The sequence below is a fragment of the Bufo bufo genome, chromosome 3 (assembly GCF_905171765.1).
Source record: "Bufo bufo chromosome 3, aBufBuf1.1, whole genome shotgun sequence".
In the NCBI taxonomy this organism is placed as follows: Eukaryota; Metazoa; Chordata; class Amphibia; order Anura; family Bufonidae; genus Bufo; species Bufo bufo.
In genome coordinates this window covers 416,217,262-416,289,350 of record NC_053391.1, presented here as the reverse complement: position 1 = coordinate 416,289,350, position 72,089 = coordinate 416,217,262, and positions in this window count along the sequence as shown.

Below are 72,089 nucleotides of genomic sequence, written 5' to 3'. Positions count from 1 at the left end.
TCCGGATTTTTGGCCGGAGCAAAAAGCGCAGCATGCTGCGGTATTTTCTCCGGCCAACAAACGTTCCGTACCGGAACTGAAGACATCCTGATGCATCCTGAACGGATTACTCTCCATTCAGAATGCATTAGGATAATCCTGATCAGGATTCTTCCGGCATAGAGCCCCGACGACGGAACTCTATGCCGGAAGACAATAACGCAGGTGTGAAAGAGCCCTAAGATGTTCCATATAAGCTGGTGGTGCTGGTTGTTGTGGCGTGCTGACAAAGCTTTTCCACATTTCGGCCATGCTAACCCTGCCTTCTGAGGTGCTGGCGGTGCCCCAGCTGCGTTGGCGACCTCTTCCTCGTCCTCTGCCTTCGCCTTGTGCTTCCACTGTGCCCCCGCTGTCAGGTGGGAATGCCACTAGCAGCGCGTCTACCAGCATGCCCTTGTACTCGAGCATTTTACGATCGCTCCAGTGAGGAAATTAAGGACGGTACGTTGTCCTTGTAACGGGGATCCAGCAGCGTGGCCACCCAGTAATCAGTACAAGTTAGAATGTGGGCAACTCTGCGGTCGTTGCGGAGACACTGCAGCATGTAATCGCTCATGTGTGCCAGGCTGCCCAGAGGCAACGATAAGCTGTCCTCTGTGGGAGGTGTATCGTCTGTGTCCTCTGTATCCCCCCATCCACGCACCAGTGATGGCCATGAGCTGGTCTGGGTGCCACCCTGCTTTGAACATGGTTCCTCCTCATCCTCCACCTCCCCATCCTCCAGAACTGTGCCCTGGCTGGACAATTGTGTACCTTGGGTTTGTGAGTGCAGGAACCCACCCTCGGAGCCACTTGGGAATGACTGGCCGGAAACCCTATGAAATGATCCCTCTTCCTCCTTCTCCTGTGCCACATCCTCTTCCATCATCGCCAGGAGCGTTTTTTCAAGGAGGCATAGAAGTGGGATAGTAATGCTGAGAACTGCGTTATCGGCACTTACCACGTTGGTGGAGTACTCGAAACAGAGCAACAAGGAACACAGGTCTCGCATGGAGGCCCAGTCATTGGTGGTGAAGTGGTGCTGTTCCGCCGAGCGACTCACCTGTGCGTGCTGCAGCTGAAACTCCACTATCGCCTGCTGCTGCTCGCACAGTCTGGCCAGCATGTGCAAGGTGGAGTTCCACCTTGTGGGCACGTCGCATATGAGGCAGTGAGCGGAAAGGCCGAAGTTACGCTGCAGCACTGACAGGCGATCAGCAGCAGGGTGCGCACAGACGGCCCGCACTTTATGCAGCAGCTCTGACATATCGGGGTAATTTTCAAGGAATCTCTGCACCACCAAATTCAGCACATGCGCCAGGCAAGGGATGTGCATCAAACCGGCTAGTCCCAGAGCTGCTACGTGATTTGGCCCATTATCGCACACCACCAGGCCGGGCTTGAGGCTGACTGGCACAAACCACTCATCGGTCTGTTGTTCAACGCCCGTCCACAGCTCCTGCGCGGTGTGGGGTTTGTCCCCCAAACAGATAAGTTTTAAAACTGCCTGCTGTCGTTTACCCCTGGCTGTGCTGAAGTTGGTGGTGAAGGTGTTACGCTGACCGGATGAGGAGCTGGTAGAGGATGAGGAAGAGTAGGAGGAGGAAGCAACAGGAGGCAAACTGAAGCGCCCTGCAATCCTCGGTGGTGGAAGGACATGCGCCAAACTGCTATCCACCTCCGGCCCAGCCGCCACTGCATTTACCCAGTGTGCTGTTATGGAGATATAACGGCCCTGACCGTGCTTACTGGTCCACGTATCCGTAGTCAGGTGCACCTTGCCACAGATGGCGTTGCGCAGTGCACTGTTCGGCAAACATATGGCGATGTCCGCCGGCGCCATATTTTTTGCATTGTGCAGAACTTTGACCCATGACACATCCATCAGGTGGGACAGCACAGCCAATTGAGATGTTTCAGCACATGGACACCCCCCCACCCAATAAATTAACCCGATCTGGCCGCCATTTTACATTCAGTCTTTTGCCACTGTAGGGAGAGGTTGCTGTGTGGAGCAGGGACAGCCTGTTAGCGACACCAAATGCTAGCTAATAGGGCCACAAAACTCCTTTTAACCCCTTAAGGACTCAGCCCTATTTCACCTTAAGGACTTGGCCATTTTTTGCAAATCTGACCAGTGTCACTTTAAGTGCTGATAACTTTAAAACGCTTTTACTTACCCAGGCCGTTCTGAGATTGCTTTTTCGTCACATATTGTACTTCATGACACTGCTAAAATTGGGTCAAAAAAGTAAAATTTTTTTACATAAAAAAATACCAAATTTACCAAAAATTTGGAAAAATTTGCAAATTTCAAAGTTTCAGTTTCTCTACTTCTGTAATACATAGTAATACCCCCAAAAGTTGTGATGAATTTACATTCCCCATATGTCTAATTTATGGTTGTATCATTTTGGGAATGATATTTTATTTTCTGGGGATGTTACATAGCTTAGAAGTTTAGAGGCAAATTTAGAAATTTTTCAGAAATTTTCCAAATCCCACTTTTTATGGACCAGTTCAGGTTTGAAGTCACTTTGTGAGGCTTACATAATAGAAACCATCCAAAAATGACCCCATTTGAAACTACACCCCTCAAGGTATTCAAAAGTCATTTTACAAACTTTGTTAACCTTTTAGGTCTTCCACAAGAGTTCATGGCAAATGGACATAAAATGTAAGAATTTCGATTTTTTGGAAAATTTTCTAATATAATACATTTTTTCCAGGAACAAAGCAAGGGTTAACTGCCAAACAAAACTCAATATGGGCTGCCCTGATTCTGTAGTTTGCAGAAACACCCCATATGTGGTCCTAAACTACTGTTTGACCAAACGGGAGGACATAGAAGGAGGGGAACGCCATATGGTTTTTGCAAGGCAGATTTTGCAGGACTGGTTTTGTTTATACCATGTCCCATTTCAAGCCCCCCGTTGCACCCCTAGAATAGAAATTTCTAAAAAGTGACTCCATCTAAGAAAGTACACCCCTCAAGGTATTCAAAACTGGGTTTACAAACTTTGTTAACCCTTTAGGTGTTCCACAAGAGTTAATGGCAGATGGAGAAACTATTTTGGAATTTCAATTTTTGGGAAAATTTTCCATTTTAACCCTTACTTTATTACTGGAAAAAATGGGTTAACAGCCAAACAAAACTCAATATGGGTTGCCCTGATTCTTAGTTTGCAGAAACACCCCATATGTGGTCGTAAACTGCTATTTGGCTAAACGACAGGACGTAGAAGAAGGGGAACGCCATATGGTTTTTGGAAGGCAGATTTTGCTGGACTGGTTTATTTACACCATGTACCCTTTCAAGCCCCCTGATGCACCCCTAGAGTAGAAACTCCATAAAAGTGACCCCAGCTAGGAAACTACGGGATAAGGTGGTTGTTCTTTTGGGACTATTTTAGGGTAAATATGATTTTTGGTTGCTCTATATTGCACTTTTTTGAGGCAAGGTAACAAATAATGTAAATTCTAAAATTGTTTCTACATTCGCAATTTAGTTTTGTGGAACACCTAAAGGGTTAACAAAGTTTGTAAAGTAACTTTTGAATACCTTGAGGGGTGTAGTTTCTTAGATGGGGTCACTTTTTTGGAGTTTATAGTCTAGGCTACATCAGGGGGGGCTTCTAATGGGACATGGTGTAAATAAACCAGTCCATCAAAATCTGCCGTCCAGAAACCATATGGCGTTCCCTTCGTTCTATGCCCTGCCGTGTGGCTATATAGCCATTTACGACCACATTTGGGGTGTTTCTGCAAACTACAGAATCGGGGCAATAAATATTTAGTTTTGTTTGGCTGTTAACTCTTGCTTTATTACCGGAAAAAAAGGATTCAAATGGAAATTTTGCCAAAAAATGTGTGTTTTTGGCACCGTTTTTATTTTATATTTTTAACGCTGTTCATCCGAGGGGTTTGGTCAAATTTTATTTTTATAGGGCAGATTCTTACGGATGCGACGATACCTAATATGTCTACATTTTAAAATTTATTTAGATTTTACACTATATTATCATTTTAGGAGCCCAAAAAAATTATTTTAGTATCTCCATAGCCTGGGAGCTACAGTTTTTAGTTTTTTTTTGGGCGACTATCTTATGTAGGGGCTCATTTTTTGCGGGATGAGATGGCGGTTTTATTGGCACTAATTGGGGGTGCATATGACATTTTGATCGCTCGCTATTACACTTTTTGTGATGTTAGGTGACAAAAAATGGCTTTTTTTTTACACGTTTTTTTTTTTTAACGCTGTTCATCCGGGGGGGCGGGGGGTTTACATGTTTTTTTTATAGAGAAGATTTTTACGGACGCGGTGATGCCCAATATGTATGGCTCTCAGACTTTGGAGACACTAACCAGGCATCCTCAAACACTGGCCCTCCAGATGTTGTAAAACTACAATTCCCACCATGCCCTGCTGATGGCTGTAGGTTGTCTGGGCATGCTGGGAGTTATAGTTTTACAACATCTGGAGGGCCGCAGTTTGAGGATGCCTGCACTAAAACTAATATTTTTTTTTAAAAATAAATGGTTCCGTGTCTCCTAAGTCTGAGAGCCATACTTTTTTATGTTCTCTAGGGGAGTGTTGGGGATTATAAAAATTTAGTACTCCATGGAAGTGTGATACTCCCTGAAGCAATCGATAACGCAGAGGCCCGGATGATCGGGGCAAGTGTCACATTGAGTGGTAGTGTCCTTCCGTATCCCCCTCTTGTGACACACTCTGCATCTTTTTTGGATTCGGCCCTTCTTTCCAGTATGGGGGACCACACCTGGAAAATGTTGGCCAGGGACAATCCGGGCGCCTCCAATTCCCGAGGTACTCCGGCCTGCTCTTTCCCGGTCTGAAAAAATCAGGTCCTTGAGGACTGCCTCATAGAATTGGAGGAATGTCCCTGTGCTGCCAGAGCTTCGGGATTGTACAAAAGCGTTGTACAAGGCAACCTGTACCAAGTAGACCGCAACTTTTTTGTACCATGCCCGGGTTTTGCGCATGGCATTATATGGCTTGAGGACTTGATCAGAGAGATCAACTCCTCCCATATACCGATTGTAGTCGACGATACAATCGGGCTTGAGGATCGTTGCCGCGGTACCTCGCACAGAGACGGGGGTGGTGCTGTTACCGTGGATTGTGGACAGTACAAGGACATCCCTCTTGTCCTTATACCTGACCAGCAACAGGTTTCCACTGGTAAGGGCACGGGTCTTACCCCTGGGGATAGGTACCTGGAGGGGGTAGGCAGGGAGGCCGCGCTGATTTTTCTGCACGGTCCCACAAGTGAACGTGGATCTGGCGGCAAGGGACCTAAACAAGGGAATGCTAGTATAAAAGTTATCCACGTACAAGTGGTAACCCTTATCTAGCAGTGGGTACATAAGGTCCCACACGAGTTTCCCGCTAACACCCAGAGTGGGGGGACATTCTGGGGGTTGAATACGGGAATCTCGCCTCTCGTACACACGAAATTTGTAAGTGTACCCTGAGTTACTCTCACAAATTTTGTACAGCTTCACGCCATACCTCGCCCGCTTAGTGGGAATGTATTGGTGGAAACTGAGTCTCTCCTTGAACGCAACGAGAGACTCATCAACCGCGACCTCCCTTCCAGGTACGGAGGCCTGCACAAATTTGGCCCCGAAGTGATCAATGACCGGCCGTCTCTTACACAGACGGTCATAGGCAGGATCACCTCGGGGGGGACATGCTGCATTATCTGAATAATGCAGACATTTCCGGATGGCCTCAAACCAGGGACGTGTCATGACCATACTGTAGAGTGGGGTCTGGTAGAGGATGTCCCCACTCCAGTATTGCCTGACACTGGGTTTTTGCACTAGACCCATGTGCAGCATGAGGCCCCAAAATGTCCTCCTCTCGGCTGCACTGACTGGCGTCCAGCCACCGGGTCTAGCCAAAAAGGACCCCGGGTGCTGAGCAAAGAACTGTTGGGCGTACAGGTTTGTCTGCTCCACCATCAGATTCACAAATGGGTCACTGAAAAAAAAACTAAAAAAGTCCATTTCAGTAAACCCTACTGTGGGAATCTGGATTCCTGGATTGCTAACAAAATCCAGAATCTCGGGACACCAGCTAAGTTCACCGTCAGGGGGCTCCGGTGGGCTTATTTGGTGGGCCGGGAAACCAGTACGAGCCCCAGGGCGGCTCAAACTAGGGTGGGCCACAGGGTCCCTAGCATAGTGGTGGGGGGGGGGTCTAGGGTCTCAAAGCTAGAAAATAATAAGTTTAGATAAAGTTTTTTTTTTTTTCCTAACTCACTTTTCCCTTCTATCCCTGCCTAACGGTGCCTCTCCCTCATTGACCCTAACCTACCTGGAGGGTGATGGGAGCAGGAGGGTGATGGGTGCCAATGGGGGGGATCGCAGGAGCCTGGTGAGGACGGTGCAGGTGCTGAACAGGAAGAGAAGGGCAGAGAGGAGCGCTGGAAGTTTGACCTCTCTCCCTGCACCAATCAGCACCCTGGACAGCGGCATTCAGCACCACGGCCAGCACCGCCTCTCCCAAATGCTCGGACTGTGATTGGTGGTGTGTAATCACACCACCGATCAGTCTTTTTCCGGTTCATCGGGTCACCGGAGACCCGAAAGGACCGGAAATGCAGCAAACAGCAGGTCTGAATTGACCTGCGGTTTTTTTCTGCAATCGCCGATACGGGGGGGGGGGGGGTGTCACCCCTGGCGTTGTTACAGGATGCCCGCTGAATGATTTAAACGGGCATCCTGTTCCGATTAACCCCCGCTGCACCGCAATCGCGTTTTAAACCCATGACGTACCGGTACGTCATGGGTCCTTAAGGACTGATGTGATATACCAGTTGCCCCCCAAAAAATCTGATTGAGGCAGGGGTGTGATATACCTATAATATAATTTCTATACAGTGCATTTGTATTATGCTGCATTTGTGTACGGTTCTGCTGAGATACCGCAGCCATACAGAGGGACAAACGCTATTGGAACAACTAATTGCAACTGGTGTGCTATAACAGTTGCTGTCCAAAAAATCTGATTGAGGCAGGGGTGTGATATACAGTACAGACCAAAAGTTTGGATACACCTTCTCATTCAAAGAGTTTTCTTTATTTTCATGACTATGAAGGCATCAAAACTATGAATTAACACATGTGGAATTATATACATAACAAACAAGTGTGAAACAGCTGAAAATATGTCATTTATGGGGACTACCTCTTGAAGCTCATCAAGAGAATGCCAAGAGTGTGCAAAGCAGTAATCAAAGCAAAAGGTGGCTACTTTGAAGAACCTAGAATATGACATATTTTCAGTTGTTTCACACTTGTTTGTTATGTATATAATTCCACGTGTTAATTCATAGTTTTGATGCCTTCAGTGTGAATCTACAATTTTCATAGTCATGAAAATAAAGAAAACTCTTTGAATGAGAAGGTGTGTCCAAACTTTTTGGTCTGTACTGTACCTAGAATATAATTTCTATATAGTGCATTTGTATTGTGCAGCATTTGTGTGTGGTTCTGCTGAGATACCGCAGTTATACAGAGGGACAAATGCCATTGGAACAACTAATTGCAACTGGTATGATATACCAGTTGGCCCCCAAAAAAACTGATTAAGGGGTTCTATATACCTGCTTCCACAAATATTGCTCTTCTATAGGGACATTGTCACAGGGTCATTTTGAAAATGACAGGCAGAGGAAGAGGCAACCCATTCCACAGGGGTTGTAGGAGTCTGGCAGGTGCACCAGGCCGGAGCTTAAGTGGGAAGTTGGAGAAGGTGTGTGCGATTACGTCAAAGGACGCACCAGAGTTGGTTGAGTGGCTCACTCAGCCTTCCGCTTTTGCACCCTCCTCATCCTCTGTATCTGCACCCTCCTCACTCTCTGCTGTGTGCACCCCCAAAGACATCACCATAGCCCCTCCACCCGACTCAGAGGAATTATTTTTTCATCAATTCCCAGACCTTACCGATGCGCAGTCATTCTTGGCATCGGATAAGGAAGAGGAGGTAGCAACGGCCGCCACTCAGCGGTCTGATGACAGTACCCAGATCAGCCCAAGGAGGGTGGTCCCCGCTGTTGCTGCCTACTCTAATGTCAGTGGAGGTGAAGGTGAAGATGATGACGTGTCGATGGACGTCACGTGGGTGCCCACAAGAGAGGAAGAGGAGGGCAGTTCATAGGGAGAGACAGAGCAGCAAATAGGGAGGAGAAAGAGGAGAAGCAGGCAGAACTCGCAGTGCACAGGAGGCAAAAAGCAGACTGCAAATGCCATCAGTGACATTGTACCTTACGCCTTCTTTCTGCAGCGTGCATTGCGTCGTGTCATTGATCAAGCTGTCGAGGAGCAGGAACAGGAAGATGAGGAAGTCGCAATGCTGAATGAATTCCCAGGGGGGCTACTCCATCTGAGACAAGTCAGAAGGAGTCTGAAGAGGAGTCAGAGGAGGATGGTGGCTGGAGGAAGGAGGAGGAGGAGGAGCAAGAAGAGCAGGCTTTAAACTTTTCTGGGATCCCTGGTGTTGTCCATGGATGGAGGGAGGAGACTGAGGACGACATTCTCCTTGGCGATGAGCAGGAGCCAGGCCGCTCCACCGCTTCCAATTTAGTGCAAATGGGGCCTTCATGCTCCAGTGTTTTGAAGAGGGTCCCCCGTATAAAAAGCATAAAGGGAAAGGACCAGTACTGGGTGGCAACGTACTTAGACCCCAGTACAAACACAAAATGGCGGACATGTTACCAGCATCACAGAGGGCTGTCAGAATGCAGCATTTCCATGCCTTGCTGCGAGAGATGCTGCATTCTGCTGTTGCGGGCACTGGCAGAGGAATTTCCACCCACAGAGAAACAGTTGCGAGTACCAATCCTACAGCGCATGCAAGAAGAGGGTGGTTTGAAGATGTGTTGGTCACTTTGGATATGAGATCATTCTTGCAGCCATCCATCGACAGCCACCCTCTGGATCCAGCCTCAGAGAACGCCTAGACCGACAGGTGTCCGACTACATCGGGTTAACGGCCGATGTGGACGCTCTGAGAAGCGAGGAACCCCTGGACTACTGGGTGTGCAGGCTTGAACTGTGGCCAGAGCTGGCACAATTTGCCATGGAACTCTTGGCTTGCCCCTCGTCAAGTGTCCTGTCCGAAAGGACATTCAGCACAGCAGGGGGGATCGTGACCGATAAGTGCACTCGCCTAGCTCATTTCTAAAAATGAATGAGGCATGGATCTCGGAGGAATTCAACACCTGTGACGACAACTTTTAATTGAATTTCCTCATGACAGCCCACAAATATCCGCCACCACCCAGAACAAATATTGGTCCCTGTCTTAGGTAAATACAGCGGCATAAAAGGCCTTTTCTGTCCGGTCCGGTGAATGCCTAATGTTTGGGACTTCAGAGGAATTCAACACCTGTGACGACCACGTGTTATCGAATTTCAACTATTATCATTTGGGTTTTTTCAAGAGGGGGATTTCATTAGCCATGTTTTAAATCCAATTTTATATTTTTTGTTCTTTTAAACATATGTATTTGACATCTATTTGTACTGGCCTGCAGTAAAATTGATATCCAATGACCGTCTAATATACCTCCAGCCACATAATCACTTGATGTTTGTGAGGTGAATGCCTAATTTTTGGGGCCTGTACTCCCGTGGCCTAAAAGAAAAATTTTCTAGGCTCCAGCAGGCCACATTTTTGACAGTTTCCCTTTAAGATGCATAAAAATGGCCCCTGATTAAAATACATATTTTTCTGTGGGAATTTTTGCCATTGATCCCCCTCTGGTATGTCACTGTCCATGTTGTAGGACGATTTGTACACTTCTTGTAAGTATTTGGTGGCTGCAATAATGACCTGAAGGTTTTTCAGGTTCGCCTGCCATTAAAGTAAATGGGGCCCGCCACAATCTTGCGGTTCGCCATCATTTGATCGCGTTCGTGCGAACGCGTTTGCGAATCGTCCCGGCCGATGTTCGTCCATCACTATCCCTTTCAACATTTCTCATCTTTTTCTAGCACAAGGACATTTTGCGCCAGGTAACTGTTTATCTGTAGAGACCTTAGTTCTTGGCATTTCAAATACCATATATGTCATTATCTGGAATATCAAACATTATTATTTGGAACAAACTGAAAGCAATGTTTAAAAAAAGAAGACAAAGGAGCAAACAAGAAAAATGAAATAGTAGTCTGCAAATGTCAGTGTTCAGCGAGTGCTCATGTTTCAAATTCCAGGAAAAATTGACTGTGATATATGTAAACTTACGAGGGGCCACCGGACCCAAGACTTCAGGCGATGGCTTTTCAGGGTGTTCTAAATGAAATTTACGAACAAGTCTAGGAGCATGAACCTCCCTGGCAGGTACCCAAGATCTCTCTTCAGGTCCATACCCCTTCCAGTGAATCAGGTACTGCAAGGAATTACGCACCTTCCTGACATCCACTATTTTAGACACCACATACTCGACAGCGTCATTAACAAGAACCGGAGGAGGCGAGGCTTTTGATGGTACTACCGGTTCAAAATATTTTTTAAGCAGAGATTTATGGAACACATTATGAAAGTGGAATGACTCAGGCAGCTCCAACCTAAAAGATACTGGGTTAATCACTTCCGTGATCTTATATGGTCCAATAAAACGAGGAGCAAATTTTTTAGAAGTTACCTTGAGAGATAGATTCTTGGAGGACAACCATACTTTATCCCCAACCTGAAAGTTTACCCCCCTTGAACGTCTCCTATCGGCCTTGAGTTTTTGAGAACATTGAGCCTTTTCTAGGTTCGATTGAACCCGGGCCCAAACTGTGCACAGTTCGGAGGAGAGTTTATCCGCTTCAGGGTTAGAGGAGGAGACGGACGACCCAGAATGAAAACGGGGATGAAGACCATGGTTACAGAAGAAAGGGGAGACCCCAGCAGAAGAATTGACACGGTTATTCAAAGCAAATTCAGCCAACGGAAGAAATTTGAACCATAATTGCTGGTCATCAGCAACATACAACCTCAAGAATTGTTCCACAGACTGATTAAGGCGTTCAGTCTGCCCATTACTCTCAGGATGGTAGGCAGAAGAAAAAGACAATGAAATTTTACATCTTTGACAGAAGGCCCTCCAGAATTTGGACACAAACTGCACACCCCTGTCAGAAACAATATTTTCCGGGATGCCATGTAAACGAACAATCTCTCTCACAAAAATAGATGCCAGGGTTTTAGCATTCGGAAGTTTAGACAGGGGAATGAAATGAACCATCTTGCTAAACCTATCGACCACTACCCAAACCACAGTCTTACCCTCCGCCAGCGGTAGGTCAGTTATAAAGTCCATCGAGATATGGGACCAGGGTCTACTGGGAATGGGTAGGGGTCGTAGGTTACCAGCAGGGCGAGTCCTTGGTGTCTTGGACCTGGCACAAACCTCACAGGCTGACACATAGGACTTGACATCCCTAGTTAGAGTGGGCCACCAATAAGATCTAGAAACCAGATCCTTAGTGCCCTCAACACCCGGATGTCCACAAAAGGCAGAATCGTGACACTCACCCAACAGCTGGAGACGAAATTGTACGGGAACAAACAACTTATCTGTTGGGGTGGATACCGGTGCCAGATGTTGTTCAGACCTAATGCGAGCCGAGATAACCTGGGTAAGAGCTGCTAAGAAGATTTTTGCTGGTAGGATGGATTCAGGTGGTACCTCAGTAGGTTGAAAAGCCTGGAAGCTCCGAGATAATGCGTCCGCCTTCACATTTTTACTTCCCGGCCTGAACGTGATGGAAAAATCAAAACGAGTAAAAAACAGAGCCCATCTGGCTTGACGGGGATTCAACCTCTTAGCAGACTCGAGAAACATAAGGTTTTTATGGTCAGTGACAACAGTTACACAATGTCTTGCCACCTCCAGGAAATGCCTCCACTCCTCAAATGCCCATTTAATGGCCAGCAGCTCCCTATTCCCTATGTCGTAGTTTCTCTCCGTGGGAGAGAATTTCCTGGAGAAGAAGGCACATGGTCTCAGATTAGTGAGGCTAGCAGGACCTTGTGAAAGGACTGCTCCTACGCCGTCCTTGGACGCATCCACCTCCACAATAAAAGGTCTCTCCTGATCAGGCTGGATCAGAATGGGAGCGCTACTAAATGCCTCTTTTAATTTTTCAAATGAAGAAATGGCCTCAGTAGACCAATTCTCCAAATCCGCCCCTTTCTTAGTAAGGTCGGTCAACGGTTTAGCAATTACGGAAAAATTCATAATAAATTTACGATAGTAATTGGCGAAACCTAAGAACCATTGTAAGGCCTTTAAGGATGAAGGTCTCACCCATTCCTTAATTGCTAGTACCTTACCAGGATCCATCTTGAAGGCGTGAGGAGTCAGAACATGCCCTAGAAACAGAATCTCCTGTACACCAAAGACACATTTCTCTTGTTTAGCGGATAGCTGATTCTCCCTCAACACCTCTAATACTTGTTTAACATGAGACACATGGGATTCGAAGTCAGGAGAGAATATCAAAATGTCGTCAAGATAGACAATAACAAATTTACCTAAGTACTCCCTAAGAATGTCATTCATGAAGTTTTGGAACACAGCTGGGGCATTGCTGAGTCCAAAAGGCATCACTTGATATTCAAAGTGTCCTACCGGAGTATTGAACGCCGTCTTCCATTCGTCTCCCTCCTTGATTCGGATTAGATTGTATGCCCCTTTCAGGTCAATTTTGGAAAACCAGGTTGCCCCCAGAACCTGGTTAAATAAATCCGGAATCAATGGGAGGGAGTATCTATTCTGGACAGTGATTTTATTTAATCTCCGGTAATCGATACATGGCCTAAGACCACCATCTTTTTTCTTAACGAAGAAAAACCCGCCCCCATAGGAGAGACAGAAGGTCTAATATGCCCTTTACCAAGGCTCTCCTTAATATAATCTTCCATGGCCTTGCGTTCGGGCATAGAAAGATTATAAATTCGTCCTTTAGGAAACTTGGCCCCCTCTACTAACTCTATGGTACAATCATAAGGTCTATGGGGGGGTAGAACCTCCGGGGTTGGTGATGAGAATACATCAGAATATTCTTTAACAACAGAGGGTAAAGTATCAGACTTTACTGAGACCCCAGCCTGTACCACGGACAAGCACGAGTTACACTTAGGCCCCCATGTCACCAACTCCCCATCTGACCAATCTATAGTGGGGTTATGTAGTCGAAGCCAAGGCAACCCTAGTACCACCTCAGCAGGTAGGTTCTCCAGGACTAGAAGCGAACATCTCTCTGAGTGGCACACACCCACGGTTGGAGAAATCTCTGAGGTACATAAGCTCACCGTACCACCAATAAGAGGAGTAGCATCAATAGCCATGACATGGATAGGAGTTGGTAAGGCAAACATAGGAATACCCAATCTTACAGCATACTCAGAGTCAATAAAGCTAGCCGCTGAGCCAGAATCAATAAAGGCCTTACCCGGCCATTTATCTACTCCCAGAGAAATTGTAATGGGTACCGAAAGCTTACATTTAGAAAATTCAGGGTGTACCTGGTCTTTAGGTTGCCTTGTCTTAGGAGACTTGACAGAGAGGACCTTCTTAGGACACTGGTTGATCCAATGGTCAGGATCTCCACAGTAAAAGCATTCTCCACGTCTGCGGCAAAGTTTCCCTCGGGTCATGCCAACCTGCATGGGTTCCTCGGTGGAGACCTCAGCATTGTCTCTGGGATAGGCCTCTGGCTGGACCACCATCTGGGAAGAGAACTGTTGTTCCTGTCGTCTCTCTCTAACCCGTCGGTCAAGTCGGACAACAAGGGTCATCATCTCCTCTAAGGTCTCTGGAAGTTGATAACTGACCAGAAGATCCTTTAATTTATCAGACAGACCTGACCTGAACTGACTCTTCAGGGCTGGTTCGTTCCATCCTGAGGGGACACACCACCTTCTGAATTGGGTGCAATAATCCTCCGCTGGTAAATTGCCCTGAACCAGTGCCTTTAGAGCCGTCTCGGCTACTAGAGCCCTGTCTGGTTCATCATAGAGGGTACCCAAGGCCTGAAAGAACCCCTCCACAGAATATAAACAACTGGTGCCAGCAGGTAAAGAGAACGCCCAGTCCTGGGGATCACCCTGTAATCGGGAAATGATAATGCCCACGCGTTGACTCTCGGGGCCAGAGGACACGGGGCGCAAACGGAAGTAAAGTTTGCAACTCTCCTTAAAAGAGAGAAACTTCCTCCGGTCTCCAGAAAAGGGTTCTGGGAGCTTAATCTGGGGCTCAAAATGCGGACTGGAGGCCTGAGGAGTGGAAGAACCTTGCCCTAACTCAAAAGAACTGAGTTTTTCCCCTAACTCCTGCACCCTCTGCGTCAGATTAGAGACATGGTCAGTCAGGGTCACCAGAGGATTCATAATACAGTGGTTATTGGGCCTGTTAATCTGTAACGGTCGCGTACACACACACAGGGGGGAGGGAAGTGACCACTGCGCTCCACCCTTACCCCTGGCCCTGCCTACTTGCCTCGCGAGTCCTAATGACAGGGGACAACTGGACAGCAATCCCTAACTTGGAGTAAGTGCAGGGATGACAGACAGACAAACAACAGGACGTGAACGGACCGAGTCAATACCAGGAAAGCTGCAAAGTACAAATGGAGCAAGCAGAGAATTGTCAGGAGAAGCCGGGGTCATAAATACCAGGAGAGCAGAGAAGTACAAGAGGAGTCCTAAGAGAGTAGTCAGGTGGGAGCCGAGGTCACAATACCAGGACGGAAGCGCAGTACAAGAGGAGCAGGCAAGAGGATGGTCAGGAACAGGATCAGGTAAGTATTCAGCAGTCCAACAAATAGCCAGGAACCTAGAAATTAACAGGCAACCTGTAGCCAGCAGGCTGCCTGTATTTATAGTGGGGAGTGAGGGTCATGTGACGTGGCCAGCGTCACATGACCGTCAGACCAACCAGTCGAGCACCGAGTGATCAGCTCGGCGCTCAAGGCAGACTAGGAGCAGGGAGCCACCCAGCTAGTAAAGCCGCCCTGGGAATGAGGTCAAACACAGAACCTCATTCCAAAAGCTAAGCAACAGTTCTGCGGGCAATGGGGGACCGAGTGCACCTTCGGAACCCCGTGACACTGGGTACGGACTCATGTGTTCCTTTGAGCCTCCAAGGACTTACGTTTATTATGTTTTTATGGACTATCCTGGCTTATTGATACGCTGCACCAGGTCAGCGCCCCTGTTCCCTCACATTATCCTGAGAGAAGAGAACTACGCCCCTTTTCACCATTCCTTGCAGTTACATTGTTTGTTAATTTTTATGCTGTTGCTGTGATAATTGCCATGTATGCCGGTTCTCATTTTGTCTTTCAGGCTGCAGTATCCAGCCGGGCAGGGCCCCTCCATGTTGCGCCGAGGACGGGCAACGTTATAGCGAGGTGGTATGTAGTGTCCCACTAGGTAAAGGTGGGCACTGCACAAAAGGGGTTAATGTGTCTTTATTACATTTAATGTTATGTGTATGCATTTCCCTGTGTTAGCTGGTGTCAGGCCTGTCAGGGTGTAGTTTAGCCTCCCAGACGTTAGAGGGAGCTAGAGAGCCCTAGATATATATGGGAAGGCCCAGGCAGGGGAGTGGTAGTTCATTCCAGGGGACTAGAGGAGTTACTTCGTCCACCTGAAGCTCCTGAGGCTAGGCTTAGCTCAGTAGAGACACCCCGGTTGCAGGACGTCACCTCCTGGGAGAAACCACAGCCCTGCAGCAATAAAGCCAACATACTACAGGCAAAGATAAGTAACCCTGATAGGCAGATGCTTTAGGAAGAAAAAGCAAGGATTTAATACGAGAGGAAGATATATATATACCAAGGATTTAAGCCACCATTTAGGCATCCGGGCCTTGGGATTGAAACCAGACAGGAGTTCTAGAAAGGAACAGTGTACGCTATTTCTGAGGAAAGGTACAACCTGATTCTGAGTACATTGTGGATTTACCCTCTGAGTATCTTGCATAACTTATACCTGCCATCTTGTGGAATAAGCCTGCTTGCAAGCTGTAATACAAAGGACTGTATAACTACCTTACTGTATAAAGTTGAACTGTTCAGTAAAGAAACGTTTGGTTCACTATACCATCTGTGTACCTCAATTATTCCCACTACAAATCGGTGTGCCACCGTCACAGGCACTGGCGTCACGAATCCAAAAGGGACCTTGCCCCAGGCACTCAAAATACCTGTAACATCCAGGGCACCTCATCCACCATCAGGCCTGGTCCCTACATACAGAGTGTGCCCCAGAGGAACTGTGCCTACCTATCCTTCACTGCCGCATGCCTGCCCAGGGTTCTCCTATACAGTGAGCAACACTCGATTGCCCATAACCGTGACCTCGCTTCGCTATACCCTGCAGGTCTGGCGTGCTGCACTTGTCACAAGCGTGCCTCAATTGGAGGAACCGGTAAAAACTCGTCCGAGGTAACAGGAATTCCGACTGCAGACTCAAAGGAGCGAAAGATCCCATCTTGGAACAACTGTGTCAAATACTTAAGCCCTTTCCTAGGCCAAAATTCAAAATCTCACAGGTGTAAAAGCTCAGGGAGGTGCTTATTACGCCATAGTGGGATATACGGAGACCAGGTTTCTCCTGCTTGGGTATCCATATATGTATTCACAAATCTCGCCCATGCCTCTATAACCGTCACCATGGCCTCCGTATATCTCCCATGAACCAGAGTTCCGCCTCCCCTATAAACCAAGTTCGTTAGAGCTTCATACGACCCAACTAGCGCCGCCTCCAACACCACCGCTGGATTATTGGCATCCGCTCTAATCCACCAGGAAGCATACATCAAGCGTGTCGCTATGTAGTAAATATACATGTCTGGAAGCTGCAAACCCCCTTGTAAGTAGGGTGCTTTCAATGTCTTTCTTGCTATTCTTGGGGTCTGGTGACACCATAAGAATCGAGACATGACTTTGTCTAAAACATCAAAATGGGACTTAGGAATCTTTACTGGAGCTGCTCTATACACATATAATAGCTTAGGCAACAGCACCATTTTAATAATGTTGATTCTGCCTATTAAGGTCAAGGGTAGATTTTCCCAGGCTTCCAGCTTACGTGTAACATATTCCATAGTGGGTCTCAGATTCAAAAGGCAGAATTGCCGATGGTCTCTATGGATATGAATCCCTAAATAAATAAAGCTGTCCACTACTCTCAGGGGGGACACCGGAGAAATATCTACCCCTTCATCTACATCTACTATGCATAGACTGGATTTAGCCCAGTTCACTCGCAATCCTGAATATCTCCCATATCCATTCACCACATCTAGCAGGGTTTCTAAGGAAGGGCCAGGGTCAGCTAAGTACACCAACAGGTCGTCCGCGTACAGCGACACTTTCTCTTGTATCCCGGCTATCGACCACCCCTCTATCAAGGAGCTATTATTGATTAATTGTGTAAGGGGTTCCATTATCAGGGAAAACAGCAGTGGTGACAGGGGACAACCCTGTCTTGTGCCCCTATACAATCTAAAAGATCGGGAAGTAAAGCCATTTACTCTGATGCGCGCTGTGGGCACCTGATACAACAGTTGGACCCATTTAATAAAAGAGGGAGGGAAATGAAGGAGGGACATTGTCTCCCAAATAAAATGCCATTCTACTGAGTCAAAGGCTTTCTCATTATCGAGAGACGCCAGGACCCTTGATCCCGCATTATCATGCCTGACCTGCAAGTTTGTAAATAGCCTCCTAAGGTTGATATCCGTTGTCTTTCCAGGCATAAAACCAGATTGGTCGGTGTCAATGATAGATAGGACTACTCCACTAAGTCGCTTGGCCAAAATTTTGGCTAAAATTTTGGCGTCCGTATTCAGTAGGGAAATAGGCCTATATGACGCACAGTGGTCCGGAGACTTCCCAGCTTTATGAATAACCACAATGGTAGCCTCTCCAAAGGATAAAGGCAACCCACCGGATTCATAGGCGTAGTTAAACAGTTTTAGTAATCGTGCAGATTGTAACTCAGCATCTAATCTGTACCATTCCACTGGGAAGCCATCCGGACCAGGTGATTTCCCCACTGCCATATCTTCAATCGCAGCTTTAATCTCCCCTTCATCAATAGTTCCCTCTAAGTACTTACAGTCCGTCCTCGCTAATGGTGTAAGGGGAATGGCTTGAAGGAAAGATCGGATCTCTTCCGGGGTCAAGCTAATTTTAGAGCTATACAGGTCTGCGTAAAACTGGGCAAACTGCTCGCAGATATCCCCCGGCCGATATACCCTCAAGCCATCCCCACATGTAATGTGCGGGACCACCGTCTGAGGCGCCTCAGTCCTAGCCAGGAAGGCCAAAGCACTCCCGTTCTTATCCCCGTCAGCAAATACTAAGCGCCTTTGATACAATAGCTTCTTCTGGGTATACTCAGTTAGGTGTAAACTAAGTTTCCTCTGCGCCTCATCCCATAGCCTACGACTCTCTGCATTCGGGTTTACAATAAAAGCCTGTTCTTTCTCTACTACTTCTCCTTCTAACTTAGTCCTAGTAGCACTCAACTCCTTCCTGTGCGTAGCTATCGCCTGAATCAGAGTACCACGTAGTACCACTTTAAAGGCCTCCCACTCCACTGACGGGTTAGTTGAGCCTTCATTAAATTCCCAATAGTCCTTCATACCTTGCTGTGCAGACCAAACTACAGGTAGGACCTCCAGCCATTTACTATTGAGTCTCTATATTCTTTCAGCCGGTGTAAGAGGTTGTTTCAGGATTACCAACAGGGGGGCATGGTCAGAAATACCTCTTGGCAAATAATCAGCTACCACCAGAGAGGACAACAGGTCTCTACTAAGGAACACTAAGTCTATCCGGGAGAGTGCTGCGTGAGAGGCAGAATAACAGGAATATTGACGTATCCCCGGATGCAAATACCTCCAACCCTCCGTTAAATCAAACACTTCAGCCCAGGAGCTTAACGCCTCATTGTGGGTGTCACTGGGGCGAAGCCGATCCAGCGAACGGTCTAGGACCGCATTGTAGTCTCCAAGCACAATCAGAGGCATCGGGGCCAAGGATGCTACACGTCTCATAATCTTATCTAATATTTCCCTCCGAAAGGGGGGGGGGGGACATAAACACCTACCACAAGGTAGTCAATGCCTCTGATTGCAGCATGAAGAATCACAAAACGTCCCAACATATCATTATGCACATAATGCAACTGGAAGGGAAGGGATTTCGCCACCAAAATTGATACACCTCTAGCTCTAGAATTATATACAGCGTGGTAGGCTGCGCCCACCCATGGCATCCGCAGTGCCAAGAGTTTGCGTCCCTGCAGATGTGTCTCCTGTAATATCAGTACGTCTGGGTTGTGATTACGTAAAAAATTTAAGATCAGAGATCGTTTAATTTTGTCATTGAGACCTCTGACATTCCAGGAGACGAACCGACAGACCGTCATCATGGCGGTTTGATAAAACAATGATCCCAAAAGAACCTGCACCACCCAAGCCATACACTCACACATTCATACCCACTCCTCACATTCAAACCAAAAAACTTCCAAGAAGCCCAAAACACCTGGCACCACCCCCCTCCCTACCCAGATAACCCCAACACATCCAAGCCTAAATACCCACCCCCCATTAGTCTCTTAGAGAAAATAGGGACGAAGACCCGTACTCAATCAACTAATCTAGGTAAACCACTGAACCTAACCTAGACAGCAGAGTGTTCTAACCATCACACATTCAGCTCCATCATACAGTGTAGTCATCTGAAAGTATAGACTGAGACCCTCAGCCCAGACCCGTAATACTCAGCCCCTGCGGTCAAGCCAGTCCGAGGCCTCCTCAGGGTTGGTAAAGAATTTCACCAGATCACCATCCTGGATTCTGAGCCGCGCTGGATACATCATGGCGTAGACAAGTCCCTTTTCCCGTAGCCGGGTCCTCACTGCTGTAAATTGTTTACGTTGTTTCTGCACCTCTGCAGAGAAGTCCGGGTAGAAAGAGATCCGGGTGTTGTCAAAACTTATGTCTTTTAGACGGCGGGCAGCCGCCAGCACAGCATCTCGGTCCCTATAGTTCAGCACCTTAAAAATGAAAGGAAGGGGTGGGGCCCCCGGAGGTAGAGGACGAGTGGGAATCCTGTGGGCCCGCTCAATTGCAAAAGTCCCTGAGAGATTTATCGGATCCAGGACTTGTTTAATGAGGTTCTCCGCAAACTCTTCAGGTGCGGTACCTTCCGCCTTTTCGGGTAGACCCATAATGCGGACATTGTTCCGTCTGTTACGGTTCTCCGCGTCCTCAACTTTCGCCATCAGGGTCTTGACTTGAATCTGGAGGGTGTGAATTTCAGAATCTTCACGCTGAGCTCTGTCTTCCACATCACTTAGTCTCCTTTCCACCTCGGTCGTTCTCTCCCTTATCTTGTCAATATCGTGCCTGAGGAGAGTTAGATCAGCTTGTACATGATCAATTTTAACGGTGAGTGCTGTCTGACAACCGGTGATAGCCGCCATAACTTTCGTCAGGTCTCCCTCCGGCTGTGTAGAAGGGGCCCCAACCATTCTATCTTCCGTTTGACTCATATTGTCCAGCATTAATTTAGGCGGGATAGCCGGCCCTGAGGTGCCTGTTTTCCGGCCCATAAAGCGGCCTCTCGTTTGCTAGTGACAGTATTAGCAGGCCACCAGCCTTCACTTTCCCCAGGAATAAACGTACTTCAGCTGCTTCACTGAGGTGAATGAGCCTTTACTGTAGAATAAGGGACAACCTCACCACTTCCCAGCACAGCGATCTTCTCCTCCAGGTATGATCCTCTTATATTGTAGGAGCAGAAAAGCAGAAGGACAGGAGGGTCCACGGCACCGTAGGTCCAGCACCAATAGTGGAGAGAGAAGGCCCCGAACCTCTGACCTGCAGTTAGGATGGCGCCCGTCACATCAGACACGTGGGGGAAACTTTTACTTCAGCCGGCCAGCCAGCAGAGAACCTGGGGGTCACTCCGACCTGCAGCACCAGGCTCCGCTTGCTCACCGACACCAGCAGGTACAATGTCCGCACGTCCCACCCCTCCCGCTCTCACCGGGAGGTCCGCAGTCCGGGGTGTCTTGCTGTGTGCAGGCCGCGCACAAGGGGGGACCAGTCAGGCAGCAACGGTGACAGCCGCAGGGTAGATGGTCGGGTCACCGGTAAGCAGTCCGGTTGTTGGTTCCCGCCGAGGGTCTCTGGTAAAAAAAAAACAGGATCTGTGCAGTCAGATAGACAGGATAATGTCAGGATGATAGCGGAGCCGATGTAACTTGCGACCTCACACCATAGCAGTCAGGCCACGCCCCCATGCAAAAAACTTTACGTTTTCAGAAATACTGCCACCCTTGGCCCAAAAGCCGATAATCCTACTTTTTCATTACTCTGATAAATTGCCCTTTTACCCATGACAGTAACAAGAGATATTTGTGCAGACAGCCTATTGCACACCTTATACACCCACCAAGCCAGCTTATGACATGTCAATTTTTTCATGAGCTACTCACTGCCGATGTTGAAAGTAGGAAGTGGTCATAATAATGTGACTGAACTGTGAAATAAAACCTTGGAATTTTATATTCTGAATGCTGGAATTTATTATTTGCAAGACTGTGGCCAAGGTACAGTAGATCCATGCATCCACCGTACTACATGCAGGTGATCTAGACTTTTTTCTCTGAACATTTCTTAAGATGTGCTGAAAAATAAAGGAGCCAAAGTTCCAATGGTGGTCTAGACTATAGGAAAAGAAAAAGGAAGATGAATACAAGAGGAGACAGAGGCAGTAAGTAATTAATGATGTTATCTATGACTCTGAAAAATTTGACAAACAGCAGGTACCATGATAAAATACTGAAAACATCTAAAAATGACATGTTAACCACCCTGCAGCTTCAGTGCTGAACCAACCATATGACAGCTGCAGCCAATCACTAGCCTCAGCAGTGGCATAGGACTTCCAAGGACAGTGATCAGAGGCAGTGGTCACTTTGATATATGGTTCAGCAGCTGATCATTTATGATGGTGTCATGGGGAATTTAACAGAAAAGTACCACATTTTTCATTCCATAAGACGCACCAGACCATAAGACTCACCCAGGATTTAGAGGAGATAAATAAGAAGATAAATATTTTCCCTCAGATCTCAGATCAGACTCCTAATCTTCATTAGACTTCAAATCAGATCCCCAATTTTTACCATAACCTCAATCCTCATCAGACCTCTGATCAGACCCCCAATCTGCATCAGACTTGAGATCAGACCCTCAATCATCATCAAACCCCCAAATAAGACTCCCAGTCTTTATCAAACCGCAGATCAGACCCCAAAATCAGACCCTCAATCTTCAACAGAGCTCAGATCAGACCACCAATCTTCATCAGACCAACAGTCCTCATCAGACCTCAGATCAGACCCCCAAGATTTATCAGACCTTAATTTAGACTACTCCTATTCCTAATCAGACCTCACATCAGCCCTTTAAGTTTCATAAGACCTCCAAATCAGACCCCTAATACTCATCAAACCTCAGATCAGACCCCCAAATCAGACACCCATTCCTCATCAGACCTCAGATCAGACCCCATCAGACCTCATATAAAAGACATAAATAAATGAACTTACCTCTCCTGCTCTGGACAGCGCTGCCACTAGCAAAATCCAGTGCCGAACAGCACCAGGACATAGTGCGCTGCATTCCGATGCTGTACACAGTCAGGACACAGCACAGTGGGCACCCGACAGAAGACTAGGAAGCAGTGAGTACAGCCAGCACCAGGAGCGCTCATTAGTATTCGCTTCATAGACACACTCCTATTTTCCCGCCACTTTTGGGGGAAAAAAGTGTTTTTTATTTTTTAAAAAGTGCTTTTTATGGAGTGAAAAATACAGTAACTGTTAATTTATATTTTATCATATTTCCTGCTCTCAGCCAATTTTTTAAAGAAAACCTCAGACAACCTCTTTATATTTAATAGTTGTTTATTGTGCCTGCCTTTGCGCATGATCAATACTGTATTCATCTCTCTGGTCTATAGTGTGATATTAGTAAGTCACTGCATGACTTTTGTCGCTCTACTCTTTTACTGCATATTGATATTATTTCATGTTATGGCAGTATAATTTAATCACTGTATTGTGGTATGATCCCTGTGTGCTTTTACAACTTAAAACTTAGATGTGCAAAAGGGGTCTGCATGTCTTTTAGAAAAAGGAAACTAGCTGCCAATGTAACTGCTGGTCCTTTTGCTCCCTGTCATGCCCGGACCTGACAGGCACACTCCTCTGCAGACAGCATGGCTGGCATCCAGTTGGCATGCACACCAGGTGGGCACTCCCTCCGCAGGAGAGACGGCCAATCTGAAGCTATGCTGGCACGTCCACCGCGCTGATGTCACGGGTCACATAACGCCTTGTGCATTATGTGACCGGGAAGCATGGCCTAGTTAAACAAGAAATCTGCTGGCCACAGGTACAATGATTGGTGTTAATCTACCTGGATCGCCTCACTAGCCTTATTCTGTGTCATTTACTTCTGGATTCTCCGCCTCTGATTTGAACCCTGACCTTGACCTTTGCCTGATGATTCGGGCCCTGACATTTCTTCCCGGTTTTGACCCTGGCTTGCTATTGTGATTTCTGGTATTATGATTTGTCTGTTTCTGCTTTTACCTGTCTGTTCTCCTAACTGGTATTGACTTTGGTGCGGTTCTGACTCTGATTTACGGTTCCTGATTCGGTTTGGGTTTCTTAATCTTGGTTTTGACCCGGCCTGTCTGTTTATATCATATGCCTGTTTTCATGACTGCCGATCTGTCACTATTTTATAATTTTCCTCTTCCTCACGTATAGACTCTTGCACTTATTCAGGAAGGGACTGCCAACAAGTTGTGAGCCGCTGTCTGTGGCTGATCATGCAAATACATAATGAGGGACAGTGGGAAAGGGTCAGTTCAGGGTACACTGCTCCCTCCGTGACACTCCCATTAAACCTGTGTCAAAACCAGGATCAACCAGCTCACTCAGTACTCCTCCAGTTGCCAATCTAATTAATAACTGAAATATGTATGTATATTGCTGCTTACTAATTTTTTCTCATATTTTTGAACACAGTTATACAACAATAAATGTCATTTACCTGAATACAGCATCATTTTTTTTAAACATTTCTAAACATTTTGAGTGTTTTTTATGAATTTAGATTTGGAAGGAATTTTGTCCTTTAAACATTTAAAGAGGACCTGTCACCTCTCCTAACATGTCTGTTTTAGTAACTATGTACAGTACTTGCATTCTCTGTGTAATAACAATTCTGGAGCATCTATTCTCATGACTCTATGTTGTGCTATTCCTGTATTATTCCTGATAGAAGTTTAGAAATAAATTGCCAGCAGTCTGCAGTAAAGGTGCAGGTAGGTGTTACCAGTAGTTGGTGTGTCTGACTCTATCAAGTCAGTGCTGCCATTGTCAGACTGCGCAGGGGCACACCCCTGGCATGCACACCAGGCGGGCACTCCCTCCGCAGGAGAGACGGCCAATCTGAAGCTATGCTGGCACGTCCACCGCGCTGATGTCACGGGTCACATAACGCCTTGTGCATTATGTGACCGGGAAGCATGGCCTAGTTAAACAAGAAATCTGCTGGCCACAGGTACAATGATTGGTGTTAATCTACCTGGATCGCCTCACTAGCCTTATTCTGTGTCATTTACTTCTGGATTCTCCGCCTCTGATTTGAACCCTGACCTTGACCTTTGCCTGATGATTCGGGCCCTGACATTTCTTCCCGGTTTTGACCCTGGCTTGCTATTGTGATTTCTGGTATTATGATTTGTCTGTTTCTGCTTTTACCTGTCTGTTCTCCTAACTGGTATTGACTTTGGTGCGGTTCTGACTCTGATTTACGGTTCCTGATTCGGTTTGGGTTTCTTAATCTTGGTTTTGACCCGGCCTGTCTGTTTATATCATATGCCTGTTTTCATGACTGCCGATCTGTCACTATTTTATAATTTTCCTCTTCCTCACGTATAGACTCTTGCACTTATTCAGGAAGGGACTGCCAACAAGTTGTGAGCCGCTGTCTGTGGCTGATCATGCAAATAATGAGGGACAGTGGGAAAGGGTCAGTTCAGGGTACACTGCTCCCTCCGTGACACTCCCATTAAACCTGTGTCAAAACCAGGATCAACCAGCTCACTCAGTACTCCTCCAGTTGCCAATCTAATTAATAACTGAAATATGTATGTATATTGCTGCTTACTAATTTTTTCTCATATTTTTGAACACAGTTATACAACAATAAATGTCATTTACCTGAATACAGCATCATTTTTTTTAAACATTTCTAAACATTTTGAGTGTTTTTTATGAATTTAGATTTGGAAGGAATTTTGTCCTTTAAACATTTAAAGAGGACCTGTCACCTCTCCTAACATGTCTGTTTTAGTAACTATGTACAGTACTTGCATTCTCTGTGTAATAACAATTCTGGAGCATCTATTCTCATGACTCTATGTTGTGCTATTCCTGTATTATTCCTGATAGAAGTTTAGAAATAAATTGCCAGCAGTCTGCAGTAAAGGTGCAGGTAGGTGTTACCAGTAGTTGGTGTGTCTGACTCTATCAAGTCAGTGCTGCCATTGTCAGACTGCGCAGGGGCACACCCCTAACTAGTAACATCCATCAGTACCTTTACTGCAAGCTGCTAGCAATTCATTCATAAACTTATAGTAGAAAAAACAATAGAATGGCAAAACATAGATTCATAAGAATAGATGCTGCAGAATCATTATTACATGGGGAACAGACATGTGTCACGGATGGTGTAGCAGGAAACAATAAGTAACAAATAAAGATCCGACTGACTTGATCCCAAACTAAGGAACAAAAGGGTGAGCCCTATTAATGCCCTAGAGATCTCCCTCACTGCTCAGCCCATGCAAAGATCTCAATGATAAAAAGTTGCATGTCCACGTACCTTAGACTGAGTGACACCTGCAAACCCTATAATAGTGAGGGGACAAAACCACCGGCTCCTTGCACTCAATACGGAGGGAGTCAGGGTCACCTAGAATAAAGCCAACAGGAAGACACAAATACAGAAATAGACTTATCTTGAGGAACCAGCAGTAGCAACTTCAAGCAGTGAAACCAATCCAGGAAGTAGTATAAACCGCAAAGTGAAGCAGTATGGGAGGAGATATATAGGGAGGCAATCACTGCTAATAGATGACAGCTGGGAGAGGGAGAAGAGATGTCAAAGCGAAAGCAAAACAAAAGAACATCATGCAGGAGGTACTGAAGAACGTCTATCAGAACTTCTCAGAGATCTGGCGGTGACAGTACCCCTCCCTCTACGAGTGGACTCCGGACACTCAGAGCCCACCTTCTCAGGATGGGACCTATGGAATGCCCTGAGAAGACGAGTGGCCTTAATGTCTGCCACTGGAACCCACATCCTCTCCTCAGGACCATAACCCTCCCAATGAACGAGGTACTGAAGAGAACCGCGGACAATACGAGAGTCCACAATCCTAGAGACCTGAAATTCAAGATTACCATCAACCACAATCGGAGGAGGAGGCAAAGAGGAGGGTACAGTGGGTTGAACATAAGGTTTTAATAGGGACTTGTGAAAAACATTATGGATCTTCCAAGTCTGAGGAAGATCAAGACGGTAGGCAACGGGATTGATGACGGACAAGATTTTGTAAGGCCCGATAAACTTAGGACCCAACTTCCAGGATGGAACCTTCAATTTGATATTCTTAGTAGACAACCACACCAGATCACCAACATTCAGGTCCGGACCAGGCACACGTCTCTTTTCCGCCACACGCTTATATCTCTCACTCATGCTCTTTAGATTATCCTGAATCTTTTGCCAAATAGATGACAAAGACGAGGAGAATCTCTCCTCATCAAGTAAACCAGAAGCCCCCTCTCCAGAGAATGTCCCAAACTGCGGATGAAACCCATATGCACCAAAAAATGGTGACTTATCAGAGGACTCCTGACAACGGTTATTTAAAGCAAAATCAGCAAGGGAGAGAAAAGAACACCAATCCTCCTGATTCTCCGCCACAAAACATCGCAGATATGTCTCTAGATTCTGATTGACGCGCTCTGTCTGGCCATTCGACTGCGGGTGGAAAGCAGAAGAGAATGACAACCGAACCCCCAAGCGAGAACAGAAAGCCTTCCAGAATCTGGAAACAAACTGCATGCCCCTATCAGAGACTATGTCTGAAGGAATACCATGCAATTTGACAATGTGATCAATAAATGCCTGCGCCAGCGTTTTAGCATTGGGCAACCCAGGAAAAGGAATAAAATGCGCCATTTTGCTAAAACGGTCGACCACCACCAGAATCACAGTCTTCCCTGAGGAACGAGGCAGGTCCGTAATGAAATCCATGGACAGATGTGTCCAAGGACGGGAAGGAATGGGTAACGGAAGGAGAGGACCTAATGGCCGTGAATGAGGGACTTTGGCACGAGCGCAGGTCTCGCAGGCTGCCACAAAACCCTTACGAAGAGCCGGCCACCAGAATCTCCGAGCAATGAGATCCACTGTGGCTCTACCCCTCCGGGTGCCCAGCAAGGACCATGTCGTGGTGCTCCTTAAAAACCTTGAGTCGTAAAGCGAGAGGCACAAACAACCTCCCAGGAGGACAAAGATCAGGAGCCTCTGCCTGGGCTGCCTGAACCTCTGCCTCCAATTCAGGATAAAGAGCAGACACAACCACCCCTTGTGACCCGGGTCTTCAAAGTTCCCCCCTCCCGGAAAACAACGTGACAGGGCATCCGCCTTCACATTCTTAACCCCAGGGCGGAACGTGACAACAAAATTAAACCTTGAAAAGAACAAAGACCATCTGGCCTGTCTCGGGTTCAGACGCTTGGCTGACTCCAAGTAGGCCAGATTCTTATGGTCGGTAAACACGGTAATAGGGTGTCTGGCTCCCTCTAGCCAATGGCGCCATTCCTCAAAAGCTAACTTGATGGCCAACAACTCCCTATCTCCCACATTGTAATTTCTCTCTGCGGAGGAGAGTTTCTTCGAGAAAAAGGCACACGGTCGCCATTTGGCAGGAGAGGGACCCTGAGACAAGACCGCACCCACACCCACCTCAGAAGCGTCCACCTCAACAATGAAGGGCAGAGAGATATCAGGTTGTACCAAGATGGGAGCAGAAGCAAAACTCTCTTTGATACTAGAAAAGGCCTTACGCTTCTCTACCGACCAGGAGGAAAAATCTACCCCCTTTCTAGTCATATCAGTCAATGGCTTAACAACAGAGGAATAATTCAAAATGAGCTTCCTGTAATAATTGGCAAAACCTAAAAAGCCGATCAGCGCCTTCTGATTCTCAGGAAGCTCCCAATCAAGCACAGCGCGGACCTTCTCGGGGTCCATGCGAAAAACAGAAGCGGAGAAAAGAAAACCCAGAAATTGAATTTCTGGAACCGCAAACACACATTTCTCCAGTTTAGCGTACAATTTATTCTCCCGCAGAATGAGCAAGGTGGTCCCTATGAGTTTTGAAATCAGGAGAAAAAATCAAAATGTCATCTAGATACACTAGTACAAATTTCCCCATTAAATGATAAAAAATGCTGTTCACAAAATGTTGGAAGACGGCTGGAGCATTCATCAAACCAAAAGGCATAACCAAATTCTCAAAATGGCCCTCAGGGGTATTGAAGGCCGTCTTCCATTCGCCCCCTTCTCTGACCCTGACCAGGTTGTATGCCCCTCTTAAATCCAACTTGGAAAAAACTTTAGCCCCAACAATCTGGTTGAACAGGTCCGGGATCAGAGGAAGCGGATAAGGGTCACGAATTGTGATACTGTGAGCCGGGGCAGCCCCAACACTAGAGGAGTAGGTAACCCGCCTAGGACGAAACATGACACATCCTCAACATGAGCATCACCCAGAGTCAAACGGATATTGTGAACTATACCCTTTAATGATTTTTGAGAAAGTGGAGCGGAATCAATAGCAAAAACAAGTCTGTCCTTTACCAAAGTGCATACCTGGAAACCATGTGTTATAGCAAATTGATTATCAATGAGATTGACAGCTGCTCCACTATCTACAAAAATCTCACAAACAATGTTCTTGCTCTCTAGCGCCACCCTGGCAGGTAGGACAAAACAGGAACTACAAGCAAACGGAAAACCTTCAATTTCCGCATCAACCTTGCCAATAGTAAGAGATGGAATGTTTTTAGAGGACTTTTTTCTTTTTGTTTCTTTATTATTATCTAAAAACTTCCTAAATCTCCTAGAGGGACAAACATTTGCCAAATGATTTATACCTCCACAACAGAAACAAACCCTCCTCTGAGAGCTGAATCCTCTGTTGTTAGAGGCAAGCAAACCCAGCTGCATGAGACTGAGACCCCTGCGCACTGAATGAGACCGCCCCACTGTCCTTGGAGTGAGTTTGACAGGAAGGAGTGATCTCTCCTCTCTCTCTAAGACGCCTGTCAATACGAACAGCCCGAGACATGGCGGACTCCAAGGAGGTAGGTCTCTCATGAAAGGCAAATGCATCCTTCAATCCCTCTGAAAGACCATGGCAAAATTGACTTCGGAGTGCAGCATCATTCCAACTAGTATCAGCTGCCCATCTCTGAAATTCTGAACAGTATAACTCTGCAGATTGTTTACCCTGGCATAAAAGACGCAGTTTAGATTCAGCCAGAGCAACACGATCCGGATCATCATATATCTGACCCAGGGCTACAAAAAATTCATCCACTGATCAGAGGGGCCGTGCCCCCATCGGCAGCGGAAAGGCCCAAGACTGAGCGTTATCCCTGAGCAGTGAGATTATGATCCCCACCCTCTGCTCCTCATCACCAGAGGAATGGGAAAGTAGGCAAAAATGGAGTTTGCAAGCCTCTCTAAAACTAACAAAATTCTCACTACCCCCGCAGAAGGTATCTGGAAGCGAGATCTTAGGCTTAGAACAAACTCCATGAACGCCAGCAGAACCGGTCACCTGAAACTGAGATACAGTTTTACGGAGCTCTGTGACCTCCAGTGAAAGACCCCGCATGCGGTCCGTCAAGGCTAAAACCGGATCCATGCTTAAGACGGTTTTGGCAGTTTATAATGTCGTGGATGGTGTAGCAGGAAACAATAAGTAACAAATAAAGATCAGACTGACTTGATCCTAAACTAAGGAACAAAAGGGTGAGCCCTATTAATGCCCTAGAGCTCTCCCTCACTGCTCAGCCCATGCAAAGATCTCAATGATAGAAAGTTGCATGTCCACGTACCTTAGACTGAGTGACACCTGCAAACCCTATAATAGTGAGGGGACACGACCACCGGCTCCCTGCACTCAATACGGAGGGAGTCAGGGTCACCTAGAATCAAGCCAACAGGAAGACACAAATACAGAAATAGACTTATCTTGAGGAACCAGCAGTAGCAACTTCAAGCAGTGAAACCAATTCAGGAAGTAGTATAAACCGCAAAGTGAAGCAGTATGGGAGGAGATATATAGGGAGGCAATCACTGCTAATAGATGACAGCTGGGAGAGGGAGAAAAGATGTCAAAGCAAAACAAAAGAACATCATGCAGGAGGTACTGAAGAACGTCTATCAGAACTTCTCAGAGATCTGGCGGTGACAACATGTAAGGAGAGCTACACATCCTAATATTGCTCTCATAGACACACGTTGTTAGTGCTCAGTTTTTTCAGTATGTCAGAATGTTATTTGATGGTTTCTGCAACCATGTAGTGAGGGTTTTTGAATGGCAAATATGTGTTTAATAACATAATGGAAAATATACTGTATATTGGGACTCAATCTGTTATTATTTATCTGGCCATAGATGAAAAGATTTTGATGTTCAGGCACAAGTTGTTCATTAGCGGGACATGCAGATTTTAACATTGGTCCCCCTGTTATTCAGATCAGAAGAGCATTTGCATTCCATTTGTAATAACTTATTGACTTACAATTTACATGCCAGGGTTTCATAACTAAAAGAATGTACATTAGTGTTGAGCTCGAATATTCGAATAGCGAATATTAATCGCGAATATTGTAACTTCGTAAATTCGCGAATATTACGAATATAGTGCTATATATTCGTAATATCGAATATTCGTCATTTTTTAACATCTGAAAACATGATTCCTCCCTGCTTCTTTCTTGTGGGTCAATAAGCCATTGGCCCACAAGCAACTTAAGCAGGGGGGAATCATGTTTTCATATGGAAAATAAAATGACCAATGTTCTAAAAAACGAATACATAGCAATATAGTGAATATATTCGTTATTTAGAATTTTGGCTTTATTTTTTTCCTATCTGTACAGTTGTTCGCATACTCCTCCCCGAAAAGCGTCCCCGTCACCATGGCAACGCCTGTGGGTTAGAAAATACCATCGGATCTGAGTTTCCCTGAGATTGTGAAAACTCAGATCCGATGGTATATTGTAACCCACAGGCGTTCCCATGGTTATGGGGACGCTTGTCGGGGAGCAGTATGCCAAAGTGGAATAACAGTACACATTGGAAAAAAAAAAGACGAATATTCGAAATAACAAATTTATTCGCTCTATTGCTATCACTTCGTCTTTTAAAATATTACGAATATTCTAAAAAACGAAGTTATAGCAATAGAGCGAATATTCGTAAAATACACATAGACTGCAATTTAGCTAATATAGTGCTAGAGTAATTTTTTTAATAGTGTACATATTTTCCAAAACTGAAGTTCAGAAGAGGCAAAAAAAATTAGACAAAAAAAAAAAGATTATAGCACTATATTAGCTAAATTACAGTCTATATGTGTAGTTTACGAATATTCGTAATATTGCCCTAACTTTATCTTTTAGAATATTCGTAATATTCTAAAAGACGAAGTTATAGCTATATATAGAATATTCGTAAAATACACATATTAGCCTATGTCAGAAGAAAAATCGCAATACGTGAATAATTAAATCGTATATTATTCGCGATAAATAGAATAATGACGAATATTCGATTTCGACGAATATAAGACAAATATTCAATCGAATATTCGCGTAATATCGCAAAATCGAATATAGCACCTCCCGTTCATCACTAATGTACATGTCTAAACAGTTTTTTGACTTGCGAGGAATTTCTAAAGAAATACATAATAAAATGTTTCAAAACTTAAATTTAGTCTTAAAACTTTGTGATACAAAATCCATAAGGTCAAGCTGGATATACTTAAATTTAAAGGTGTTGTCCTTTAATTATAAATGTTGTCTGAATGGTTTTATGAAAGCTCTAACCTGTTGGGAACCTGTTATAATAATGAAAAAAACGAATCTTAACCTTCCAAAGTCCCCCCTATTGGCATCCAGTGCCGCTGCTCTGTCCTCTTTCCTTGGCTGCAGCCATGATGCAGCGGAAACATCCCTTATACCACTGCAGTGCAGTATTAGGCTTCACTGCAGCTGTCCCATAGAGATGGTTACCCACCAATCAGATACCCATCCCTGATACTGTGGATACATCCTTCCTACTAAGCAGTACCCCCATTTTGAGCAAGTGGAGAAAAGTGGAGAAACCCTAATTGTGCCAAATTGCATCAATTTGCTCCACTTTTAGGGCCAATATCTTTTCTCACTGTCAGAAATATACAGTATTTTCCACCTGTCTGAATGATATTATATGTTCCTCTCTAATAATGATTATCATCACTTTTACTGCAGGTTTCACTAGAGAAGCAGTCTGCATGTTTTGCAGACTGCTTCAGGAATGAACAGGGTAGGGACAGTGAAAAATGTAAACTTTATTGGTGTTTGTGGTGTGGTTGTTTGGTGTGAACATGGATGCAGGTAGACGTCTTGGTCGTGGCATCAGTATGTGGTCTAATGAGGCTCAGAGTAGTGATTAGATGATTAGGGCTCTTTTTTTCTCACTACTATTCTGTGACAATCATAGATCAAGTATGCTGTGTAATTGATAGGGGGTTAAACATGCACAGAGTCCATATTACTCCTTCCCCTGGGGTCAGGGGTAATGTACAGTTAACCAGGGAGAGGAAGACCTATATCACTCCTCCTCTCTCTGCAGTCAGTCAGGACCAACACCTCTGCCCCCTCTACTCCGCCATGCTAGCACACATGAGACCCAACTGATACAGACAATATTTCTATAGATCTCACCCCAACCCGGTTTCTAAAGGCTTTATCTCTGGCTGTATCTTGGCTAGCCAGTTTTGGCTTAAATCATAGATTCCTAATTTTAAAACAAGACCTAGGTCATTTATTTAGCTGCTATATAGCTACATATTCAGCTTTTGATACAATTGTTAGGATCCAAAGTCAGTGGAAGAAGAGGATTAAAAAAAACAGAGACTTCCTGATCTAACCACTTCTGGCTTTAGCTCCAAACATTGCACCAAAAACTACATCAAATTCTGCCTATGTAATTCTGGCCTAATACAAACTAATACAAACTTTATTTTCAAAGTTACTTAAAGGGAATCTGTCACCTAGTTTTACCCTATAGAGCCCATACGGCAGGTGAGTGTTAGGACCCGAGCTACTTGAGAAACCTTGGCGCGGTGCTCGGGCTCAGACATGTCCTCCTAGTAGGATATGTTGGCTAATCTCTCAATTTTATAATCAGTTTGAGGGTTTAGTAAGTCTGCAGAGTGCACCTGTCTTTGCTATTATTATATACACTGCGTGCAGAATTATTAGGCAAATGAGTATTTTGACCACATCATCCTCTTTATGCATGTTGTCTTACTCCAAGCTGTATAGGCTCGAAAGCCTACTACCAATTAAGCATATTAGGTGATGTGCATCTCTGTAATGCAAAGGGGTGTGGTCTAATGACATCAACACCCTATATTAGGTGTGCATAATCATTAGGCAACTTCCTTTCCTTTGGCAAAATGGGTCAAAAGAAGGACTTGACAGGCTCAGAAAAGTCAAAAATAGTGAGATATCTTGCAGAGGGATGCAGCACTCTTAAAATTGCAAAGCTTCTGAAGCGTGATCATCGAACAATCAAGCGTTTCATTCAAAATAGTCAACAGGGTCGCAAGAAGCGTGTGGAAAAACCAAGGCGCAAAATAACTGCCCATGAACTGAGAAAAGTCAAGCGTGCAGCTGCCAAGATGCCATTTGCCACCAGTTTGGCCATATTTCAGAGCTGCAACATCACTGGAGTGCCCAAAAGCACAAGGTGTGCAATACTCAGAGACATGGCCAAGGTAAGAAAGGCTGAAAGACGACCACCACTGAACAAGACACACAAGCTGAAACGTCAAGACTGGGCCAAGAAATATCTCAAGACTGATTTTTCTAAGGTTTTATGGACTGATGAAATGAGAGTGAGTCTTGATGGGCCAGATGGATGGGCCCGTGGCTGGATTGGTAAAGGGCAGAGAGCTCCAGTCCGACTCAGACGCCAGCAAGGTGGAGGTGGAGTACTGGTTTGGGCTGGTATCATCAAAGATGAGCTTGTGGGGCCTTTTCGGGTTGAGGATGGAGTCAAGCTCAACTCCCAGTCCTACTGCCAGTTTCTGGAAGACACCTTCTTCAAGCAGTGGTACAGGAAGAAGTCTGCATCCTTCAAGAAAAACATGATTTTCATGCAGGACAATGCTCCATCACACGCGTCCAAGTACTCCACAGCGTGGCTGGCAAGAAAGGGTATAAAAGAAGAAAATCTAATGACATGGCCTCCTTGTTCACCTGATCTGAACCCCATTGAGAACCTGTGGTCCATCATCAAATGTGAGATTTACAAGGATGGAAAACAGTACACCTCTCTGAACAGTGTCTGGGAGGCTGTGGTTGCTGCTGCACGCAATGTTGATGGTGAACAGATCAAAACACTGACAGAATCCATGGATGGCAGGCTTTTGAGTGTCCTTGCAAAGAAAGGTGGCTATATTGGTCACTGATTTGTTTTTGTTTTGTTTTTGAATGTCAGAAATGTATATTTGTGAATGTTGAGATGTTATATTGGTTTCACTGGTAAAAATAAATAATTGAAATGGGTATATATTTGTTTTTTGTTAAGTTGCCTAATAATTATGCACAGTAATAGTCACCTGCACACACAGATATCCCCCTAAAATAGCTAAAACTAAAAACAAACTAAAAACTACTTCCAAAAATATTCAGCTTTGATATTAATGAGTTTTTTGGGTTCATTGAGAACATGGTTGTTGTTCAATAATAAAATTAATCCTCAAAAATACAACTTGCCTAATAATTCTGCACTCCCTGTAGTTATATTGATTATCACATCCACCTTATTGCTATCTTGTGTAGGATGTCTATTGTGGTACTTGTGGTCTGCTGCTGGCATCCTCCACTGTATGCATTGTTGCTGGGGATCGCCATTAGCAACGGGCCACAAGTGCAGGATTTGCTTCCCTGTTTATATATGCACAACTGCATATGGGTTTGAGCACTTCCTGCCTGTTTAACACCACACCATTTTTTTCAGTTTGTTTGATGCCAGCAAAGGGAACAAACACTTTGCCGGCACTGTGCATGCGCTAGCTCGCGCATCACGAGATTACAGCACTGTAACTTTGTGAGCTAGGAGGAGATTGTTGGATGCAGGCGGTTCTGGGCTCCTTCTAGTGATGAGCGGCAGGGGTCATATTCGAATTCGCAATATTTCGCGAATATTTTGTAGAATATTTGTCTAATATTTGCAAATTCGAATATTCGTTATATTCTACGATTTTTTTACTCAAAAAAATCGGCAAGGTAATGATCGTGTAATATGCGAATTTTCGAATTTTTATTGCAAATTTTTCAACTTTTAGACAAAGAATATTATAGCACTATATTAGCTAAATTGCTCTATATTCGTTGTTTTTTTTGAATATTCGCTATATTGCTATAACTTAGTTTTTTCGAATATTCGTAATATTCTAAAACAAGAATATATAGCAATATAGCGAATATTCGAAAAAAAAAGAATATAGAGCAATTTAGCTAATATAGTGCTATAATCTTCTTTGTCTAATAGTTGTAATTTTTTTCTCATCTGAAGTTCGGATTGGAAAAAAATTACAACTATAAAAAAAAAGATTATAGCACTAAATTAGCTAAATTTTTCTATATTCGTTTTGATTCGAATATTCGCTATATTGCTAAAACAAGAATATATAGCAATATAGCGAATATTCGGAAAAAAAAAGAATATAGAGCAAAATTCGCAAACACTACTCCTAAAGTCAAGTATATTGCAGTTTTCTTATTGGCCCACAAGCTAGAACTGATAAAAAAAAAAAACAATCGAATATAAAGAAAAATCGCAAAAAAAAATAATCGAATATTCGAAATTATGAATATATATATCACTATATTCGAAATATTCCCGAATTTTTGAAGTACCTATATTCGCGATAAAAATTTGAAATTCAAATATTTGTGATCAACACTAGCTCCTTCACAGGGGGCCTGGCTGGGCTCCTTAACCATAAGTAACCACACCTTGGGCACCTTACTTGGCTAATTTACATATTTATAAAATAATTTTTTTAACTAAATAAAACCACACAGAGCTATGGGACAGGTATATTGCGGACATGCTAGCAGATATCTATCCGTGCATGTCCGCAGCTCTATAGGGTAAAACTAGGTGACAGATTCCCTTTAAATTAGTGTTGCCTCTTTTCTTAACACCCACACATAAGACTTCCGGTTCCGCCGAGCGCGAATGAGGACGGGAGAGTGAATAGCTCCGGCGCCTACCACCCGAAAACCAGGGAGCCCGTAAACCCCCCGACACGCACCACCAACGGCTGGGAACACTCCATGGACAAGTTCCTACAGAAGTGCGGCTCCCCACACGTACCCCCGGCATCCCCGCAATGCGCTGATAAGATCCAGAGGGGCAAGATGGCGGCTGTCCAGGAGCGCGCCAGCAGACTCACGAGGTCAGCCTCACAGCCAGCGCCAAGCAGATCTTGTGGCTGCACCATCAAGTGAGGAGGAGGATGGGATGTCCCAAGATCAAGACATAGCGGTGTCCTGCGAACACATGGCAATCGAGTTGGCCAAGCTATTGGCACCGGATATCAAGGCCATCCTAGAAGCCACAGTTTCAACAGCTTTACAACAGCTCCAGAGTGAGGTGCAACACCATACATCACAGATCACGGAGCTGGAGCAGAGAATAAGCAGGGTGGAAGATGATCTGGAGAAGGCACATACACGAACCCGGGAAGCTCTCCACGGAAATCAGGCCCTAAAAGACAAAATTGATGACCTGGAAAATCGCTCCAGGAGAAGCAACCTTAGAATAGTGGGCCTGCCAGAGTCAATTCCATAAAGTCATCTGACCAAAATATACTCTACAGAAATTCCGCAGGCCCTGGGGATCCAAGACCAGGTCCTAGTGGAGAGAGCCCACAGACTGGGGCCACCCAGACAGAAAATTCAAACTTCACGATACAATAGACCATATAGTGAAATACTTAAATTATGCAGCGAAGGAAGACATCTTGCGTAATTACAGAAAAAAAACGCAGCCACTAATAGAGAGGGAGAGCAGGCTTCTGCTGTTCAGCAACTACTCAGCGGAGGTAACGAGGCGGAGGCGAGCCTTTTCAAACATCTGCTCTGCCCTTGTCAAGCAGAAGATCAAGTTTGCGCAAAGTTACCCAGCGATACTGAAAGTTTTCCAGTTGGACGGAACTATAGATACCTCCTTACCCCCAAGGAGGCCTCTGAAGCTTTGAATCTGGATCATTAGACTTCCCCATCACAGACAAGTCCGTCGCAGAGAGCCCTTTTCTCGGGTAGGGGACGTAGAGAAGGACCAAGAAGACGCCACCATTCTCCGGAGAAGTCAACTGGGATGACCAGGATTACACCATCACAACCCCCCAACCAAAGCTCGGAGTGGGACTGACTGAAAACTCGACTCCAGGGTAGACACAAGAGATATACAGGGGTCATTTGTTGACTGTTGATATAGTTCTTTGCCCTCATCTTTTGGTGACTTCTCCTGTTTTGCCAAGACAGGCTCTTAAGGGTTGTCAGCTTTGAATAGGGTGGGAAAGGTAAAGGCGGCGAGGGACACATATCAGCACCACAGCAAACATGGGGTGCCGGGTTTGATAGCCAATTTGCCTTAAATTAAGGGTGGCAGGTTCATCGGCGGAGTAAGTTATGGGAAGTGTCAACAACTTCGCCATGATCTGCGCAAAAAAAGTGAAGTCCCAAAAATGTATGTTATAGTTGCAATTGCAGTTTTCTTATTTTAAGTTTCAAGGGGGGGATTGGAGGGAGGGAAATGGGAACAGATATTTGTCTATGCTCCACTTCGCCAGGGGTCCATTTAAAATGAGATACCAGGAATTGATCCTCTTCTTTGGAGGGGCGTCTCCTGGACAAACCACTGAAATTGAAACAACATGAGAATAGCTACATGGAACGTCAAGGGTCTGCGTTCCCAATATAAACGCATAAATGTACTAAGACACTTAAAGAAACTTAAGATTGATGTGGCTCTTCTACAGGAGACGCACCTAGGGGAACAGGATTTCTGGAGGCTTCGGAGGATGTGGGTGGGACAGGTGATTGGCTCTCCATCTCAGGAAAGGAAAGCAGGGGTACTCGTTCTCCTACACAGACATTTAAATTGTGAGGTAAAATCCATCTCCACAGATAAAGAGGGCAGGTTAATTAAGCTACAATTGGACTCATCACTAGGGTTTATTACAATTTATAATGTATACTCTCCTAACACAACCCAACAAGGTTTCTATCGCCAGTTATTACAAGAGGGGAAAAGTCGCCTGATTGTGGCAGGAGATTTTAACAGGGTGCACGATGAAAGGGAAGACAGGAGACGACAGACCCCTAGACCATGCCTCAAACCTAGTGCTCATACTCTCTACCCTCTTATACAATCAACAGGCCTGACAGATGTGTGGAGACACCTCCATCCCATCACACTTTTCCCATGCACAATCTTCTTGGTCCAGACTCAACTATTTTTTAACGACCCCTGATATTTTATCCAGGGTCCAGAGTATAGAGATTTCTGATCTGATTATATCAGAGCATGCCCCGGTGATAATGGAAGTAAGAGATGAAGTCCAAAGAGGCACTGACTACATCTGAAGATTGTCCCACCATCTGACATCAGATGAAGACTTTACACATAGACTGAGAGGATATTGGTGGGAATTCTCCAAGATAATGACTCTCATAAAAACAACCCCCAAATTTTCTGGGACACGCCCAAAGTGGTGTTAAGGGGACGGATAATAGCATACTCAACTGGGAAGAAAAGGGACGCAAAAAAAAATAATACGAGGAAGCTATGCAATCCCTGAGGGAAACATATACAGGGTTTACCCAAGATCCGACTGAGGCAAACAAGTTGCTCTGGGCAACGGCCAAACATAACTTTGATTACCACTTGGAGAACAGGGCAAAATGGTTCGGTGAACATAAAAAGGCAGATCTCTTTCGTTTCGGAAACAAAGCGGGTAAACTGCTATCAAACCTATCGAAACCCTTCATGAAACATCCCCATTCACATCCCTTGAGGGACAAAATGGAAATCCTCCGCACCCAACCCAAAGAGATAGTGGAAATCCTGGGAGATTATTTTAGATCTTTATACACCCAGGAAAAATATGATGAAGAAAGGGCTAGAGACCTTCTGCGGAAAATTAGCCTGCCCTCTATCTCAGAAGAGCCCCTAGCCTTTATAAACAAAGAGATTTCGGAAGAAGAACTAAAAGCTACCATTAAAAGCCTCCCAAATGGAAAGGCTCTGGGGCCTGATGGGTACCCATTGGAATTTTATAAAACCCTGGTAGGTGACATCGCACCGATGCTGACAACAATGTTTAATTCCATCCTAAAAGGTAGTGGGTTACTCCCCTCGGCTAGGCTGGTGTACATTAAAGTACTTCCCAAGCAGGGAAAAGACTTATCCCAACCAGGGTCTTATAGACCTATATCCCTCATGAACCAAGATATAAAAATACTGTCAAAAATTTTAGCGAATAGGCTCGCGGAAGCAATTCCAGAATTGATCGGAGATCATCAAGTAGGGTTCATAAAAGGACGCTCGGCGGTCACGAATATCAGAAGGGTACTAGCGGCCCAGGATGGGCAGAGGGACAAAGGTCACATGGGAAACTCGCCACTTTTAACAGTGGATGCCGAAAAGGCTTTTGACAATGTGAACTGGGCCTGGCTAGATGCCGTCATGGATACCATGGGTATTAGAGGAGACTTCCGCAATTACCTGACAGCTATTTATGAAGCACCCCAAGCTCAGGTATACACCCCAGGCTTCCTCTCCACCAAAATAGACCTGGGGAAGGGAACCAGACAGGGATGCCCCTTGTCTCCCCTTTTATTCAATGTGGCCCTAAAACCTCTAGCCCATCTTCTTCTTCTAACTAATTTGTTTGAAGGGATCAAAGTGGGTGCCAGCGAAATCAAGTTGGCATGCTTTGCAGACGACTTACTGATATTTCTGCAAGCCCCGGAAAACCACCTGAAGCAAGTTTTGGACACACTCTTATATTATGGAGGGGTTACAGGTTACAAGATTAATGTGTCAAAAAGTCAGATTTTATTCTTTCATCCCATACAATCGGGCGCCCACCAATTTTTTTGGGTAGAGGTTAGACGTGACTATATAACTTATCTGGGAGTAAAGATAGAGAAATCCCCAGCCTCCCTCTATTCACTTAAGTACCCTCCATTAATCCAAAAAAGCATAAGAGACCTACCATTGTCCCTCAATGGGAGAGCCCATCTTATAAAAATGTCTAGTTTTTTGAAACTGCTGTACCCTCTTCAAATTATCCTGTTACTGCTAAAACACACAGACAAAAATAAATTACTGTATTTTTCACCCTATAAGACTCACCGGCCCATAAGAGGCACCTAGGTTTTTGAGGAGGAAAATAAGAAAAAAAATATTTTGAACCAAAAGGTGTGTTTTTGGTGGGCTTTGAACTAATGGTAGCCTGTGAATGACACTATTATGGAGGATCTGTGGATAATGCACTGTTATGGGGGATCTGTGGCTGACACTGTTATGAGTGTCTGTGGATGGCACTGTTATGGGGGTCTGTGGATGGCACTGTTATGGGGGTCTGTGGCTGCCACTGTTATGGGGATCTGTGGATGGCACTGTTATGGGGGCGTCTGTGGATGGCACTGCTATGGGGGCGTCTGTAGATGGCACTGTTATGGGGGCATCTGTGGATGGCATGACACTGCTATTGGGGGGGGATCTGTGGATGACAGATAAATAGTATCTTATGTTATGTGTCATCCACAGATCCCCCCCATAACAGTGTCCCTGTGTTTTGTGAATGACCCCCAATACAGGGGGTGGGGGCTGGCATCTACAGTAGTTTTGTAATGGCAGCGGGGCCCAGTGCAGTCATTGTATTCTATTGCACCAGGCCCCGCTCACTGTACTAATCGTATCTAACTGCAGGCAATGTTTAACTATAGAAAATCTTCAATCCAGCAACCTGTACTTACGACCATAGCAGGCAGGAGGCTGGGCAGGCGGGCACTTGCAGCGTAACTCACTACGTCGCGTGCCCGCGCTGCCTGCTTCATTCATAAAGTGGGCGGAGCAGGCGCGTGACATAATGAGTTATGCTGCCAGTGCCTGTCCGCCTGCCCAGCCTCCTGCCTCCTGCCTGCTATGGTCGTAAGTACAGGCTGCTGGATTGAAAATATTCTATAGTTAAACATAGCCTGCAGTTAGATACGATTAGTACAATGAGCGGGGCCCGGTGCAATAGAATACAGTGACTGCATCGGGCCCCGCTGCCATTACAAAACAAGATGCCGGCCCCCAGCCCCTCCTCCATCCTCGCTGATACACCTCTGACCGCGCTGTGCAGCATGCGGTCGGCGGTGTATCAGTGTAAATGGCAGCATTCGCCCCATAAGACGCACTGCCATTTCCACTGCGTCTTATAGGGCAGAAAATACGGTACAATCAGCGTTCAGAAGTTTCTTATAGAAAAAGAAAAGACGCGCATAGCCTATAACAAACTTACCATCTATCCATCTTTATAACCTAGCCGCGTTGTTCCGACATGCTAAGGACTGGGTGTGGGACACCTCTTATTTCTCAGCCAGTAAGACAGAAGAAGAATTAGCCGCCCCATGGGGTCTTCCAGCAATATTTCACACGAGATTCAGAGATATTCCAACTCAAATGAAACAATCTATGTTTCTGAGAGACACCATTATGGCATGGAAAGCAGTGCGAAAAATCGATCAGCTCCCCATTTATCTCACTCCAAGCATGCCGTTATGGACGTTACCCTCATTTCCCCAGGGGAGAGAGAACAAAATGTACGGGTTATGGAAACAAAAAGGGATTCACAAACTGCGAGATGTACTAGATAATGCGAAACAAAAATTGCTTACGTGGGATGAGTTCCGGTGCCAGTTTGCCAACCAATACCATCCAGTCTGCACCCCTTATGGGGGCCAGGTCTTAATGATCACCATACTCCTCTTTTGCTGGCTTTACTTCTTCCAAGTGATCCTTCTTGGTCTCTATGTCCTAGAAAAGTCAGCAAGATGCAAAGAGAGGAAGAGCAGATGTTCCTGATGACCTATTCTCATCCATATTAGATGATGTGCAAAAGGAGGAAAGGCAGATGGCAGAAAAAGGGCTCCCACCTGTAAGGCAGGAAAGCGCTTGGGTTGGAGAAGCAATAATATGAATATTGTCCCCCACCCCACCTAAACAGCCAAACCCCATATTAGCAACAGCCCCTGTTTAAAGGTGCCGCCCGGCCTTTAACAATGAAGAAGGACTATACAGTGCGGTCTTCATAATAAATGAAAGGCAGCTGCAGGCTAATTGGCCACTCAGTTCTTCACCGCAGCATGGCTGCAACCATCTTGCAGCAGGTCCGCTCCGTGGGGCCGTTTCCTAAGGCCCTATGGCCTGGGTATACCTGATTTATAGCGATTTCTGACTAATTAATTTGTAACATATCAGATTTCTTGGCTAACTTCGGCGAAGTTGTTAAATTACATTTTTTAAAAGTTCGCTGCTCTCTAGTTATCATAAACAATAGGGCTTGCTGGAGTTGACAGATTCTCTTTAAGTATGGGATTTTGAAGGCATTTTTCTTTATAAGCTTCTCAATAAAATGTCAAAAAATGACATACACTGAATAACAGTTTCAAACTGTGGATTTACAAGGTGAGTAATATTTATTTTATTATTTTAGCACCTCCCAAACACAATTCTTAAATATCTTGGATAAGCCCTTTAAACACTTCCATACCGGGCCATTTACCCCCTTCCTGACCAGGCCTAATTTTGCAAATCTGACATGTGTCACTTTATGTGGTAATAACTTTTGAACGCTTTTACTTATCCTAGCCATTCTGAGATCGTTTTCTCGTGATACTTTGTACTTCATGATAGTCATAAATTTGAGTTCATATATTTCACCTTTATGTATGAAAAAACCCCAAATTTACCCAAAATTTAGAAAATTTGCAATTTTAAAAATTTCCATTTTTCTGCTTTTAAAACAGAAAGTTATACCTCATAAAATATTTATTACTTAACATTCCCCACATGTCTACTTTATGTTGGCATCATTTTATAAATGTCATTTTATTTTTTTAGGACGTTAGAAGGCTTAGAATTTTAGAAGCATTTCTAAAAAATTTTAAGAAAATTTCCAAAACCCACTTTTTAAGGACCTGTTCAGTTCTGAAGTCACTTTGTGTGGCTTACATAATAGAACCAACCCATAAATGACCCAATTTTAGAACTGACACCCTCAAACTATTCAAAACTGGTTTTAGAAATGTTGTTAACCCTTTAGGTATTCCACAGGAATTAAAGCAAAATAGAGGTGAAAATTCAAAATGTCACTTTTTTTTGCAGATTTTCCATTTTAATCATTTTTTTTCCTGGAACACATCAAGGGTTAACAACAAAACAAACCTCAATACTTATTACCTTGATTCTGCAGTTTGCAGAAACACCACCTATGTGGTTGTATACTGCTGTTTGGGCACACGACAGGGCACAGAAGGCAAGGACCGCCATATGGTTTTAGGAGGGCAGATTTTGCTGGAATGGTCTTTGGGCACCATGTTGCATTTGAAGAGGCCCTGAGGTAACCCCACAGTGAAAACCCCCAAAAAGTGACCACATTTTGTGAACTACTCCACCCAAGGAATTTTTAAGGGTGTAGCGAGCACTTCACTTAACAGCTGTTTCATAGAATTTTTAATACTTGGATGTGAAAATGAAAAATTGAATTTTTTTTAAACAAGAAAATGGTGCTTTAGGCCCAAACTTTCTTTTTCACAAAAGATAACAGGAGAATATCCCCCCCCCAATTTGCTACCCACTTTTTCCTGAATACAGTAACATCCCAATTGTGGTCATAAACTGTTATTTGGGGATACGCCAGGGCTCAGAAGGGAAGGAGCGGCATCTGGATTTTCTAACATGGAATTTTCTGTCATGGTTTTTAAGAGCAATAACTTTTTTTATTTTTTGTTCAATGAGCTGCGTGAGGGCTTATTATGTGCGAGACAAGCTATACTTTTTATTGGCACCATTGTGGGGTACATTTGGCTTTTTTGTTTCTTTTTATCTAATTTTTGTGAGGTGAAATCACAAAAAAAGCTGTTTGCTGTCATTTTTTTAAAAACATTTATACCGTTGAATTGATGGGGTAGATCATGTGATATTTTTATAGATCCGGTCATTACACATGCAATGATACCAAATATGTTGTTTTTTTTTGTTTTGTTTTTACGTTTTACACAATAAAAACATTTTAAGAAAAAAAATCATGATTTTGTGGTTCAATTTTCATAGAGCCATATTTTTTTCATTTTTCTGGCTATAGTCTTGTGTGAGGGCTTGCTTTTTGCGGAATGAGGTGATGTTTTTATTCCTACCATTTTGGGGTACATACGACTTTTTGATTGATTAACATTATGTTTTTTGTGAGGTGAGCTCACTAAAAAAAATCTACTTTGGCGCAATGTTTATTTATTTATTTTACGTTCACCTGATGAGGTAGATCATATGATATTTTTATAGAGCTGGTAGTTGCGGACGCGTTTTTTTTTCCCCTCTATTTTAAAAAAATGTTTAAATAATGGATTTGGGGGAATTTTTTTTATAGGAAACTTGATTTTATTTTCAAAACACTTTATTTTTATTTATTTTTTACATTTTTTAATTTACACTTTGTGTCCCCTATAAGGTCAAACAAGACCTCTGGGGGACATTTAACTTACAGTGGAAATACACCCCCCAGAGAAGCTGTACAGCAGTATACTGCGCTGTACAGCCTCAGTGCAGAGCTGATCGTGGTCTATAGAAGACCCGACAGCTCCTGCACTCTCTCGGCCCCGCGGGACAGGAAGCGGCATAGATTTTCCTGATCTGTATACACAGCGCTCGTTGAGTGCTGTGTATACAGCATTCTAGAAGGCAGGGACACCCAGGGACGGTTCCTGCCTTCTACCTGGGGTGCCCTGCTTTCACTGACAGCTGGCCCCCCGCTCGGCAGCTGCACGCTAATGTGATCTCTGAATCGACTATCCAGAATGTCCATTCAGAGATAAACCAGACCACCCCGTTTATAGTCAATGGGCGGTCGGGAAGATAGGTAAATAGGTGCTTTTAAGATAAAAGCACCTATTTACCTTGTTCAATGTACATTTGAATAATCTACAACCAACCTACAAGCCATGGTTGCAGATTATCTAGATATCTAAAGCTAGTTTATAATATATTCTTTATTAAAGTCTGCTTTTTAACGCATGTTAAAAGATGAAGATATGGTAGTACTGCATTCATCTTTAATTCACAAAATAGTAAGTAAATTTAAAACGAAATTGAATAAAAATGAGTTTCAGAAATCAACACCTAGCCTACATAAAGAAAGCATAAAGTACACAGATGGCAAGCTTTAAGAAACAAATTAATGCTGCAGTTGAATATAATTACTGGAAACCCCAGGATGCCATGCCAGGTGGAGTTCGGCAGATGTGCCCTGGTCTACTGACCCGAGATAATATATAACATACATTCCTGCTAATTTGTTTCACAATCATCATTCAGGACAGATCAAGAGGGCTCCATATTAAAGAGAAATACATTAACTGTATGAAAACATCGCATGAACCCACAACATTAAGAGTGGGTTGTCTGGAAAATGACTGGAGACCACCATGAGGCTTCTACCTATAGATGTGCAGGATTATCATAAGACCATCAAATGTGTAAATAGTCTCCTGCTGCATAAATGCCACAAAACTCTCATAACCATTTAAAGGAACATTCTTTTGGGCACAACTGTTTGTATGTGGCATTAATGGACTTTTTGTTAATGCAAATTTATTGACAGGAAATAAACTTTGGGAAACTGATGTATTAGCAAAACTGTGGAACCCCATGCTCATCCACCACCACCTAGTAAGACACTAATAGTTATAATAGTAATAGTTTTTCTGTCAACATTGATAAATAATTATACTGTAAATAGATAAAGGGGGTCATTTTCTATTCTAAAATACGCCTAAATTAGGCATATTTCCGGCGCAGATGGCAACGCAACAGTTAGTTGTGCCGCTATCTGCGACTTTGCCCTGCTTACGCCAGGTCTAAAATTGTGGGTGCGGCATCTAAAACGCCAAACTTAATAAATGTGCCCCAAGGTATGTATACAAAATTGCGCCATTTTTAACAGTGTACAACACGAAAAAGGTACTGGTTAGTTAACATGCATCTTCATTATTGTATGCCCATTGTGTCCTAAATTTGGAGCAGTTATATAATTTCCAAAATCACTAGGGCAGAATGTTGTATAAGGAAAGGATTTATTGTCTGTGTAAACTGCTGTGCCATGAGCATGGATCCTGTATGTTAACACATACAATCCTTATGGCTCTGTCTCTATGGTTCAATATTATAGTTGGGGGACACTCTGCATTTATGGTTCCATAATATACTGTAGCTGTAGGCACTCATCATTATGGTTCTATATTATAGTTGTAGGTACTCAACATTTATAGTTCCATAATATGCTGTAGCTGTAGGCACTCAGTCATTATGGTTCCATATTACAGTTGTAGGTACTAGTGTTGAGCGCGAATATTCTAATTGCGAATTCTTATAGTGAATATCGGCACTTTGAGAATTCGCGAAAATCTAGAATATAGTGCTATATATTAGTAATCGCAAATATTCTAGATTTTTTTAATCAGTAACCTCCCTTCTTGCTTGTGGGCCAATGAAAAGGCTGCAATATCTTTCTCTGAGTTTAGCAACATCCCTAGCAACCAATAGGAAAGTTGCCTACCCCTTACTATATAAGAAACTCCCCAGCAGCCATTTTCTGCTGTTTTTTGCAGTTCTGAGAGAGAGCAGTGGCATTGCTGTGCTCTGTGCTTTCATCTGGATCCTATTCCTTATCCAATTACATTAGATAGTTAGTTTGCTCATATATATATATATATATATATATATATAAAAATACCAGACATCCCAACCTGCAAAAACTCATTTCAGGGAGGTGCACTTCTAATTTCTGGGAGGTTTTCTTTTTTTTTGCCTAAAGGGTTAACGGTAAAGTGTCACACATAATTACAGTTACTCACCTCAACATGTCTCTTACAGTCATTTAACCCAACATGGGAAATTGAAAAATCACTGCTGCAAACAGTGCAGCGAGCTACACTTTCATAATTTTTTAACCCTATTAGACAAGGGTACACTTTAGTGTAGTCAGGGGTGAAGTGCGTTTTGTACTTTTTACTTGCAGATTCTGCCATGGTGTAACGGAATGCCTAGCACCCCGACCGGGTACCTCCGTTGATAGTTGCTCCTAGTGCTTTCCGAGGACTCCAAGCACTCCACTTGACACCGTACGCACTGCAGACCCCAAGAAACGCCGAAGCTTGGTTGAGGTCTCACCGTCTCCTACCCACCCTGGACCTATGACAAGGCTCCAGGCTCCAGTGGGTGAACCTCTCCTAAAACCAGAGAGCAGGAACAGCTCTTAAAAGAGCTAGTAGTTATAGCCAGGGGAGTATAGCAAATCTCCCAGCGTATAGCAATCCCCAGCGTCGATCAGTTACCCAAACATCAGCCTCAACATGATAAAGGGTAAAATAGGAACACCTTTATTGAGGGCTACCCGCCCATATTTATGCAGGTCCCCATCTGGTGTACACGCCCCTAGGGGACCAGAAGGAGGACTGTGACACAGGACAGACACGTAGCACTCAGGATAAACAGACACAACACATCCCCACAATGCATCATGGTTTCCTCCTCTCTGCCCTGGAGACACCCAAAGAGCAATTCAATTATCTCTCAGGACAAAGGGAAATCACCAATACACATGTGGGAACAACAGGACAGGAATCCCCACCCAAACACACAATGTCACACCCTCCCAGCCAACACAGACATTTAACCTATTCCCAGATAGCTCAAGTCTGAGGGCATATCATTAGGGGAATGCCGCTCAGAGTACACAAATACAATAAAATTAGCTATCTGGGTACCCTCACATAACAAAATACAATTGCAAAGACAGATTTAAGCTGTGCGGCCTGTCTGTCTGCTCCTTTAAAGTTAGTATGGGCCATAATCCTGAGGCAAGAGGCTGGTAGCCAGGCCCCTCCGAAACCCAGTGGCGAGGTTGGTTTCGCCACACATGGTGCTGAGCTTTGTCACTGCTGAGTGATCAGATCGTCACTGCGTCACTCTGACTCACGACACTCTCTCTTTTGGCAGTCAGTGACTGATTCTTAAGTGCTGCCTCTCTCCCCCTCCCCCTCCTCCCTCTTTTGGCAAACAGTCAGTGACTGATTCTTAAGTGCCGCCTCTCCCCGCCTCCCTCCCCCTCCTCCCTCCCCTCCTCCCTCTTTGAGATCAGACATCCAGTTGCGGACACATCGGCTTCTTCTTGCACTGTACAGTGCGCACGCGCCGAGACACTGCTACAGGTGCCGGAAAGAACAGTGCCACCTCTCTCCCACTCCTTCCTCCTCCTCTTCGAGATTATCCCGTGCGTGCGCACAGGCTCAGATGCGCCGTTGCGGACTGCATCGGCTTCTGCTACAGGTGCCGGAAAGGTTTACTGCGAGTAAACCTTTTCTGGACCTATTGTCTCACTTGCGGGCGTCAGGGAGCCGCTATCTAATAGAGGGAGACTCCCTGAACGTCCGGGAGACTTGAGATCCCTGTAATACAGATAGTTAGTGGGAGATAGTCAGTGGAGGTTAGATCATGATATAGTGTAGTTCCAGTGCAGGGTGTTAGGTAGTGTGATAGGAATTACTGTGCACACATATGTGTTACATACATGCCAGAGACATAGTGCTGTGATGTCACAACAATACTTAGTGCACCAATTGTAACATCCCAGAGTATGTCACTAAACTCTTTCTCCCCGCTACAACATGTCAGGTGCATATGTATTGCCATCTTGTGTAATCTAACAATGAATTTTCTATTATATGTATTTTCCAGGCCTGTTTGTTATATCATGCTGTAATTTCCATGTGCACCAGCAGGTGGCAGCAGTATGTAACAGGATCTTAGCCAGTTTAGTATGCCTAGGCTGGAATAGTTCATTCCAATCTAGCTCCCCCCTCTTTGAGGAGGAGTGGAATGTTCCCACATCCTGCCTTCTGGGGAGGAAGGAAAGTTCTAGTCAGTGTGTACCAGCCACCCCGGCTAGGGGAAGGCTGTGTTAGTAGGAGCTCCCAGAAACAGGGATCCCAAGACAGGATCGAGCATTGGCTGAGGCCAAGATCACTCTTCCCAGCCTGAGCCATCATCCTCAGCTGGTTGACAAGAAAAGCAGCCATCTCCAGCCTCCAGGAAGAAGCATTCCCTGTGAGCCAAGCTGTGAGTACAGATCCAGAAACCAGGAGAAGCCAAATTCCTCCTCAGCTAGTCAGGCCCATATCAAGCAGAAGACAGACAGAGCAGAAGATAAATACCTGCCAGACTCACTAGGCATATGACAAGAAGCAGAATATATACTAACCCCTGCCATACATTGCCAATACCTGCTGGGACCTAAGGACTATTGCTGTACCTGTATGGATTTATGCTGCACCCATTAAGTAAAGACAAGTTGGATCATATTACCTGTTTGGATCTCTTTCATTCCTCAATTACTCCTATAAACCACACTCAATTTATTGCAAGTGAGCCAGGATCCAGGAGTCCAGCCGTACCCAGGTAGGAGACACCGTTGACATTACACAGAGACATTATCCCCCTCCGGCATTCCTCACCTGGTACGTGAGTTGCAACATCTTAAAGGGCCCTGAGACTATAACCTGCGCACATTGCAATTGGCGTCACAAACTAAAAACCATTAATTTTGCGCCAGTGTGCATTAGTCCCAATCCGGCTTACTGCACAATTAGCGTACATAGGGCCCCATAGCAAGGATCAAACCAGGCCCCCCACACCGGACAGAAGGGTTTCTGCCTAAACCCTTCTCAATGACTCTTCGGCCATTTTTCCACTGCCTCATTTGCTAAAAGTTGTTCCCTTAGAGGGTAGAGTCCTGGCCAAGTTTTCACCTCTAGTAGAAGAGGAGATAATCCCAACTAAAACTGGACCCCTCTTGCCCTGGGTCCCATAGCAGTCGCATGGTCTGCCGCTATGGTAGTTACTCCCCTGCCAATCAGTTATATATTCACAGTTATATATTCATAAAATGTGAAAAACAAAAAACAAAATCTTCTGATACGTTGCCTGGATAAATAGCCGCAGCAGGTCAGAAAGTGATGTGGGTACAATTCACACTTAGTTCAATGCGTTTTAGTAGAACCATTAAAAACATACATGTGGTCGAGTGATTTTATGAATGAAGTTACGTTTGATGCAGATAAAAATGGGAATATAGCTAGTGAGAGCGTAAAACATTTACATTAGAGGTTAAGTTTTGGGGATTTATTTGATTGTCTGTTATTTTAAAAAGAAAATGTATGTTTTTAATCTAAGCAGCATTGTGACCCAGTGTAATTGAGGAGGAGTTTAAGGGTGGATATTTAAACACAAGTGTTGATGATTGAGGTCAATGCCCCTGACGTAGCCTAAGGCGAAACCCGGGTCGGGCGTGCAAAAGGCTGCTGCTTTTTATCTGTGAATTGCTTATACCTTTTATGGAATTTGGGAGTATAATAAATACTTGTTTTATACAAATTGGAGACGGTACTTCACTATTGTAGCGAAATCCTCATAGGATTACCATCGGGAAGGAGGACCTTGATGTACTCGCTTCTATAGCGTCTGTTTGAAGTGCCTGCATACTACTGTGCGCTTGTATAATATCAGGTGTGCTTGCAATCGACAATAGCAGTACTTCACTATCAGTGTGATTTTGGGATCTCATAGGAGTCAGTGGAGGAAGAGGGATTCCTGTGGAGATTAATAATTTACCCATACGTGCATACGTGGATACTCCGATTCTGGAGTGGTCACCTGAAATACGCATGGTCTATTAAAATGCACTGATAAAATGTGAAGTTGCATGTATTGCGCATAATTAGTTACGATTTGTGCAATTGCGAATATATTGGAGCACTCTATCAGGAGTTTTTTCTCACAATCACGAAAGTTGCTGCCAACCATTTTCTCCAGTCTCAGGAAACTTCTAGCAGCTTGACAAATGTAGCAAAAGTGAGCCATGCCTGTATTGCGCACGCAATACGCGCAAATTACATTGCCAATTTTTGCAATCAAGAAAATAATGACTGGAGATCACAAATTATAGAATTAGTGAATTTATGGAGAATATTAAGCCATACGCGAAAACGAGTTTTGCCTATGCCGCTCATCACTAGTAGGCACTATTGGGGTCATTTATCAAAACGGTGTAAAGTTGAACAGGCTTAGTTGTCCATAGCAACCAATCAAATTCTACCTTCAATTTTTGAACAGCTGTGTCCTTATGGTTCCATATTATAGTTGTAGGCACTTTATGTTGATGTACGGTGCTTCAAAAAGGCATTATATTTTCCATGAAAAACAGTGCCTCTAGCTGGAATACCTTCATAATGCAGCATGGTGTAAACAACCTGGATCCACAGTATGTATTGAAATGGGCCATGCATGAAATTTAAAACTACAGAGAAACACAGTGGAAAATGATGCAGGGAAGTGGAGAGGTAAATTGACCTTGACAGATGTGTCACCGCCAGTTCTGTGAGAAGGTCTGGCAGATGTTCTTCTCTACCTCTTGTATGACGTTCTTTGTTTTGGTTTCACTTTGTCATCTCCTTTCCTTCTGCCATGTGTCACTTATTTAGACTAATCGTCTTCCTTTATATTCCCTCCCATACTGCCTCACTTTTTGGTTTATACTACTTCCTGGATGAAGTGTTCTCTGCTGGAGGCTGCTGTTGCTGTTTGCTCAGATAAGTCTTTTCCTTTATTGTGTTTCCTTGCTGGCTTGATTCTAGGTGACACTGACTCCGTCCGTATTAAGTGCAGGGAGCCGGTGGTCGTGTCCCCTCACTATTATAGGGTTTTCAGGTGTCAGACAGTCTTAGGTACGTGGAACATTCTCTGGAGAGGGGTCTTCTGGTTTACCTGATGAGGAGAAATTTTCCTCGTCTTTGTCATTTATTTGGCAAAAGATTCAGGGTAATCTGAAGAGGATGAGTGAGAGATATAAGCGTGTGGCGAATAAGAGACGTGTGCCTGGTCCGGACCTGAATGTGGGTGATCTGGTGTGGTTGTTTACAAAGAATATCAAACTGAAGGTTCCCTCCTGGAAGTTGGGTCCTAAGTTTATTGGGCCTTACAAGATCTTGTCCGTCATTGCCTTCCGTCTTGATCTTCCTCAGACTTGGAAGATCCATAATGTTTTTCACAGGTCCCTATTAAAACCTTATGTCCAACCCACTGTACCCTCTTCTTTGCCTCCTCCTCCGATTTTTGTTGATGGTAATCTTGAATTTCAGGTCTCTTAGATTGTGTATTCTCGCATTATCTGCGGTTCTCTTCAGTACCTCGTTCATTGGGAGGGTTATGGTCCTGAGGAGGGGATGTGGGTCCCAGTGGCGGACATTAAGGCCACTCGTCTCATCAGGGCTTTCCATAGGTCTCATCCTGAGAAGGTCTCATCCTAAGAAGGTGGGCTCTGAGTGTCCAGAGTCCACCCATAGAGGGAGGGGTACTGTTACCGCCAGTTCTGTGAGAAGGTCTGGCAGACGTTCTTCTCTACCTCTTGTATGACGTTCTTTGTTTTGGTTTCACTTTGTCATCTCCTTTCCTTCCGCCAGGTGTCACTTATTTACACTAATCGTCTTCCTTTATATTCCCTCCCATACTGCCTCACTTTGCGGTTTATACTACTTCCTGGATGAAGTGTTCTCTGCTGGAGGCTGCTGCTGCTGTTTGCTCAGAAAAGTCCTTTACTTTATTGTGTTTCCTTGCTGGCCTGATTCTAGGTGACGCTGACTCTGTCTGTATTAAGTGCAGGGAGCTGGTGGTCATGTCCCCTCACTATTATAGGGTTTTCAGATGTCAGACATTCTTAGGTACGTAGGCATGCAATCGTCTACCATTGAGACCCTTGCATGTGCATAGCAGTCAGGGAGAGCTCTTAGGGTTTTAACCTCCTCAGGACCGCCGTACGCAGGATTGCGTCTTTGCGGCGGTCCTGTTGTTCTGGGTGGACGCGCCGGTGCGTCCTCTCGCGAGACACGAGATTTCCTGTGAACGCGCGCACACAGGCGCGCGCGTTCACAGGATCGGAAGGTAAGCGAGTGGATCTCCAGCCTGCCAGCGGCGATCGTTCGCTGGCAGGCTGGAGATGCGATTTTTTTAACCCCTAACAGGTATATTAGACGCTGTTTTGATAACAGCGTCTAATATACCTGCTACCTGGTCCTCTGGTGGTCCCCTTTGTTTGGATCGACCACCAGAGGACACAGGCAGCTCAGTAAAGTCCCACCAAGCACCACTACACTACACCCCCCCCCGTCACTTATTAACCCCTTATTAGCCCTTGATCACCCCTGATCACCCCATATAGACTCCCTGATCACCCCCCTGTCATTGATTACCCCCTGTCATTGATCACCCCCCTGTAAAGCTCCATTCAGATGTCCGCATGATTTTTACGGATCCACTGATAGACTGATCGGATCCGTAAAAATCATACGGACGTCTGAATGCAGCCTTACAGGGGAGTGATAAATGACGGAGGTGATCACCCCATATAGACTCCCTGATCACCCCCCTGTCATTGATCACCCCCCTGTAAAGCTCCATTCAGATGTCCGCATGATTTTTACGGATCCACTGATAGACTGATCGGATCCGTAAAAATCATACGGACGTCTGAATGCAGCCTTACAGGGGAGTGATCAATGACTGTGGTGATCACCCCATATAGACTCCCTGATCACCCCCCTGTCATTGATTACCCCTCTGTCATTGATCACCCCCCTGTAAAGCTCCATTCAGATGTCCGCATGATTTTTACGGATCCACTGATAGACTGATCGGATCCGTAAAAATCATACGGACGTCTGAATGGAGCCTTACAGGGGAGTGATCAATGACTGTGGTGATCACCCCATATAGACTCCCTGATCACCCCCCTGTCATTGATTACCCCCCTGTCATTGATCACCCCCCTGTAAAGCTCCATTCAGATGTCCGCATGATTTTTACGGATCCACTGATAGACTGATCGGATCCGTAAAAATCATACGGACGTCTGAATGCAGCCTTACAGGGGAGTGATCAATGACTGTGGTGATCACCCCATATAGACTCCCTGATCACCCCCCTGTCATTGATTACCCCTCTGTCATTGATCACCCCCCTGTAAAGCTCCATTCAGATGTCCGCATGATTTTTACGGATCCACTGATAGACTGATCGGATCCGTAAAAATCATACGGACGTCTGAATGCAGCCTTACAGGGGGGTGATCAATGACAGTTGGGTGATCACCCCATATAGACTCCCTGATCACCCCCCCTGTCATTGATCACCCCCCTGTCATTGATCCCCCCCCTCTGTAAGGCTGCATTCAGTCTTTTTTTTGGCCCAAGTTAGCGGAATTTTTTTTTTTTTCTTACAAAGTCTCATATTCCACTAACTTGTGACAAAAAATAAAATCTCACATGAACTCACCATACCCCTCACGGAATCCAAATGCGTAAAATTTTTTAGACATTTATATTCCAGACTTCTTCTCACGCTTTAGGGCCCCTAGAATGCCAGGGCAGTATAAATACCCCACATGTGACCCCATTTCGGAAAGAAGACACCCCCAGGTATTCCGTGAGGGGCATATTGAGTCCATGAAAGATTGAAATTTTTGTCCCAAGTTAGCGGAACGGGAGACTTTGTGAGAAAAAAATAAAAAATATCAATTTCCGCTAACTTGTGCCAAAAAAAAAAAATTTCTATGAACTCGCCATGCCCCTCATTGAATACCTTGGGGTGTCTTCTTTCCAAAATGGGGTCACATGTGGGGTATTTATACTGCCCTGGCATTCTAGGGGCCCCAAAGCGTGAGAAGAAGTCTGGTATCCAAATGTCTAAAAATGCCCTCCTAAAAGGAATTTGGGCCCCTTTGCGCATCTAGGCTGCAAAAAAGTGTCACACATCTGGTATCGCCGTACTCAGGAGAAGTTGGGCAATGTGTTTTGGGGTGTCATTTTACATATACCCATGCTGGGTGAGATAAATATCTTGGTCAAATGCCAACTTTGTATAAAAAAATGGAAAAAGTTGTCTTTTGCCAAGATATTTCTCTCACCCAGCATGGGTATATGTAAAAAGACACCCCAAAACACATTCCCCAACGTTTCCTGAATACGGCGATACCAGATGTGTGACACTTTTTTGCAGCCTAGGTGGGCAAAGGGGCCCACATTCCAAAGAGCACCTTTCGGATTTCACTGGTCATTTACCTACTTACCACACATTAGGGCCCCTGGAAAATGCCAGGGCAGTATAACTACCCCACAAGTGACCCCATTTTGGAAAGAAGACACCCCAAGGTATTCCGTGAGGGGCATGGCGAGTTCCTAGAATTTTTTATTTTTTGTCACAAGTTAGTGGAAAATGATGATTTTTTTTTTTTTTTTTTTCATACAAAGTCTCATATTCCACTAACTTGTGACAAAAAATAAAAACTTCCATGAACTCACTATGCCCATCAGCGAATACCCTGGGGTCTCTTCTTTCCAAAATGGGGTCACTTGTGGGGTAGTTATACTGCCCTGGCATTCTAGGGGCCCAAATGTGTGGTAAGGAGTTTGAAATCAAATTCTGTAAAAAATGACGAGTGAAATCCGAAAGGTGCTCTTTGGAATATGGGCCCCTTTGCCCACCTAGGCTGCAAAAAAGTGTCACACATCTGGTATCTCCGTACTCAGGAGAAGGTGGGGAATGTGTTTTGGGGTGTCATTTTACATATACCCATGCTGGGTGAGATAAATATCTTGGCAAAAGACAACTTTTCCCATTTTTTTATACAAAGTTGGCATTTGACCAAGATATTTATCTCACCCAGCATGGGTATATGTAAAAAGACACCCCAAAACACATTCCCCAACGTCTCCTGAATACGGCGATACCAGATGTGTGACACTTTTTTGCAGCCTAGGTGGGCAAAGGGGCCCACATTCCAAAGAGCACCTTTCGGATTTCACTGGTCATTTACCTACTTACCACACATTAGGGCCCCTGGAAAATGCCAGGGCAGTATAACTACCCCACAAGTGACCCCATTTTGGAAAGAAGACACCCCAAGGTATTCCGTGAGGGGCATGGCGAGTTCCTAGAATTTTTTATTTTTTGTCACAAGTTAGTGGAAAATGATGATTTTTTTTTTTTTTTTTTTTTCATACAAAGTCTCATATTCCACTAACTTGTGACAAAAAATAAAAACTTCCATGAACTCACTATGCCCATCAGCGAATACCCTGGGGTCTCTTCTTTCCAAAATGGGGTCACTTGTGGGGTAGTTATACTGCCCTGGCATTCTAGGGGCCCAAATGTGTGGTAAGGAGTTTGAAATCAAATTCTGTAAAAAATGACGAGTGAAATCCGAAAGGTGCTCTTTGGAATATGGGCCCCTTTGCCCACCTAGGCTGCAAAAAAGTGTCACACATCTGGTATCTCCGTACTCAGGAGAAGGTGGGGAATGTGTTTTGGGGTGTCATTTTACATATACCCATGCTGGGTGAGAGAAATATCTTGGCAAAAGACAACTTTTCCCATTTTTTTATACAAAGTTGGCATTTGACCAAGATATTTATCTCACCCAGCATGGGTATATGTAAAAAGACACCCCAAAACACATTCCCCAACTTCTACTGAATACGAAGATACCAGATGTGTGACACTTTTTTGCAGCCTAGGTGGGCAAAGGGGCCCACATTCCAAAGAGCACCTTTCGGATTTCACTCGTCATTTTTTACAGAATTTGATTTCAAACTCCTTACCACACATTTGGGCCCCTAGAATGCCAGGGCAGTATAACTACCCCACAAGTGACCCCATTTTGGAAAGAAGAGACCCCAAGGTATTTCGTGATGGGCATAGTGAGTTCATGGAAGTTTTTATTTTTTGTCACAAGTTAGTGGAATATGAGACTTTGTAAGAAAAAAAAAAAAAAAGAAAAAAATCATCATTTTCCGCTAACTTGTGACAAAAAATAAAAAGTTCTATGAACTCACTATGCCCATCAGCGAATACCTTAGGGTGTGTATTTTCCGAAATGGGGTCATTTGTGGGGTGTTTGTACTGTCTGGCCATTGTAGAACCTCAGGAAACATGACAGGTGCTCAGAAAGTCAGAGCTGCTTCAAAAAGCGGAAATTCACATTTTTGTACCATAGTTTGTAAACGCTATAACTTTTACCCAAACCATTTTTTTTTTACCCAAACATTTTTTTTTAATCAAAGACATGTAGAACAATAAATTTAGAGCAAAATTTATATATGGATGTCGTTTTTTTTGCAAAATTTTACAACTGAAAGTGAAAAATGTCATTTTTTTGCAAAAAAATCGTTAAATTTCGATTAATAACAAAAAAAGTAAAAATGTCAGCAGCAATGAAATACCACCAAATGAAAGCTCTATTAGTGAGAAGAAAAGGAGGTAAAATTCATTTGGGTGGTAAGTTGCATGACCGAGCAATAAACGGTGAAAGTAGTGTAGGTCAGAAGTGTAAAAAGTGGCCTGGTCTTTCAGGGTGTTTAAGCACTGGGGGCTGAGGTGGTTAAAGAGCTCACCTTTTTGCTACTTAGTTTGGGATCAAGCCAGTTGGTCGTTTATTTATAAGTTCCAGCTATCTGCAACTTCATCCGTGACAAGATGATTTCGGGGGAGAAAAGGATTGGTTGAATTGCAGTTTTTTTAAAATCCTTTTGTTCTCCTAGGAAATAAGGTGTCTGGCAAGAGCCCTCTCTTCTAACCCCATTGAAAACACAAACACGCTCGGCTGCATTGAGCATGCATGAGTATAAGAGAGTTGAGAGAGATACATAGCTGGCAACCGAATAAATGTTCAGAATACAGCTACCTAAGGTGTATAGGCACCTTTAAACTAAAATGTCTCTATCTAGGTCCCGTTGCACTCACATGTGATCTGTATTAGTAAAGATAGAATTACAATGTCGTCAACAGTTCTACATAATACTGCGGCACTGTGAGGAGCATGTAGATGCAGAATATTCACTCACTGGCTTGGGTTTTAATCGATATGTATGTTTGAGTGGTGTCTTCAAGAATAATTGTAAAGTAATTGTCACGTTCAGGGGTTACGAGAACCACTGAACACATCACAAGTGAACTCAGACAAGACTTCAGAACACAGAAAGCGGTTTATTCAGCAATGGTTACAAGACATAGACATGAACAGAATCAAACAGGACATACGGGTAGACCTAAACTCCACCTGACCACTCTCCCTACTTACTTGGACGATCTGCTGGTCGACAGTTCCAATGCTTATTAAGTGCAGGGACCAAGTCAATGCACCCCCAGTAAGAACTGCAGGACCTGTTCACACAGCCGGAACCCAAGCATACTAAACAGACATAAAACAGGAACACAGGACTAGACCAAAGACACAGAATCAGGATCAAAACCAGAACCCATACGAATCAGGAAGCATTGCATTCACAGGCAGACCAGGACATAACCAAACACATGATGAAGACGTATCAGACACTGCAGATGTATGCAACATCGATGAACAATCAAGCTGAACTGTCACGGTCCCTTCCATTACAGAGGTGAGAAGATCTGATAGACTGGCGTCACGTGAGGGTATCCGGCAGTCTCTCTGTTTTCTCCTTGCAGTGTTGTGGTTTGGTAATTGTCAGGTCTCCATTTAGTTCTGAGTCACACTGCTTACCATGCGATTGATATTTCCTGCTTGGTGTTGTTTGAGCTGTTGTGTTGTTCCTTTGGATCTCCTGCTCCTCCATTCTTCTTTAAGATAAGTGCATTTCATTTTGCATTTTGTTGTTCGCTTGTGTGTTTTGTTTTCTAGGCCTCAGGGAGACGCTGTTCCTTCATCTGGGAAGGAACCAGTAGTCTCATTCCCTGCCACCGTTCCTAGGGCTTTCCAGGGTCTCCAGGGCTAAGGTTACGGTGTATGAGTATTTCCACCTTCAGGGTCTACTCATACTAGCAGGAGTCAGGAAGAGGTCTAGGGATTCCTAGGAGGTCACCATAATTTTGCGCCTCAAAACAGGCTAGCTTGACTAATCTGCCCCATTAAGGGCTCAGGCACATGACCGTAGTTTTGGTCCACATCCAATCCACATTTTTTGCTGATTAGATGCAGACTCATTAATTTCAACGGTGCCGCAAAGGATGCGGACAGCACACTGTGTGCTGTCCGCATCTGTATTTCCATTCTGAGGACGGCAAAAATATAGAACATGTCCTATTCTTGTCTGTGTTGTGGAAAAGAATAGGCATATCTACTAACAGAGGGCAGGATGTACCGATCCGAAAAATGCGGAACACACACGGGTAGTATCCGTATTTTGCAGATTCACGATTTGTGGACTGCAAAAACAGAAATGGTCATGTGCAGGAGGCCTAACTCTTACATGAACAAAGCCAGGGAGCATACAAGTCACAGCGAACTGTTCACACACACCAACAAAGGTCCGCAGTCAGCAAGCACATCACAAACACCCAGCATACACGGGAACACGTCATCCGAGGGCACGACAGCCCGAAGACGTGAGAGTGCTGGCAGCCAGCCTACACAGCAATGTGGTATCACAGTGAACCGCACTATGACAATAATAATATAGTAATTTCATGAAAAGCAAAAAAAACTACCCTTGACAAAGATAAGAAAATATATGTTTAAAAGAGTAGATATACTGTATATAAGTGTTGTGTCTCTTTTGAGGTGTAAAATAGAGTCTAATGACATGATAAACTGAATATATTATTGAAATAATTGGCTTCGTATCCAGCATGTCCTGAATGCTGGCTTTGCAATCAGAATACACCTTCAACAGACTGCAAGGCTCGTATTACTCCAGTGAATGAACACAAATATTCTCTTTTATCGTGTACCCGGCTCAGTGGAAATATTCCTTTTTAACCCCATCAAAAAGCAGAATAACTTTGCCAGCAGCCTGCGTGTCTAGACTTCTGCATGGAATGCTAAGATAATGGTAGTTTCTCCTCCAACTGTTATTTAAATGCTTGCAATGTACCAGACAGCTGATATACAGTAAGTAGTACTGTGTCATGTTCTCATAAAAGCCTTGTGCTTCAGACATTGTCAGTTTTAAAAGATCTGAAGCCTGCAGCCTGCTTCCTCGGGGCATATCCGTTGTGTAGTGCGCTGTGATCCTGATTCGGGAAACATCACAGCCTCTATAATTGGAATATATATTGAAGTCAGAGGTGACATAATTACACTTGTATTTGACTTGAATTATTGTTTGATTTCTTCTAAATAGGTCATTTCTGGGATAATATAATCATTAGAGACTTAGAGAAATTTCACATTCTATTTCCTTCATTTTTATGAGCGTGTGTTGTGGTAATGGATTTGAAGAATGTTTGGGAGAAGAAAACGACACAGTTTGGTAGTAAATTATTAAATTAGAGTTTATCATTGAGTGCAGCAACCTTATTAACACATTTACAATGTGGCTGAAGTTGCTTTAGATGGTAGTTTTAGAACAATATGGTTCATAGATGGGAAAAGCTGGAAATGATATGCCCAGGAGAAACAGGGACTTACCAATAACATAATTTACGTTTTATTTAGAGATCTGCCCTGAACTAACATTCAAAGCTAACTTATCTTAGTAACCCAATTTCCATAATGACATTGGAAGATATTTGCAGTCTGGTGCATCTGCTGTACATTTGTTGTCCTAACTAACAGCGCTCTACTTACATTTTTAGTGTCCCACTTCTAATACTGTCATATACTATTCCAGTAACACCATTAAAGTCTGCTCCATATAGAGTCCCACTGATTCTGTCATATAATGCCTCTCATATGTTGTCCTACGTACTGTGCACATATGCTATGTGGCCAAAAGTGTGTGAACAGCTTACCATCACACATACAATATATAATTATATTAGACAGCACATTCCAAACCATTAGTGTTAATAAGGAGTTGTGCACCTTTTTGGGCCTATAACAGCCTCCACTCTTCTGGGAATGTTTTCCATAACATCTTGGAGGGAGTCTGCTGGACTTTGTGCTCTTTCAGTCAAAGTGCATATTTTAGGTCAGGCACTGATGTTGGACTAGAACGTCTAGCTCAATCCAGCCAATATATCACATTGCACATGATTTTCTTAATGGGAATCTGTCACCAGAGACCTCCCTAAAAATATATAGATGTAGTTCTGCAGTACCACATAACCGGGGTCCTGCAAAGTGTTAATTTTGTACATAACTGAAATATTCAATGCTTTTTATTCTTCTTTGTATTTATTCCCAAAAGCTGTCTATAGGTGGCACTGTTTAGTAAATTATGCCCTGACTCAGCAGAGGGAACTAGCTTTCCCCTATGAGGGAGGAGCTTTATAGATAGTACTGCATCATACACTTCAGTTTAGCTCCGCCTGTCGTTCATGGCAGATGCTAGTTCATTTGGGACTTTGCTTGTGAGAGAAGCAGATGCCTATGAGCCTGTGTGAAGCTTAAGGCAAAGATAGAGACTATTTCTCCAGAAGAATCATCATTCCTGTGAAGGAGAGAATCCTTGAAGGAAAAAGGAACAGATATTCAAAAACAGTCTAAGATCACAAGGCAGGGTATGTTAGCAAGGTATTTGCTTATGGTCTCATGCACACGACCGTATTTTGTTTCCGTGTCCGTTCCATTTTTTTTTGCGGATAGGATGCGGACCCATTTATTTTAATGGGTCCGCAAAAAACGCGGACAGCACACTGTGTGCTGTCCGCATCAGTATGTCCGTTCCGTTGCTCCGCAAAAAAAATAGGGCATGTCCTATCTTTTTCTAGTTTGCAGACAAGGATAGACATTATTACAATGGATCCGCAAAAAAAAAAACGGATCCGCAAAAAAACCGGATGCCATACGGAAAGTCATCTGTTTTTTTGCGGATCCGAAATTTGCAGATCCGCAATTTGCGGACCGCAAAACACATACGGTCGTGTGCATGTAGCCTATCTCTGTAGAATTTGCTGCTTGTGGAAGGATTAACAATTAACTCCACCTTTAACACATATTCAATAGATTGGCTGACCGTTTGTAGGATTTGAACCCCACCATGGGAACTTCAATAATTATTTTTGATAGTTTTGCATGCCTGTGATCCTCTTGGAAAGGATGCAAGGTGTTTAGAAGGAGCTCAGTGACTATTACTCCTATCATCATCATCGTTGCAGTTTGCATATATACAGGTATGAGGAGAAGAATACACTGTGACACATGCTTTGGAATTGTACCTTGTTACTATTGGATGTACTACTACTCCCATATTCACTTCAGTAAAGAGACTTTGTTGTAACCAACTGGCCTGGATACTGATTCTAGAACCATCCGCTGGCCAATGCACTGTACACCTCCTGCCTTGCACCTAAGGCTACGTTCACACTGCCGTTTCAGGGTCCGCCTGTGAGATCCGTTTCAAGGCTCTCACAAGCGGCCCCATATGGATCAGTTTAGCTCCAATGCATTCTGAATGGATGCGGATCCATTCAGAATGCATCAGTTTGGCTCCGTCCCGCCTCCATTCAGCTCTGAAGGCGGACACCAAAACGCTGCTTGCAGCGTTTTGGTGTCCGCCTGGCGGTGCGGAGCCAAACGGATCCGTCCTGACTTACAATATAAGTCAATGGGGACGGATCCGTTTACATTGACACAATATTGGTGCAATTGTAAACTGATCCGTCCCCGATTGACTTTAAATGTAAAGTCAGGACGGATCCGTTTGACTTACACTTAGACTTAGACTTTTTTTGACTAAGTGTATGCAGACGGATCCGTACTGAACGGATACCATCATTTGCATTTATAGGTGCGGATCCGTCTGTGCAGATACCAGACGGATCCGCAATTAACGCAGGTGTGAAAGTATCCTACAAGACACAACATCATGGGCACCCCAATTCCCACCAGGCAGGAGCCCCAGAACTAGGGTGTTACCCGAGGGAAGAAAGGGTGCACCCTCAAGTCACTGCCCAGACCTAGGGTGCATCAGTGTGAGGATTGCCACTGTGATTTGTGTGAACAACTGTTGTTGCCAAAGCTACTACCACTCCCATCCTCTGCTCCTGATTAAATAGTTTTTTTCATTTGTTGAGAACTCTTCCTGGGCCATGGCAGTTCACCCGATTAAAGCGTTTTTTTCATTTGTTGATCAGAGGATCCATTCTGGAGTATGATGCTCTTTCCTAATATGAAAATTAGGTATTTGGTGCACCAAGGGCGTCACCCTTGCTCATTACACCCCAGCTCCTCTCCTTTCTGTAGTACCCCCCTTTCCCCCTCAGCTGCTTTGATTGACCGGGCCAGACAGTTGCAAAGTAGCAAGGGAGGGCTCGGCCACAGAAAGGAGTGGAGCTGGGGTGCAATGAGAGCAAAGGAAATACCCTGGTTGACCATTGACCATATTCCTAATTTGCATATTAGGAAAAAGTACCATAACTCAGGAATTAAGTTTTATATCAACGAAAGGAGACAGTTGGATAGGGAGTTCACTGGTGACAGATTCCCCTTAATCTTGTCTGCGGCCACTTGACCGTGGAAACCTTTTATGAGTCTTCTGAGGCACAGTTTTCAATGTCATTTTCAGATTCATTTTGGAGGTCTGTAGTGATGCATAGAGGATAGGCAATTTTATGCAATTTGCATTTTGTGGCCATGCTGTTGTGTTTTCTAGATACTTCTACTTCACAAAACTGACTTGTGGCAAAAGTGACAAAAAAACAAACAAACAATCATGTCCTTGGTTTTTGTATCAATTATTATTATTTTTTTTTACAGAATTCACAATGCAGGGTTAAAGGGATTCTGTCACCAGGTTTCACCCCTGTCAGCTAAACATATGCTGATGTTCAGGGCCTCATCAGGATTCCTAATGTGAGCTTCTAAATGTGATCCGTAGCCTTATTTTGCTAAAAAACAGGTTTTACTAACCTGTCACTCAAAGAAATAAGGTGCCCAAGGGGATGTCAAGGGATGCAAGGTGCCGGCCGCACCCACCGCCGTTCGTGTCCAGCGCCGCCTTTCCAGACTTCTGCACCGCCTCCTAATCCTCTGTGCCGCCTCTCGCTCTCCCTCCATCCCCCTCCTGCCTCCGTAAGATCTTGCGCGTGCGCACAGGGATCTGCCTGATGCGCCCATGCGGACTTCTCGATTTGGCTTCTTAAAGCGAAGTGCGCATGCGCCGGCACTTCGCTCAACCCAGGTATGACCTGCACTCTGGCGCCAGCCTCTCAAAGCCCTGTGCGCACGCGCGATATCTTACAGCAGGAGCAGGGGGGAGGGAGAGCGAGAGGCGGCACAGAGGATTAGGAGGCGGTGCAGAAGTCTGGAAAGACGGCGCTGGGCACGAACGGCGGTGGGTGCGGTCGGCACCTTGCATCCCTTGACATCCCCTTGGGCACCTTATTTCTTTGAGTGACAGGTTAGTAAAACCTGTTTTTTTTTAGCAAAATAAGGCTACGGATCACATTTAGAAGCCCACATTAGGAATCCTGATGAGGCCCTGAACAACAGCATATGTTTAGCTGACAGGGGTGAAACCTGGTGACAGAATCCCTTTAAGAATGCATGATTATAATTATTCTATTTGTTACAGTTGCAACAATACTAATTATGTATGGTCTTTATTTTAGATTTTTTTAAAGGGAACCTGTCACCTGAATTTTGGGTATAGAGCTGAGGACATGGGCTGCTAGATTGCCGCTAGCACAGCCGCAATATCCAGTCCCCATAGCTCTCTGTGCTTTTATTGTGTCAAAAAAAGATTTTATATATACTGTAGGGATTTGCTCTGGTAGGCAGGGTACGCGGACGCAATACAGAGGCAAAACCACAGTTGAAAAGCAAAAGTCAGTGTTTATTCACACAAAAAGGCAGAAAAGAAACACAATACTTTGCAGGACCCTGGTGTTAATTCACACCGCAGGAATCCTCGTGTTAATTCACACAGCAAAAGTCCACAGAACTCAAAAACATGTCACCTGGCAGTCCACAGCAGGCTTTAGGGCGCCTGGCTTCCAGCTGGCAGCTCTCATACAGCTCTCAGCCTTGCAGTATGGCAGAACTCCCCAACTCCCAAAACACAGAGCTCCACTATCACCTGGAGGTTCATTCCATACCCAGCTTAGCTGCTGGCTGGGTTTTTAAACCCCAGCCCAAAACCTAGCCTGGACGTGGGGAACAGCCACCCACCCTGCTCTTTGGCTGCTCCCAATAAGAACCGGCCCGGATTGGCTTTACAGCCACACTAAGTAAAACAGTGTCAGCGAGCACTAGCTGCCGCTGACAGACAAAATTACCCGTTCTTATCTCACCGAGGCCAGGAACCTCGGTGACACGTACCTTCCGTCAATGACGGACCCTTGCACCTTCCTACATACCTCCCCCATTTGTTCAACCCTGAGGGGGTGAACACACGCCAGACAGTGTATTTGGGACAGGGCATCCGCATTTCCCTGTAACCGGCCTGCCCTGTGTTCTACTGTGAACTTAAAGTTTTGCAGCGACAAGAACCACCTGGTGACCTGAGCATTCCTTTCCTTGGCCTGGCTCATCCACTTGAGAGGGGAGTGATCGGTCACCAGATGGAACTTCCTCCCCAACAGATAATAGTGGAGAGACTCGAGTGCCCACTTGATGGCCAGGCAATCTCTCTCCACTATACTGTACCAGGTCTCCGCTGGAGTGAGCTTACGCAGAGGAAGACAACGGGATGCTCCTCCCCGTTGACTTCCTGAGACCGTACCGCACCGAGACCTACTTCGGAGGCATCTATCTGTACGACAAATTCCCTCTTGAAGTCACCAAAACCGGGGACCCACACAGGGCCGACTTCAAAGCGGAGAAAGCCTCTTCCGCCTGGTCATTCTAGCAGACTATCACGGACTTCCGTCCCTTTAAGAGCCCTGTCAATGGAGCCTCTAAAGTGGCAAAATGGGGGAAAAACCTCATGTAATAGCCCACCATTCCCAGGTACGACTTTACTTGTCTAGAGGTGGCAGGTCAGGGCCAATTCCGTATCGCCTCTATTTTGCTTACTTGGGGTTTAATGACTCCCCACTAGAGTTGAGCGAACACCTGGATGTTCGGGTTCGAAAAGTTCGGCCGAACTTCCCGGAAATGTTCGGGTTCGGGATCCGAACCCGACCCGAACTTCGTCCCGAACCCCATTGTAGTCAATGGGGACCCGAACTTTTCGGCACAAAAAGGCTGTAAAACAGCCCAGGAAAGAGCTAGAGGGCTGCAAAAGGCAGCAACATGTAGGTAAATCCCCTGCAAACAAATGTGGATAGGGAAATGAATTAAAATAAAAATAAAATAAATAAAAATTAACCAATATCAATTGGAGAGAGGTCCCATAGCAGAGAATCTGGCTTCACGTCAGCAGAGAATCAGTCTTCATGCCATAGCAGAGAATCTGGCTTCACGTCACCCACCACAGGAACAAGCCACTGTCATATATTTAGGCCCCGGCACCCAGGCAGAGGAGAGAGGTCCCGTAACAGAGAATCTGGCTTCATGTCAGCAGAGAATCAGTCTGCATGTCATAGCAGAGAATCAGGCTTCACGTCACCCACCACTGTAACAGTCCATTGTCATATATTTAGGCCCAGGCACCCAGGCAGAGGAGAGAGGTCCCGTAACAGAGAATCTGGCTTCATGTCAGCAGAGAATCAGTCTTCATGTCATAGCAGAGAATCAGGCTTCACGTCACCCAACACTGGAACAGTCCATTGTAAGATATTTAGGCCCAGGCACCCAGGCCGAGAAGAGAGGTCCCGTAACAGAGAATCTGGCTTCATATCAGCAGAGAATCAGTCTGCATGTCATAGCAGAGAATCAGGCTTCACGTCACCCAACACTGGAACAGTCCATTGTCAGATATTTAGGCCCAGGCACCCAAGCAGAGGAGAGAGGTCCCGTAACAGAGAATCTGGCTTCATGTCAGCAGAGAATCAGTCTGCATGTCATAGCAGAGAATCATGCTTTACGTCACCCAACACTGGAACAGTCCATTGTCAGATATTTAGGCCCAGGCACCCAGGCAGAGGAGAGAGGTCCTGTAACAGAGAATCTGGCTTCATGTCAGCAGAGAATCAGTCTTCATGTCATAGCAGAGAATCAGGCTTCACGTCACCCACCACTGGAACAGGCCACTGTCAGATATTTTTAGGCCCCGGCACCCAGACAGAGGAGAGAGGTCCCATAACAGAGATTCAGGCTTCATGTCAGCAGAGAATCAGTCTTCATGTCATAGCAGAGAATCAGGCTTCACGTCACCCACCACTGGAACAGTCCATTGTCACATATTTAGGCCCAGGCACCCAGGCAGAGGAGAGAGGTCCCATAACAGAGATTCAGGCTTCATGTCAGCAGAGAATCAGTCTTCATGTCATAGCAGAGAATCAGGCTTCACGTCACCCACCACTGGAACAGTCCATTGTCACATATTTAGGCCCAGGCACCCAGGCAGAGGAGAGAGGTCCCATAACAGAGATTCAGGCTTCATGTCAGCAGAGAATCAGTCTTCATGTCATAGCAGAGAATCAGGCTTCACGTCACCCACCACTGGAACAGGCCACTGTCAGATATTTTTAGGCCCCGGCACCCAGACAGAGGAGAGAGGTCCCGTAACAGAGAATCTGGCTTCATATCAGCAGAGAATCAGTCTGCATGTCATAGCAGAGAATCAGGCTTCACGTCACCCAACACTGGAACAGTCCATTGTCAGATATTTAGGCCCAGGCACCCAAGCAGAGGAGAGAGGTCCCGTAACAGAGAATCTGGCTTCATGTCAGCAGAGAATCAGTCTGCATGTCATAGCAGAGAATCATGCTTTACGTCACCCAACACTGGAACAGTCCATTGTCATATATTTAGGCCCCGGCACCCAGGCAGAGGAGAGAGGTCCCATAACAGAGATTCAGGCTTCATGTCAGCAGAGAATCAGTCTTCATGTCATAGCAGAGAATCAGGCTTCACGTCACCCACCACTGGAACAGTCCATTGTCACATATTTAGGCCCAGGCACCCAGGCAGAGGAGAGAGGTCCCATAACAGAGATTCAGGCTTCATGTCAGCAGAGAATCAGCCTTCATGTCATAGCAGAGAATCAGGCTTCACATCACCCACCACTGGAACAGGCCACTGTCAGATATTTTTAGGCCCCGGCACCCAGACAGAGGAGAGAGCTCCCATAACAGAGATTCAGGCTTCATGTCAGCAGAGAATCAGCCTTCATATCATAGCAGAGAATCAGGCTTCATGTCACCCACCACTGGAACAGGCCACTGTCAGATATTTTTAGGCCCCGGCACCCAGACAGAGGAGAGGTTCATTCAACTTTGGGTTGCCCCGCAATATAATGGTAAAATGAAAATAAAAATAGGATTGAATGAGGAAGTGCCCTGTAGTACAATAATATATTCAAGAGTGAATAGGTAGAGAGGGCTCACCTGTATATTCAAGAGCGGAACAGGGTGCTCCTATCAAGAGGATTCACCCAATCCTCTAAAAAGGTAAATCAAAGAAAAAAGTGGTAGGGCACACCAATATCAGGTACCACACGGATAATAGATAATGTAATGTATTATTTTATTATATTATTGGTGATATACTTTTAACAACCATTCATAAAATATCAGAAAAATATCATAAAAATTCCATAAAATTTCATGTAAAATATTTAAAAAACTAGTACATATAAGAATTATTATAATATATAGCTGCAATAGTACATACAACAGTATAACTCCTATACTTTATGCTGATAATTCAACTATATGTATGCCAAAGTGCGTTTGAAGAGGTGATTGATATCTTTCCAAGTGGGTTAAATAACCCTTTCAATGCTGCTGTATAAGAGAAGAGTTTATCTGTTTAGATAGAGTCTTTTAAATAGTCACAAATTTGCAACTGTTGCGACTCAACAGTCGCAATCTGTATTAGAATGTTACACTGTTGCTGGATTTAGTAATGAAGTGCCGAAGCTGTTTGTACTCACAATTTCTGCTGTAGTGATGTCGGCTATTACTGCGTCACAGGTGGCGTCCCACGTGTGATAAGCAGTGGTTATACAAATACCAGCGTGTACAGATGATGCGGCTTTTAGGATCTTCGGTGTATTGCCGGGCTGTATTGGAGATGAATCAATTATTCAGCAAAGGTAGACGATGTCACAAGGCTGGCTCTCCAAACAGGCAAATATCCGGCTTGTCTCCGCTTATTCACAAAGAAAAATCACCGATCCTTTACTTCTCATTCTTTTCCTTTGGGCTCTTTAAATCCTCCGGTGCTGTACTCTATTCCATGGGACAGTTACCAAACGCGTTTCGGAGTTGGCTACGACTCCTTCATCAGTGAGATTTAGTGTCCCAGGCCGTGCTTACTGATCCTGTGGTTAGGTGGACCTTGCCACAGATGGCGTTGCGCAGTGCACACTTGATTTTATCGGATACTTGGATGTGCAGGGAAGGCACGGCTCTCTTGGAGAAGTAGTGCCGGCTGGGAACAACATACTGTGGGACTGAGCTGTTTGAAGCTGTCTGTGTCCACCAGCCTAAATGACAGCATTTCATAGGCCAGTAGTTTAGAAATGCTGGCATTCAGGGCCAGGGATCGAGGGTGGCTAGGTGGGAATTTACGCTTTCTCTCAAATGTTTGTGAGATGGAGAGCTGAACGCTGCCGTGTGACATGGTTGAGATGCTTGGTGACGCAGGTGGTGGTGTTGGTGGTACATCCCATGGGCGGCAGGTGCCAACGTTCCCAGTGCTTTAAGTGGGCCAAAAGAGGTGCCGGTACTCTATTAGGCGCCGGTGCTCCCCCCCCCTGCACATCAGACCCCCCCATCACACACATATATATTAGTTCCTCTATGTACCAGTACAGTACCCCCCCCACCACCGCACATTCGTTCCTCTCTGTACCAGTACCCCCCTGCACATCAGACCCCCCCCCCACTCATCACACACACACACACATTAATTCCTCTCTGTACCAGTACCCCCCTGCCAGGGGGGTACTGGTACAGAGAGGAATTAATGTGTGTGTGTGTGTGTGATGAGGGGGGGGGTCTGATGTGCAGGGGGGTACTGGTTCAGAGAGGAACGAATGTGCGGTGGTGGGGGGGGGGGTACTGGTACATAGAGGAACTAATATATATGTGTGTGATGGGGGGTCTGATGTGCAGAGGGGTACTGGTACAGAGAGGCACTAATGTGTGGTGGTGGTGGGGGGGGGGTACTGGTAAAGAGAGGAACTAATGTGTGTGATGAGGGGGGGGGGGTCTGATGTGCAGGGGGGTACTGGTACAGAGAGGAACGAATGTGCGGTGGTGGGGGGGGGGGGTCCTGGTACATAGAGGAACTAATATATATGTGTGTGATGGGGGGGTCTGATGTGCAGGGGCCCCCTACACATCAGACCCACCCATCAGACACATATATATTAGTTCCTCTATGTACCAGTACCCCCCCCCCCCCACCACCGCACATTCGTTCCTCTCTGTACCAGTACCCCCCTGCACATCAGACCCCCCCCCCCTCATCACACACATTAATTCCTCTCTGTACCAGTACCCCCCTGCCAGGGGGGGGGGGGGGTACTGGTACAGAGAGGAACTAATGTGTGTGGGGGGAGGGGGGGTGCCTGTCACTCACCAGTACTCTTCAGAAGTTGGATTCCAAAGCAAAGTCGATGTTCTTTGCTGCACCGTCCGACTCCTGACTCCAAGGAGGACCAGTCACTGGTCGCCGCACTGATCGCTCCTCAGTCACAGGCGCGCGGGAAGGAGTTGACGTCACCTAACGTGAGGTCAACTCCCTGCCTGCGCCAGCCTGAGCCGTACTCTGCAACGACCCGCCCCCCTCCACTAGCTGCCCAGCCAACGACATTAGGGAGGAGATACTGCCAGCTCTCCGCTGCGCTCCGGTACCGGAAACCCACGTACTGGGCGCACGGAGAGGTGCTGGTACTCTCCAGGGCAATTTTTGGAAGTGGCGGTACTGAGTACCGCCGCGTTCCGGCCCACTTCAAGCACTGAACGTTCCTACAGAGGCGGAGGAAGAGGCCGAGGCGGCGGCAGCAGCAGAAGAGGCCGAGGCGGTAGCAGCAGAAGAGGTAGCAGGGGGAGCCTGAGTGACTTCCTTGTTTTTATGGTGTTTACTCCACTGCAGTTCATGCTTTGCATGCAGGTGCCTGGTCATGCAGGTTGTGCTAAGGTTCAGAACGTTAATGCCTCGCTTCAGGCTCTGATGGCACAGCGTGCAAACCACTCGGGTCTTG